This window comes from Microcebus murinus, chromosome X (assembly GCF_040939455.1).
Source record: "Microcebus murinus isolate Inina chromosome X, M.murinus_Inina_mat1.0, whole genome shotgun sequence".
NCBI lineage: Eukaryota > Metazoa > Chordata > Mammalia > Primates > Cheirogaleidae > Microcebus > Microcebus murinus.
The window spans coordinates 104,755,533-104,827,621 of record NC_134136.1 but is presented as its reverse complement, the minus strand read 5'-3'; the positions used below and the strand labels follow the sequence as shown (position 1 = coordinate 104,827,621).

The 72,089-nt window shown below is 40.5% G+C and overlaps 2 protein-coding genes and 1 pseudogene across 2 annotated transcripts; all 3 read right to left on the bottom strand.

Moving 5' to 3' along the window:
* Positions 1–37,302: 37,302 nt before the first annotated feature.
* Positions 37,303–38,340, bottom strand: LOC105867104 (melanoma-associated antigen B4-like). The gene has a single exon (XM_012756875.3). The coding sequence runs from the start codon at positions 38,338–38,340 to the stop codon at positions 37,303–37,305; it is 1,038 nt and encodes a 345-aa protein (XP_012612329.1).
* Positions 38,341–42,963: 4,623 nt separating this feature from the next.
* Positions 42,964–47,937, bottom strand: LOC105867083 (melanoma-associated antigen B4-like; annotated as a pseudogene).
* Positions 47,938–53,383: 5,446 nt separating this feature from the next.
* On the bottom strand, positions 53,384–56,875 carry LOC105867115 (melanoma-associated antigen B3). Its single transcript, XM_075999480.1, has 3 exons — positions 56,740–56,875; positions 55,195–55,272; positions 53,384–54,669 (listed from the first exon to the last, which is right to left on the bottom strand). Exon 3 carries the CDS (start codon positions 54,606–54,608, stop codon positions 53,568–53,570), a length of 1,041 nt encoding a protein of 346 aa, XP_075855595.1. The 5' UTR covers positions 54,609–54,669; positions 55,195–55,272; positions 56,740–56,875; the 3' UTR covers positions 53,384–53,567.
* Between the last annotated feature and the right edge of the window lie 15,214 nt (positions 56,876–72,089).

The following is a 72,089-nucleotide window of genomic DNA, read 5'->3' as shown; positions in this document are numbered from 1 at the left end:
CACTATCATTTCTTTTCCTTTTGACTCATTTTCATCTTACAGTTAGACGATATAGGTTGAAATACAGCCACTAAAGTGAAAGTAAGTGAGATACTGCTCTGAAGAGAACACATAAGTAAAAATAAATACAGCTGTTTAACAATTCCTTTGAATTGTATATTTAGGCATTGTCAGGCCAGTTAGTAAGTTATGTGTGTGAACTAAAGAAGCTACCATTTAGTATTTTAAAGTAATAATATCTGAGCATTGGGAAGATACTGGTTTATGTAGTTTTGTAGACGAAATCAATAGTGCCAAATTAGACTTTTCCCCCCTATTCTAGTCATGGGCTTCTGTATGAGTGAATGGTGGCATCTAACTCTGAACCTGATGTTTTAAGTCAAAAGTCTTCTCATAAAACCATATGCTGAGTTTTAGAGCAGAAGACCAAAAGTTCTAGCAAATATTTTAAGAACATTCTAAGTCATTAGAGAAAGATACAGGGTGGTCTATAGAAAGCAAAATGAGAAAAAATAATTAGAACAAAAGTAGGAAGGTAGCAAATAGCAGAGTGTGGAAGATAAAACAAACAGGAAAAAAGAAACAAACAAATTTGTTGTGATAAAAATATCTGATATACCTAAATTAGGCTATAGCATTACATTGTTTTTTTCTCCTAATACATAGATCAAAAAAAAAAAATAGAGTATTTTAAGCAAAAAACAAACAAACAAAAAACCTAATATTTATTGTGACAAGCACTGTTTTGAGTGGTTTTCATGGAATATATATATATATATATATATATATATATATATATATATATATTCTATTTCTAGTAGAGACAGGGTGTCACTCTTTCTCAGGCTGGTCTTGAACTCCTGACCTCAAGTGATCCTCCCGCCTCTGCCTCCCATAATGCTAGGATTACAGGCATGAGCCACCATGCCCGGCCTCATGGAGTTTATCTCTTAATCTTCATAATAGTTCTATATGTTAAATATTTCTATCCCAGATGAGAAAATGGAGGCTCAGCAATTAGATATTTTCCCCAACATCCCATCAGTAGCATAAGGCATGGCTAGAATTTGAACGATGTCTTGTATGAGAGCTGCTGAGTTCCTACCATACCACACTGTGTTCCATCTGAGCTGGAAAAGGTAAATAGGAGTAGGTATATTTGTGGGACTTTATAAAATATATCTAATGCACTTCATTTTTAATCCAGATACCTGCAATTACTTTTGGTTTTTGACTATGGGCAAATATGATGTTGCCATTGTATAGTTACAATGAACATATTTTCCAAACCAGAAATTAGGGCACAAAGTCTTACAAAGAGAGTTTTCGTTCTGTGCATGTTTGTGTCTGTATGAAAAATCTTATGAGGATATAAAATGTAAAATACATTTAATTATGTGTTTAACAAATCACCTTCATTGAAAAGAAAAATAAAGTCACATAAAATAAGGTCCAGTATGAAAATAACAAACATATGGTTCTATAAAACATATTCCTATCCTTTGTAGCCAAATCTTTTTGTTGCTCTCAGGTCTACTCTTCACACTTACTAATTTAGTCACAAGCCCTGTTTAGCTAAGGACTTTGAAGCCATTTCATGCTTCAGTGCAGAGAGGTAATTAATGTTAGGATTTTGACATTTGAAAACACACGTAGAGGATTTAATAACATTGATGTAATTACAATACTTTAAGTGGCTATTTCTTTTCTTACCTCCACAAAGTAATTGTAATAGAGTCTGAAGCTACTATTGTCATTGCTGTTTAAATCATAAACAAGAGAATTGCCAATGTGGAAAATATATCCTCATTCAAATTAGGCATAACATGTAGAATATTAAAATACAAGGAACTTTGTTTCCTTGGCTTCCTTTCATTCCAATACAAAATAAAAATGATTACTTTCAATTAGCCCAAAACCCACCCACACATATATCTGGTAAAATACTATGAATTATTTATTTGGAAGTCTTGCAGGAGATACATTTAAATGGTTAGTGAATAATAAATCCTTTTCAATCTATTGGATAACTGTCATTAGCCATATCACACACACACACACACACACACACACACACACACACACACACACACAACGAAACAAAATCCTCTGGTTTGTAGACAGTTTCATTATCTACTTATATAGTTATTAACACAGTATTATGGGGTTTCCATGTACCAGTTGCAAACTCGCTACCCATACAGCCTGCAGATATACATCTATGAATTGGATAGCTTTTAGGAGGCAAGGAATGTTCTCTCCACTTGACAATGGTTTATACCACTCTTTATTTTCTTATATCTATTCTAGTTCACTCATCTGGGTTCTGGGCTTCTAGGATCACGGGAGTTTATTAGAGGATGATAGAAAACACATAAATATGTTTTATTGTTCATTGTATTAAAAAAAAAAACCTTGGACACCTAAGACAGGTTAATTACATATGTGAGTGTGCCAATTATTTATTTCTTGACTCTCAGCCCCAAATTCTTTATTCTTTCCCTTTCTTTGTGATATTAGAGGCATACCCTATAAACATTTATTTCTCTTTTACCAGTTGGCACAATGTTGGCTTCAATTAAAGAAAGAGCCTGAGGGACACTGCAAGGCAATAGCAGTAGGAGGGCACTTTCCTTCCAGGTTCTGGTCTTCCTTTCTTATTGAGCAGTACAGGAACCTACTGGCTCTCATGGATCAGCTCCAGCTAGCCACACCCTTAAGCCATACTCTCCCTACGCACTGGTCCACCAGCTATGATCTATGTCCCCTGGCAAGTGTCTTTGTACTTTGAGGATACTTGTTCCTACTCTCTTTAAAGACATCTGAACTTCAGTCTTGGGGGAGACCATCTGCTAAGTTATTGTTCTTACATTGTCAACTCTCCTTGGCCTAGACTTGATGGCTATTTGTTTTAGAATTTGCTATCCTTAGATCCCTTAGAGTTTTTGTTTACTTCTTTTGGTATTTATTAGTTATCAATTCATTTTTTTAATCTTCTCTATTCAGATTACTCGTGTTATTTCTGTTTCCTCACTAGATGCTGACTTATACAGTGAGCAACTAAGGTGTAAAGAATTTTATTCTAAATAAAATGCATCAAAATTTCTTATGAACAAGGTTAATGAAGTGTTCAATGAAAGAGAAATTAAAGCAGGATCTATTGTATGCTAGGTTGCACTTCTATATAAATAAATAATGTCTACTTTAAAAAATATTATTTAATGTCAGTAAACTTTGATAACTAGTAAAAGCAATGACTGAATTTCTCACAAGGAAGAAGCTGAAAACCAGGGCCATCAATTTTCAGCCTAATATATCTGGAGCTATGTTGAGTAATGATTTGAATTAAAATAAGTCTCCAGGGATACACACACAGGTGCACAGAAAACCATGTAGGTGGGGCCTTTCCCTTCCTCATCACTTAATCCACACACCAACAAAAGGCCAGGAAGTTACAATTGGGTGGATTGGGTGTTCTTTGTCCTCAAAATATTTTTTTCTTTTAGTATATAGGCAATGATTTGTAGATCAATAATCATTTGGATTTCAGCATGCAATTACATTCTCTTTGCTTGAGTTCCTCCGGGTTACCTACAAGGCTTCCTTCTGTGAAGCCACTGTGTATTTGTTTTTCTGCTCTGGTTTCATAGCATACTGATGGCAAATTAAATTATGAAAAACTTTAGTCTTTAATTCCATCAAGATGTTGATGTCAGAGAAAGGTAAAGTTACAAATTAGATGGTACTGGGAACCTTGAGCCTGGCTCTACAGGAAGAACTCCTAAAATCGTTTTTTCTTTCTTTCTTTTTTGGTTTCGGTTGAAGTTAAGGATATAAGTAAGGCAGCCCTGTAAACACATCTGCTGACAGTTCATATAAAGGTTTTTAACTAGAAAACATTGATTAAGGAGACCAAAAATATAAACAAGTTTTAAGAAATAAAGCTGCTTTCCATACTGATAGTCATTTATACCAGATATTTTCCCCCTCAGAATTGTAGGGGTTGTATAAGCTCAAGCAAGGCCTTGTAGGTCAGCAAGTAATTACAGCAAGTAACTTTAGAGTTCAAGGGACTCCAAATGATATATATTGAGTTCCTATAATGTGTAAAATACTGTGCCATCAAGAAGGTTAAGATCTGACGAGTGGACAGATAGTTCGCCCAGAAGTGTTCCACATATTGATGCTTCACACCTAAATAATAATCCTCAGCTATTGCATTTTGGCTTTGATTTGGCTAGAAATGAATTGTTTCCCCTTCTATCTTCCTTATTCCTTACTTTTCCCCAACAGCGAACCTCTGATTTTTACCAACTTTTTACTATAGCCAGGGAAAAAATAAAGCAGGAGGTTAAAAGATTCTGAAATATATTGTTAAAATATTTGGATAATTATCCCATACCAGTTTTCTTTCACTAGTAGATGCACCTTGTTAATAGTAAACTGGGAAATTGTGAAAGACACAAGCCTTAGAGGTAGACCATTTAGACCGAATACTTTTGACCATGGTGTGTTGATGGTTTACTATCATCAGTTTCTTCTTAATAGAGGACATTTATCTATTTAACAAACACTCTTTTTTTTTTTTTTTTTTTTTTTTGAGACAGAGTCTCACTCTATTGCCTGGGCTAGAGTGCCATGGTGTCAGCCTAGCTCAAAAGCAACCTCAAACTACTGGGCTCAAGCAGTAGTTTGCCTCACCCTTCTGAGTAGCTGGAACTACAGGCAGGCGCCACTATGCCTGGCTAATTTTTTCTATATATTTTTAGTTGGCCAATTAATTTGTTTCTATTTTTAAGAGAGACGAAGTCTCGCTCTTGCACAGGCTGATTTCGAACTCCTGACCTCGAGTGATCTACCCACCTCGGCCTCCCAGAGTGCTAGGATTACAGGCGTGAGCCACTGTGCCTGGCCAATAAACACTTCTTTAGCATGTTTATGTCAGACATATCAATATACCCAAGGCCAGACTATTTGCCCCAATCTGAGGAGTCAAAATCCTACGAGAGGCCTTTCATTGGTTAATATCTCTCTCCCTCAAAATACAGATGTGCAAAAGCTTAAGTGAAAGTTGTCTCTCTCCTGCAGACACCCTGCGCTCCCCTCTCACATTATTGCAGAGGTATTCATTTAACGATTTTAAATTAGAGGCCCGTAAGTAGTTTTTTTAGGGACTTTAGGAACATCCAGGCATTAATGTCTTTTCTCTTTCCCTGGAAATATACAAGTCACCAATTCAAATCATCAGAAAAAAAAATCTGCCTGCTCTTTGAGACCTATAAACCCATTTATAAGAAAACAAGTCAAAACACAAATCATAAACATTTGCAGGCACATGACATTTGTTGCAGTTGACTTCATTTTAATATCTTAAAAAGGTCTACAACTTTTCTAAAGAACTCTCCTGCCGTTTGGGCCTTTTCTCATGATGCCTCTCTATTCTCAAAGTTCCATCCAATAGCTAAAATTTTGTCTACTTTTCAAGGCCATTTCAAATAATCCTTTCTCCAGGAAACTTCTTAGTTATCAAACCAAGATAATTTCTTCTTCTCTTCTGCAATACTTTCTAACTTTTGTTTTTTAAAGTTTTATAATGTCAAGGAGTATCATGAGTGGAAAAAAAAACACACCTTCCTCTAAATTATTTTAGAGGAATTGTTTTTTCATTAATGTATCAGGAAGATATCATATCGCATTATTGTCATTAATAAAAGAGATTGGGAGGTTAACTCAGATTATACTTCCTCAAAGATAAATACAATTTATCTTTTAAATTACCCTGAGTATAAGGTCAAAGCTAACTTTTTAGTTGGAAAGTCATGAAAGGAAAGTGAAAAACATCAGAGATTTACACACAAAATTACACCCTGCCTCCACACTATGTTTGAAGCACCTGTCTCAGAAATCTTTCCCTCCTTAGAATGTGGAGTAATTTGATGGGGCTACAAAGTAGGGAATCATTACCCACTTCCTCTCCCACAAGATCCCCTCCTCTCCTGAATCATACCAGCTGCTGGGCAGACCAGTGGAAATCACTTTCCAAGTGTTCACAGAACGCGACGGACAGGCAGCAGCTGAGAGCAGTAAGGGGTGGTAAACCTTTGCTTCCTTTCCCTTCCCTCGCTGGCTCCAGCCTGCAATTCTCTGGTGCTAGAGTTTCCCCAGATGTCCTCCTTCAAGTCCAAGAAGACCCCTTGGCAACATGGGGCAGTTTCATCTCTGCTCCAGGAGCCCCCTTGGTAACTCTCCTCTGCTCACAGTTGAAGCCCAGGTGCCTAAGAGAGGCTCCCCATAACCCAAGTTTACTTTTTCTCTTAAATGTTGTGTGTTAATATTCAAGATAAAGGAAATTAGATCTAAAAGAAAGAAAATGTAGAATAGAAAACTCTGGGTGTGGGGTTGTACTATGGAGAGAAAATACCTTTTCAGCCCAAGAGTGCAGGATGCCCCGACCTGAGCACTACACGGAGACCTGCCTCTCCTTCCTGTCTCTCTTCCTTGCCCCAGGGTCACAGGGATTGTAAGCCACTGGCTTTTTACCTCCCAGCAAGTCCCTAGACCCCTTACAGTGCCTCCCTCCTAAGTGTTCCCAGACTTGGGTCACACTTGTCCTCTTCAGAACTGTCTTCTGGGTTATGGTTTCAGAGGCTATGGAATTGAGGAGATATTAGCACTCCTATGTTCATTGCAGTGCTACTCACACCAGGCAAGATGTAGAAACAACCTAAATGTCTATTGACAGATGAATGGAGAGAGAAAACGTGGTGTATACACATACAATAAAATACTATCACAGTCTTAAAAAAGAAGGAAATTTTGGAATATCCAATAGCACGGATGAACCTTGGGGACATTACACTAAGTGAAATAAACCAGTCTCAGAAAGACAAATACATGAGAATGCTAACCAGTCACTTATGTGGTCAATTCCAATACTTTCTCTTCTAGTTCAGCTGGGATCAGCAAAGAACTGATCTATGTACAGCCCTTCATGCAGTTACCAGAGGAAGTTGCCAGCACCCTGACCGAGCTGGAGCAGAATATTTACTAAAGGGTCTTGCCTGTTGACTACCCTTGCTTCTTAACCCAGGACTTGGGCACTTCAGAATGCCAGAGGTCCCTATCCTGACTCAAAGTGTCCATATCAGCATCAATTTTTGCTTACAGAACAAAGAGCACAATGCCCTTGACGACCTTGTAATGAGCTTTAATGAAGGGCTTTTAAAACCAGATATCTCAATTCTGAGTTTTGACAACATGATCCCTAGCCATATCTGTCTTGTCTAGCCCATCTTCTCTTCCACTATCAGGCCTCTGCAGCAGAAACTCAGAAACGGATCCACCTGCATCAGGAGACCAGGGAGGAGCCGTGGGCTTAAGGGGCAACGAATCACCCCACTCCAGCTCTCCACATCCCATCAAGATCCTCAGTCATAGAAAGTCAATCCCAGGTCTACTTTTATTTCATTTTCTTTTCTCCAAGGATAAGGGTTTATTTATATCAAGAAAGAGTTGAACTAACTAATGGAGAGCAGAGGAAACTCTTAGCCTGTTATATTGAGGAGGGGGGTTGGAGGGATTAAATAAATGACAATTTAGTAAAATGTCTTCCATGAAAACAATTTATGTTTGGAGCAAAAATGTGTTGGATTTGGGCAGCCAGCATCAATTTCCTCTCCCTAAAAGCACTCGTCAATTTTTGAAGGAGTTACTTCTTCCTCATTGAATGCAATCTGGTAGGCTGTAAAAACAAAGGCTCTTCTTCCCCCCACCCAAGCAGTGGGCACATAACCCAATGCAAATCAGTGTAAACCTTGGGCAGAGGAATAAAGACTAACAGTGGTGGAAATGTTATTCCCTCTTGGAGTGGAAGATGGAAGGGAGAGATGTTCTGTCTGTCCTAATTGCTGATTCCTGTTTTCCAGCGTGGAAGATAGCCTTGGTTCTGGCCCATTTCAAAACCCAATTCCTATTAGCTCCTGATAATTTTCTATACAAACTCTGTTTAACTTCAGCAAAATGAGATTATTTCTATTGCTTAAAACCAAAGAACCTTCATTATATGATGATTTAACTCAGAAAAAGAAACCATAGAATGAATATTGATATCTCAAGTATATTAGATGTTTATTATCCACTCCATGGTTTGCCTGATAATGTAACAAGATTAAATACAAAGTATATCAACATTAAGTATATAAGGGAATGGGAATCTGCATACTTTTGTTCACTTCACAGAAAACAAAACACACCAATTGAAAATGTTTTGGACACTTCAAAGAGAGCTGAGAAGCAGTGCCTTGGAATGGTTCTAAATCTCAGGCGTCAGCAAACTAAATAATGAAAACACAAACTCCCCCTTTTGCCTTTTGGATAAGATTGCTTGCAATAATAAACACTAGTAGTGTAGTCAGAGATACAGTCAACCATACACTCTCTGAGTGGAAATCTGGAACATTTTGTTCCCTTATAAAATTTATACTATTGGAGAATTTGCGGTACTGTGAAAAGATAATTTCTTTTAAAATATTTGGATGTGAGAAAAAATATAAACAGAATTTGTAATGTAGTTACTTGTTGATGTAGTTACACATACAATGTAGTTACACATACAATGTATGTACACATACAATGAAATACTATCACAGTCTTAAAAAAGAAGGAAATTTTGGAATATCCAATAGCACGGATGAACCTTGTTGATGTACTTTATCATGCAGAAGTTGGATGCCAGTGTGCTTTCCTATACATGGCCCACTGCTTTAGGACTGAAGTTTCTACCAGAAAGAGAAAGGCCTAAATAAGCCAAAAATAATAAATAAACCATGTTGAAAATATGGTGGCATCACAACATCAGCCTATAAAATGAAAATCAACTACAGTAAATGTTACCCTTAGAAATCTTGTGGGAAGACACCCTATTGAGACCATCAAGGTGTTTCCTGTCACGAAAGTGATGCCAACACTAGTTTTTATGCTAATATTGGAATATTACTCTTTCTTAGATGTGCACAACATTAAACAACTTGCTTATGTTTGGCAAAAAAAAAAAAGAAAAGCTTTACTAAACCACATCCACTGAGGCAAGATGCTCTCAACTGTCAGAGCTACTCGGAATAGAGACCGTTAGAAAGAAGCTTCACCTGTACCATTTCATGCTAACTCCCAGGCTTAAGGTAGCTGGAATTTTCTACACATTGAAATTGTTTATTCACTCTCTGTTTTTTGGGAAGCTGATTTCTGAAAGGTTGAATATGTGGTTGATATGACTCCATCATAGACTAGTGAATGATACCTTGGGCAGATCTCAACTCAACCAAAGCCTGTTGCTTTCCTTTGGCTTGTATCTCCATCTTGTAGTTGACCTTAGGGGCTGTAGAAAGTCAAGGGTTCACTACCACCCAAAGTTAGTTGATTAAACAGTAATATCTACCAGTGTTGGCATTATGCAAGGCTCTTAAGTTTTATGAAATTTAATCTGAAAGTAATCCTGAAAGGTTTGTATTATTATTTCTATTTTACAGATGTTTTTTAAAAAGGGAAGGTTCAGAGGAGTTATGTAATCTGTCTCAGGTCACCCAGCCAAGAAGAGACAGTTCTGACACTCCAAAAGTTGTGTTCTTTATGCTTTACCACATTACCTATGTAAAAATAACCATCAGTAATTTTATTTTAGAACTAGGAGTCTCCTTAGATTCAACAAATTACAATGGATAATAGGATAGGCTTTAGACACAGACAGCTTGAGTTTCATTCCTACTTTCGCCTCTTACTCAAGAGTGACCTTGGGAAAGTAAGGTAATCTCACCTCTCTGTGACTCAGTTTCCTCATCTGCAAATGGGGATGACAATGGAACTTACCTCTTGGAGGTGCTATAAGGATTAAATGTTTAAAACATAGAAAGCTTTTGGAACAGTGTTTGTCACACAAGTGTTACATTGCTCCATAAATGTTAGCTATTAATATTTCATCCTGTGACTCCTGGTGAAATGATTCCTCTTGGCAATTTTGATTAAGTCAAGGATGCTGAGGGCACTAGTTTTCAAACTGCATGGTGTTGCTTTCTTGAGATCTCTCATTGATAAATTAGCATTAGTTATATGGCTTCTGCAGGTGCTCAATATCAAATTGGGCAGATGCAGGATAAAAAGTAATGTAAGATATTTCACTATCCATAAGGGATTTCTACCTGGTGTCAAGTTTTAAACGAAAAAGGCACAGCTAAATGGTGGAAGCTAAATGGCTGATTGGTTGTCCAGAAGAAGGCCTCACATCATGAAAATGATTTGGCAGTTTCTACATTGCCCAGCCTCTGGCTCTCTTCCTCGCAGGCCCAGAAATCCAAGGTCCTTGGTGACTTTTCTAGTTATCTACTCCTGTGTAACAACTCACCCCAAAACTTAGTGGCTTCAATTTACAATAGGCATGTGTTATCTCTCATAGTTTCTGTGCTCCTGGAATTGGGAAAGCTCAGTTGGGTGGTTCTGTCTCAGGGTCTCTCATATAGTTTCAGCGAGTTGGCTGAAGCAGGAACAAGGGGTGGGATCTAAAGTAGTAGGAGGTATTTCTCCCTCTTCATGTAGTCTTAGGCTCTCTTCATGTGATCTCTCCATATGGCTTCTCCAACCTGGTGGCCTTAGGGTAGCCAGACTTCTTACTTTGTGTTCAGGGCTCCAAAAATAAGTATCCGAGGAAAAATAGGCAAAAGCCTTTTTCCAGCCACCAGAATCACTTCCACTGCATTCTCTTTGTTAACGCAGTGATAAAAGTCTGCCCAGTTTCAGCTGAAGGGGGCATAGGCTCCATCTATTGATGAGAAGAAAGTCAAAGAATTTGCACTGATGTTTTAAATCACCACCATTCTGAAGAGCTGGTTGTATACAGGATGTATGTAAAGCTCACAAAGCTATCACACAAAATTGGAAAGCTAATTTATAATGAGAAATAAAACTGCCAAGCAGATCACATACTGAAGCCACCTATTTTCACCCAATAGACATGCTATACTATATACCAAAATATCAGAATGCCAATTGCTGAGTATGGAACTAGGTAATAAGAATAAAAATGTTTGAAATGTTTAACGTCATCAGAAATCCATCTCTTCACTAGTTGGAAGATTGTGTTGATATGACTGGGCTTTTGTTTTCCTAGACAATGCTACATTGGTGGTGCTTACATTCACTTGTTTTCTTCCTTCACCTAAAATTTCTCTTGTCAATCATATTTCCTCCTAATTGAACATTTTAAAATTTGTTAATATGATACCCACATGTTTTTCTGCCTCTTTAACATGGCTTTCTAAGTCTTTCTGCTTAAGGGACAATCTCACCAATGTAACAGATACAAATCTGAACCTAAAAGTTAGTTGCTCAAGAAATATTTCCTAAGTGAAATATCACAAGAATGGAAAAACAAACACCACATGTACTCACGACGAAATTGATACTAATTGATCAAAACTTATGTGTACAAATTTTTGGAAGTAACATTCATCCAGTGTCAGGCAGGTGGGAGGGAGGAGAAGGGGATGGGTATATTCACACCTAACAAGTGTGATGAGTGCTTTCTGAGAGATGGGCACACTTGTAGCTCTGACTCAGGCAGTGCAAAGGCAATTTATGTAACCAAAGCATTTGCATCCCAGTAATATTCTGAAATAAATAAGAAATATTCAGTTATTTTTTTTAAATCAAATCAAAACTAACCCCCAAGTGCTAAACCCACAGTGAAAGTGAAATAGTCAATCCTAATCCTTCTTCAGACTTTTCCTCTCCCAGTGTTGGCCCCAAATCCTGGGTCTAATGGTGACCTTTGAGCTGCTCAGGGTCCTCATGCCACTGTCTGTTGCTTCTTTGCCATGCCTGAGACATAACATTCTTTGGCAAGGCAGGAAATTATGTAGCTTAAGTCCAGCCTCCTCTGAGTTCTTGTCAAATCTCTGGAAAATTGCTGTCAAATGGTGTGCTGATCTCATTATCTCCAGGATCCACCATGCTCTGTTTCCTTCATAGTCTCAGCCTTGTAAAATCTGTTTTTCCATTCTGCTGTGGAGCATCCAGCCCTATATCTTCAATACACTGAAGCATTTCAAAATACAGACAAATAAAATAAGGAGAGCCAATGGCTTCAGGTAGGTTCAGGAAAATCTCAGACCGTAAATTAAAGAAGAAATTCTCTTAATTAAGTTCTACCTATCAACTATATCAACTACTTTGTGGATTAAGTGAAGCCTGACTCCCAGCATAAAGTGAACAATGCCTGTGGAGAAGGTGTGTCTAGAATGCCCTGCCTTTCTCAGTTCAGACCAGTTGAGTTATACTAGGTCTGTCTGTAAAGTATCCAGCCATGCAGTATGAAAATAGAGACATTTATTGAAGAAGATACAAGATATAAGAAGCATTGTACATAGGATGATGACACCCAAGTCCCCTTCAAAGTAAGCACCTTGGGACCTCACACTGTTCTCCCAGCGTCCCTTAACCTAACCTGTACATGTTCAACATCCTCAAGTGTTCTGCTTGTTGCAGGCCTTCCAGAACATGGATCACTTTCAACAGATTCCCGACATCTTTGAAGCATTTGTGCCACACTTTTATTTGTGTTGCACTCATTGCATCGTCCCCGAGAGCCTCCTAAGTCATCTGAATAGTTTCTACAGAGGAATGTTCAACACAAAATTTGATGCAGATTTATTGCTCCACTCGCTCAGTCATTTAGGATATGATGGCCACACAGTGCACACGCTCACTCAATGGCATCTAGCACCCCACTGACTAGTACAGTGAAGTCATCATTGTTCACACATGCGCATTCCAGTCCACTCACCTTGGCTTTCAGGCCACATCAATGTTGCACAAACTGTTCTCATTATATTAACAATGACTGGATACTTTCCGGACAGACCTCATACACTTACCAAGAATCTACTATGTTAAATAGCAAATCTTCTTAAAACTTTTTATTATCGTAATTTTATGCTTTAAATATTATACGTATGAAATAAGTATGAATATAAAGTGTTCTTTCTATTAAAATTAAATATTTCTAAATGCCCAAGATGAGTTGCTCACATATAAATTGCTATTACATTAGATGTGAGCAAAAGAACTGTGAAAGTTTGAAAAAGTCATAAAAATTTAAAGGGATTCTTACTCCAATTGCTTTCCAAATATCTGCAATAACTTTTTTTTTAAATAGAGACAAGCATGATGGATGTATGCTTTTGCAAGAGAATTTATAGGGAAATGCAATCAGTAGACCTGGACAAGAGAACTTTTTCTAGAGACTCAGGATCTAATTAAGAAATGTTTTGTACCCCAGCACGATTTCATAATTGCTACTAGATCAATGACTGCCGGGTGTTTTTCATTCTTTTCTGTTCTGAATGAAAGTTTTTATGACATTTATCATTGCATAATCAATGTATATCTGTATCTTATGGAGAAAAATGCAGACCACCCAGAGATCCTAGATATTCAGCAGGATGAAGCGACTAGAATAAACTTTTAATTGCCTTGCTTGAGGGGCTGGGGGATGAATGTGTTCCATATGTGGAAAGAAAGGCAAAATGAATATTTGGTGACCAGAAGCACACACTCTGAAAGAGGCTGGCTATCTGTACACAAATTGGGGTATTCTTTTTCTTGGACACACAATAGAATATGTTACTGGGTATAACTTCCTACCTTGTAGTTGGGTGTGGGCATACAATGGAGTTCTAGACAATGAGATGTGAACAGAAATGATGTGTGTCATTTTCAAGCTGAAACATACAGACTGTGTATTTGATATCTTCCATGTTTTTCCTCCTTCTGCTGGCTGGATGCAGATGAGCACAGTTATCTTCGAAGCCACCTGTGGAAGACTGGAATTATAATCAGTCTTGGCTGTAGACCCACACAACATGAGGATGCTTAGCAGTTTCAGATTAGCCTCCATATGTAGTACATAGGAATCTTATTCAGATATGCAAGAAATATTTATTTTTAATCTTATTTAAATAAAATTAAACCTGAACCTAAATGTAAGCTCAATGGGTAGCAAATGCAATTTCTACTTTTATTAAGGTTTGTATACAGTCTCTTCAGGTCAGGAAGCTTTGCTGCTTTCCAATCATGTTTGTGACTCACTTGGTGAGTCTGGAAGCCCCTGGGCATGATATGCAGACTCCCTGAGCTCATCACAAGCCATCCTTCTGAGGGTTATTATCTTCCTGGAGGGCTGCCTCTGAATTATGTATAGATCCTTGCTCCCATCAGGACCCCCAACTTCTGATTCCCTTCCAACTTCAGCCCCAAATTTCAATCTCTTTCTTTTCCTTTCCCTCTCCTCTTCAAAAGCCCTCTTTCTCTCTCCCCCTGCCCTCCCACCATGTGAACTATAGGGCAGGCAAAACTATCACTTAATTGATTAAGGTTTCACAAAGGGCAAAGTCAATGATTTTAGCCATTCTATCTCTATGTGCTCTGTAAGCCCTGCCTTGACCATTATGCAATCTATGCATGTAACATAATTGCACTTGTACCCCATAGATTTGTGTTAATTTATAAAAAGCCAGGAGGCAAAATGACAAAGCCTGACTATTTGAAATGATGGATGAAAACAATATTGCAGAAAACATTACTATTTCAAATAAATCATCATGGTACAGCTATATGAAAAACTCTGGAGTCTTTACTCAAGGTATAGCTGGGACTAATTTTCATGGGCACACTTAAGCTAATGCTCACTAAGTGATCATGTAAAATGTTGACCATTAATTTATAAATATTTCCATTAACCCAGGACTGATATGTGGTGACAATTCATATGAATTGAATTGAATGCAATTCTGGATATTAACTTAAACAACTTATACACACTATTGAATGTTTATTTACTCAAAAGTTGACAAGTTTTCAGAAATATAATAATGACTAAACTTTATGTAAAGAAAAAAATTTGAATGACATATGAAAAGAGAAATCCAATAAGCTGTGAGCTCAAAATAAACTCAGTGGAAGTCCGGGGGGTAGGGGCAAAGAACATTAAAGATTTTAAAAAATTAGGAGGAATTCAACAAAATAAGAGGAAAGCGTTCAGCAAATGCCAATAATCAAGGAGCTATTATCAATACAGATGAGCATATGGTAAGTGTGTGAGTAATAACTGTGAGCGCTGAGATGTAGAATTGTGAAGACATGAGTTAAACATGAAGAGTAAATACACAGAATGCTGTAATGACAGAAAAGGGTTAACTTCATTCAATCTCTGAACACCTCTTCTGTAATGAGAGCTGCTGCCTGGGAAACACAAGAAGCAAAACTCCACAAAGAAGATAAATAATTGTACAATTTAGCAAGGGCACTTGTCTCAATGATTCCCTAGATCAAATCTCTTCCAGGAAATGGCTCCTAATGCACTGAATAGTTATTCATAATAAAATGTGTTCCCATTTTATGAATAATTCTTAAAACATGCTGAAATGATGCATGTCATGGAAGAATATCCAGGCTTTCATATGCAGGCATACCTTGGAGATAGTGCAGGTTTTGTTCTAGACCATGGTGATGAAACAAATATTCCAATAAAATGTGTTGCACAATTTTGTTCTCCCAGTGCATATAAAAGGGTTTTTGACACTATAATGCAGCATAAATGTGTAATAGCATGTCTAAAAAACAATGTGCATAACTTAATTAAAATGCTTTATTGCTAAAAAATGCTAACAATCATCTGAGCCTTCAGCGAATCATCATCTTTTTGCTGGTGGAGGCTCTAGTCTTCATGTTGATGGCTGCTGACTGATCAGGGTGGTAGTTACTGAAGGTTGAGCTAGCTGTGGCAATTTATTACAATAAGAAAACAATGAAGTTTGCCACATTGATTGACTGTTCCTTTCACAAAAAGATTTCTCTGTAGCATATGATGCTGTTTGATAGTATTTTGCCTACAGTAGAATTTTCAGAATTGTAGTCAGTCCTCTCAAATCCTGCTGCTGCTTCATCAACTAAGCTTATGTAATCTTCTAAATCCTTTGTTGTCATTTCAACAATGTTCACAGCATTTTCATCAAGAGTAGATTCCATCTCAAGAAACCACTTTCTTTGCTCATCCATAAGAAGCAACTCCTTATCTGTTCATGAATTATCATGAAATTTCAGCAATTCAGTCATATCTTCAGGCCAGACTTATAATTCTAGTTCTCCTGCTATCTCTATACATTTGCAGTTACTTCCTCTAGTTAAGTCTTGAACCCCTCAAAGTCATCCATGAGGGTTGGAGGCAACTTCTTCCAAACTCTTGTTAATGTTGATATTTTGACCTCCCATGAGTCACGAATGTTCTCAATGATATCTAGTATGGTGAAGACTTTGCAGAAGATTTTCAACTTACTCTGCCCACACCCAACAGAGGAATCACTCCTCATGGCAGCTATAGACTTATGAAATGTATTTCTCAAATAAAAAGGCTTGAAAGTCAAAATTATTCCTTGATCCATGGGTTGCAGAATGGATGTTGTTTTAGCAGGCATGAAAACAACATCAATCACCTTGTACATCTCATCAGAGCTCTTGGGTGACCAAGTGTACTGTGGATGGGCAATAATATTTACAAAGGAATCTTTCTTTTCTGAGCAGTGGATCTTAACAGTGGGTTTAAAATATTTGAAAACCATGCTACAAACAGCTGTATTGTCATCCAGGTTTTGTTGTTCCATTTACAGAGCACAAACAGATGATAGATTTAGCATAATTCTTAAGAGCCATCAGATTTTCAGAATGGTCAATGAGCATTGGCTTCAACTTAAAGTCAGAAACTACATTAGGCCCTAACAAGAGAATCATCCTGTCCTTTGAAGCTTTGAAACCAGGCATTTACTTCTTCTCTCTAGCTATGAAAGTCCTAGATGGCATCTTGTTCTAACAGAAGTCTATTTCATCTCCATTGAAAATCTGTTGTTTAGTGTAGCTACCTTTATCAATTAGCATAGCTTGTTCTTCTATTAATAGATAAGTTGCTGAAGCTTCTCCATCTGCACTTGCTGTTTCACCTTGCACTTTTATTTTATGGAGGTGGCTTCTTTCCTTAAAAATTATGAACCAAACACTGCTAGCTTTTAAATCTTCTTCTATAGCTTCCTCACCTCTCTCAGCCTTTACAAAATTGAAGAGAGCTAGGGTTTTGTTCTGAATTAGGCTTTGGTTTAAAAGAATGTTGTGGCTGCTTCGATCCATCTAGACCACTCAAACTTTCTCCATATCAGCAATAAGGCGGTTTCACATTCTTATTATTTGTGTGTTCACTGGAGTAGCATTTTTAATTTCTTTTGAAAACTTTTCCTTTGTATTTACAACTTGGTTAACTGTTTGACACAAGAGGCCTTTCTAGCTAAGCTTAGTCATTTCTAGCTTTTGATTTAATAGTGAGAGACCTGAAACTCTTACTTCCACTTGAACACTTAAAGCTCATTGTAGGGGTATTAACTGGCCTAATTCCAATATTATCATGTCTTGGAGAATAAGGAGCCCTGAAGAGAGGGAGAGAGATACGGGGAGGGGGAATAGCCAGAATACACACAACATTGATTAATTAAGTTTGCTGTCTTGTACAGGTGCAATTCATGGTGACCCAAAACAATTACAATAGTAACATCAAAGATCACTGATCACCATAACAGATAAAATAAAAAGTTTGCAATATTGTGAGAATTATCAAATGTGACACAGAGACCTGAAGTGAGCACGTGCTGTTGGAAAAATGGTTCAGACAGACTTGTTCCACACAAGGTTGCCATGAACCTTCAATTTGTAAAAAAGACAATATCTGTGAAGTACATAAAGCAAAGAGCAATAAAATAAGGTTTGCCTGTATCTAAATTCTCAGGAAATATATATATATATATTTTTTTTTTTTTTTTTTTGAGACAGAGTCTTCCTTTGTTGCCCAGGCTAGAGTGAGTGCCGTGGCGTGAGCCTAGCTCACAGCAACTTCAAACTCCCGGGTCCTGGGCTCGAGCAATCCTTCTGCCTCAGCCTCCCGAGTAGCTAGGACTACAGGCATGCACCATCATGCCCGGCTAATTTTTTTTCTATATATATAGTTGGCCAATTAATTTGTTTCTATTTATAGTAGAGACAGGGTCTCGCTCTCGCTCAGGCTGGTTTCGAACTCCTGACCTTGAGCAATCCGCCCGCCTCCGCCTCCCAGAGAGCTGGGATTACAGGCGTGACCCACCACGCCCGGCCTCAGGAAATATATTACTCTCACCTACCCCTCACTGTCTTCATGCACTGATGATATATATAATGTAGCTAGAGAATAAGACAATACATATAGTTTAGCTAGAGTCCAAGATGCTATTAATAATTTTTGTTTAATTATGATTAAATAATTATTTAATAGTTGCTAACTGTGAAAACTATCAAAACAGTAGATATTTGAAGGAAGATCTTCATCTTACAACTGGACCTATCAGGAATGGTTGTGATATGTTCATGTGAGAAACCTGAAGTCATTTCATAATTTCAATCCACTGAATACAATTTATTCAAGGAGTTGCCTGCATGTGTTTTTTTGGTCATAAATATCTGTCTATAATAAATAGGGTTATTTTCTCAACTTGTTCTCAAGGTTCTTATTGGAAATAATAATAATAATTCAAAACATACCAGTTTTTGTAAGGCTATACTTTGATTACATTTAGTACATTATTTTTAGTTAATAATTTTTTCATGATAACATAGTCAACCACATCACACATTAAATGACAAAGTACGAAAGAAACAAAATCCTGTGATACTCATCCATGGCTTTGCTATTTACTAGCTATGTAAGCTTGGACAATTGATTAAATATCCTTAATCCTCAATTTTTTTCCATCTGTAAAATGGGATAATTATACTATTTCAAAAGGTCTTGTGAAATTAACCAAAATTATATCATGAAAACTCTTGGAAATAGTAAGAAATTCATGCATATTTATTATTGTTGTTATTATTATGATGAGTTATCATTTCATTTAGCACCTGTCTTCATGCTTTTTAATTCCTTTTTCCCTTTTAATGCCACATAGTTATGAAGAACTTTACTGTTTCTAAAGCCTATCCACGTGTGAAATTAGCAACCTCTTGAAGCAAGCTATTGACTAGTTTTATGAATGAAAAAGATAGGATCCCAAGAAGGCAAGTAACTTTTCTAAGTTCACTCAGTATGAACAGTATCATTAGGGCACAAGCCTAAATCTGATTCATAGTCTGGTGCTTTTTTTAATTTTACTGCCTCCCCCATTTTTTTCTCCATTTGTGTATTGGATTTATGTCTCTATCCCTGCTGGGGCAAGGACTTTTGATGGCAGGGCCATCTACTAAACATCAGAGTGGTCAATTCATCTTTGACTTTGACAGTGTGGTCAGGGGTCACAACCATAAATTGCCAGAGTAATCTCTGCCCCACCAACCTTTCAAGAAAATTATGGGAACATATGGAAAACATATACATGCATATGTTTTTGTAATTTCTTAAATGCTACACAAATATAAGGCATCTCACCCATGACTGGCATCCAATCAATTCTTGCAGATTGTATTATGTGGTTTATAGTTAGGATATTGGAAAAATAAGAGTGTCTTTGTTCTGGTTTTAATAAAAAAATAACACCTTGAACCTCTTATCTATCCTCTTCTAAAATATTGCATTCTACCCCCCAGAAAGATTCCTGTGTGCTCCCGAATCACAAAATAAATATTAAGGGGGAAAAAAAGCAAAAAGTATTTTCTTGTATTATTGGGCTCAAGAGCACCTCACTCTGAGATCAGTCATTTCACACTGGTAGTGAACTGTCTTTGACAGTTACATGTGGTTTTATTAGGTTATTAAGTATGAAATGTCCAATTTCCTTACAAAGTGTTTGACAGTTACTATCTCTGACATTTCACTTTGACACTTCTTGTTTTATTTTTATTGTGAAGGTACATCATCAGTCTTTTAAATGTATGTTTTAGCTTGTGATTATCTTTCAAATTTTTCAGAGCAATTTTTTGTGAAACCATGGATAAGTCAAAAATTCGTGTTATTTTCAAATATGAGTTCTGCCGTGGAACCAATACAGCACAGACAGCTCGAAATATCAACCAAGTGTTTGGGAAGGATGTGGCTAATGCACAGTATGATGAAGGTTTGAGAAATTCCATTCTGTTGATTTTAATCTTGAAAATGAGCCACAAGGGAGACCTGAGACCAAGGTGGATAACAATGAGTTGAAAGCTGTAGTCGAAGCGAATCCATCTCAACCTAGGCATGAATTAGCAGCAAGGTTTGGTGCTACTATTTCAACAATATTGGACCATTTGAAACAAATCGGCAAGGTAAAGAAACTGGATAGATGGGATAGATGGGTTCTGTATGAATTAAACCAGCGTCAGAAAAGAAATGGTCTCAAAGCTTCCCTTTCTTTGCTGTCATGACATAAAGGTGAAAAATTTCTACACTACTTTGTTACATGTGATGAAAAATGGATTCTCTTTGACCATTGCTATCGGTTGGCACAATGGTTGGATAAAGATGAAATGCTGAAAAACAGTCCAAAACTGAATACTCATCAAAAACATCTAATGGTGTCTGTTTGGTGGTCCAGCGCTGGTATCATCCACTACAGCTTCATGAAACCTGGTCAATTGATTACAGTGGATGTCAACTGCAACCAATTGGATGAAATGATGAGGATGCTTGTGATTAAGCAGCTGAGATTGGTCAATAGAGGCAGGCCAATCCTCTTATAAGACAACGCTCAACCATATGTCACTTAAACTACAGAAGCTGGACTTAGAAACTTTTTGTCATCCACCTTATTCACCAGACCTTGCACCAACTGTCTACCACTTCTCCTAGGCTTTGGACCACTTCTTGAAAGGAAAAATATTCATTTCTCAACAAGCTATGGGAAACGCCTTTCACTGTTTCATTGCCACTTGCTCTCCAGGCTTCTTCAATGCTGGCATAAACAAGCTACCATTAAGATGGCAGAACTGTGTCTGTAGTTTAGATGCGTACTTTGATTAATTGTACTACTTCTTGTTTGAGACATAATAAACTATGCTTTTGAGTTGAAATCGGACCTTTCATATTTAATGACCTAATATATCTAATCTATATTATACACACACACACACACAAACACACACACACACACACACACACACATTATCTCTCAAAGTAAGCTGCAAACTCCTAGAGGGCAGGACAATGTTTTCTTTATTTCTTTTCTTCATAGCACCTAGCATATTGCTTTAAATTCCTAAGGAATTAATTTTATTGTGATTGTTGCTGTTGATTTTTCCTACTTGCTGATTTCTCACAGGGAAGTTGAATTAGACTCTACTCATGTTTCAAGTCTCAAAACCTAGAAAATCTGCTTTTTATTTCTTTGTTCTCTCTTTTTGCCAAGTATTACACTCCATCCATTTGGTCTAGCACCTCAATGCTGAGCTATAAGAATGGTACAATCTACCTCTGGTCCTGTGTACACTCTCAGACATGGGAGAATGGCAATAAGAGGGACAGAGGTTTATTTGGATTTGTATCAAGGCAGAGCAAAAAGCCATATGGATGCCTCCTGAATCTTGCCACATAGGTAGACACTTATTTCCTGCATGCCTAAGGCTAACTCTTCCTATTAGAGTGAAACTTCTCATTTTTTAATAAGCAGTGGATGCTGTTTGCACTTATCTCTGAGAACTTCACCTGGACAAAAATATGCTCATGTCATCCGTGAAGCTGATGATTTTCCCAATAATGTGTGCATGGAGTTTTGCACTCTGCCTGAGCAAAATTAGAGAGAGGAATTTTCAGCTGCGGCAGGAATATGGGTACCTGGCAACTCTCGTAAGCAACACTAATGAAAAAAAAACTTGTCTTTACATGCTGTATCTGCATTCAAATCTAACATTTCACATCTTGGAGCTTCAAGTTCATCACCTATGAAAAAGTGAGGGTGACAACTGTTCTTGCCACTTAAGACAGAGTTTATGTTTTATGATGATCAGATAAGATGATGTGTGACAAGGCCCTAGAATAATAAGATACTTCCTGCACCTTTGATGATGGCTACCAGACTGGACCTGAAAAGAGTTTCCTAAAATATTCCCCTCTCTAATGCTGCCCTTCAATCCTTGGTCAATGGGGGAATGAAGTGGAATCAGATGGGGAAGATACAGTATTTCCAGTTTTAAAGATCCCTTGCCCACGAAATACAGCATCTGTCTAAATAATGGATTTCTGTACAATCCCGGGAGCAATCTTGCACATTATAGTTGGTTCCACTTCATTACCCAGTTATTTTGTACCTTCCCAGGCTGTTAGTCAAATCACCCTGCTGCCTAGCAAGTTTCTGATTAATCTGGATTTCACTAATTACCCTGCAGTCACATGGATTGGACTAAACTGCCTTTTGTATTCTTTTGCTATAGGTTTCAAATTAGTTTCCATGGAATCTTTTGCAAACACACTACCATTGCTTTTCTGTTAGTGAGTCTTTTCATAAGAAGGACAGCCAGGAACTATATTTAAATTTTTCTTCATTATAGTCTTTCTTTTAGGCAAATATTATTTCCCTAGGGAAACAGAGGTATATTTAAAGAGGGGGGAAAGAATAAAGATACTTGAAAAAAGTAGAGAATCAGACTTGTGTTGCTGCTCCATTGACATGCTGAAAAGAAATAGGTGTGGGTAGATTGGATTCAGTAGAATAATAAAATAAACGCTAGGGATCAAGCCCCAAACCCAGTTTCAAACCTACAAACCTCTGACGACTATCTTTTAAGAAGCAACACTGCCATCTGGCTGTGTAAGACTGAGAAATGATGCCTTCCCTTTCTAACCAAATCCTCCCAACATTCAGCCTACTCCCTGATTTCAACATTCTCTAAGTAGAATCCTGGAAATCTGAAAGATTCCTATGATATCCCCAAGAATACAAAGTGCTCAGGCACAAATTCAGAGTAAAATAATAGGAAAAGATCTCGAGGACCATCCAAACCACTGTTGGGGGTTCATGAAGATGAAGCTCAAAATTGAATCACAAAGGTAGCATTGTAATGCCAGTCTCTGATATGCTAATCCATTATGTTGCCACTATTCTATGAATTGCCACCAGAATCCAAATCCACAGTCATGACTACTCTTCATATGGTACATACACTTTGGGAAAAGCAAATAAGGGAATATGAGTATATTGATAATTTTTAAGGTTTTATTTTGTTTTAATCAACACATAATAACTGTACATATTTATGGGGCACAATGTGATGTTTGGATTCTTGTATACATTGTGTAATGATCAAATCAGGGTAATTAGCAAATCTATCACCGCCAACATTTATCATAATGAGAACGTTAAGAATTTTCTATCTATTTTGAAATATACAATACATTATTGTTAACTATAGTCACCCTACTGTGCAATAGAACACCAGAAGTTATTCCTCCTATTTAACTGTAACTTTGTACCTCTGGAGTGATCTCTTTCCATCTCCTAGCTCCCTCCCCTCGCTAGCCTCTGGTAACCACTATTCAACTCTCTACTTCTATGAGCTCCAACTTTTTAGATTCCACATATAAATGTGATCATGCAGTATGTGTCTTTCTGTGTCTGGCTTATTTCACTTAAAATAATGTACACCAGGATCATCCATGTTGTCGCAAATGATAGAATTTTTTTCATTTTTATGGATGAATAGTATTCCAATCATAACTACAATGAGATATCACCTCACTCCAGTTAGAATAACTATTATCAAAAAGACAAAAAATAACAAGTGTTGGACAGGATGTGGAGGAAAGGAAACCCTCACTATTTACGGAAATGTAAATTTGTATAGTTCTTATGGAAAACAGTATGGAACTTCCATAACAAATTAAAAATAGAACTAATCATCAGGGAAATGCAAATCAGAACCACAATTAGTTATCACTTAACTCCAGTGAGAATGGTTTTTATCAAAAAGTCCCAAAATAACAAATGTTGGCAGGGGTGCGGAGAGATAGGAACACTCACACACTGCTGGTGGGACTGTAAACTAGTACAGCCTCTATGGAAAGTAGTATGGAGATACCTGAAAGAGCTAAAAGTAGAACTACCATTTGATCTAGCAATCCCATTACTGGGCATCTACCCAAAAGAACAAAAGACATTCTATAAAAAAGATACCTGCACTCGAATGTTTATAGCAGCACAATTCACAGTTGTAAAGATGTGGAAACAACCCAAGAGCCCATCAGTACATGAGTGGATGAATAAAATGTGGTATATGTATAGCATGGAGTTCTACTCAGCCACAAAAAACAATGGTGATCTTGTATTACCCTGGATGGAGCTGGAGGCTATTCTCTGAAGTGAAGTTTCACAAGAATGGAAAAACAAGCACCACATGTACTCATCATAAAATTGGTACTAACTGATCAACCCTTGCATGCACATATGATAGTACCATTCACTGGATGTTGGGCAGGTAGGAGCTGGAATGAGGGGATGGGTACATTCACACTTAATGGGTGCGGTGTGCATCATCTGGGAGATGGACACACTTGTAGCTTTGACTTGGGTGGAGCAAAAGCAATATATGTAATCTAAACATTTGTATCTTTGTAATATTCTAAAATAAATAAATAAATAAAAATAGAACTAGCATATAATCCAGCAATCCCACTATTTTTCATTTTTAATACATTTTATTTTGTTTTTAGTTGACACATAATAATTGTATATATTTATGAGTTACAATATGATGTTTTGATATATATAAATTGTGTTGATGAATATGGTAATTACCCTGATTTACATAATGATTTTAAATACTAGTTTTAGATGTAGGCATACATTTTTATTTTTTTGTTTTATTTTGTTTTTTGTTATATTATTATGGGCACATAATAGTTGCATATCTTTATATGATACGTGTGATGTTTTGATACAGGCATACAATGTGAATTAATCAAGTCAGGGTAATAGGGGTACCTCAGGCATTTATCATCTCTTTGTTTTAGAAACATTCCAATTCCACTCTTTTAGTTATTTTAAATTATACCCTAACTTATTGTTGACTATAGTCACTTTGTTGTGCTACCAAATATTGTTCATTCTATCTAACTATATTTTTGTACCCATTAACCATCCCCACTTTATCCCTCCTTCCCCAGTACCCTTCCCAGCTTCTGGTAACCGTCATTCTACTCTTTGTCTCCATGCGATCATTTTTAAAAAATATTTAGCTCCCTCATATGAGTAAGAACATGTGAGATTTGTCTTTCTGTGCTTGGCTTATTTCACTTAACATAATGTTTTCCGGTTGTATCCATACTATTGCAAATGGCAGGATTTCTTTCTTTTTGTGGCTATATAGTAGTCCATTGTGTAGATGTACCACAATTTCTATATGCATTCATCCAGTGATGGACACTTAAGTTGATTCCAAATCTCAGCTGTTGTGAATAGTGCTGCAGTAAGCATGGGAATGAAGATACTTTTCAATATACTGATTTCCCATTCTTTGGATATATACCCAGCGATGGGATTGCTGAGTCATATGGTAGTTCTATTTTCAGCTTTTTAAAGGAAGGTCTACACTATTTTACACAGTGGTTGCACTAGTTTGCATTCCCACCAACAGTGTACAAGAGTTTCTCTTTCTCTACAGTCTCGCCAGCATTCGTTATTGCCTGTCTTTTCAATAAAAGCCATTTAAACTGGAATGAGATGATATGTCATTGCAGTTTTGATTTGCATTTCTCTGATGACTAGTGATGTTGAGCATTTTTTTTTCATATACCAGTTGGCCATTTATATCTCGTCTTTTGAGAAATATTTATTCAGACCCTTTGCCTATTTTTAAATCAGATTGATTTTTTTCCTAGTGAATTGTTGGAGCTCCTTGTATATTTTAGTTATTAGTCCCTCATTAGTTGGGAGTTTGCAAATATTTTCTCCCATTCTGTGGGTTGGTTGTCTCTTCAGTTTATTGATTGTTTCCTTTGCTGTGTAAGGTTCTTTAAAGCCAGTTTTCAGCTATTGGTAGAAGTGAGTTGTTCTTCTGCAGGCAATTGAAAGCTATAGCATTGTCTTCTGATCCAAGGCTAAGGTGGCTACTAGAAGAGATTGAGAAGGATGGACAGAAGTCTAGCTCATGTTTAGTGAATGGCAAAGATGTATTTTAGCAGGAATCAATTGGGAGATTATGAGAAAAAAGAACTAGTATTTATTAAGCTTTTACTATAGGGCCAGTGATCTGTAGGGAACATTGAATATGTTAGATCATTTAATTCCCAGCCTTAGAAGTTAGGCAACTCTTCCCCATTTAACATTATTTACTTGGTTAACTATTACATCATTCATCACACATTTTAACATCATTTCCTCAAAAAAGTCTTTTACCTGCCACACAATAATCATTCCTCTGTCTTTAATTTCAATGGCACCCTGTGCCCACCTTGTGTCCACCCTGCCTTTTGTTACAAGCATCTACTTGTCTTACTTACTTTATGCCCATTGTATCTGTCAGGTTAGTCTAGGTTGTGCTGCCATAACGAGCATCCCTCAAATATTAGAGGTGTAAAATAAAAAATTTTTCCCTCATACTACATGTTCAAAGAAGATCAGCAAGAGGGCATTTCCTGCTCATGGTAGTTACTCAGGGATCCATGGTGATAAAAGTTCCAACAGCTTACGGCATTGTTATCTCAACATGTATTACCATGATTGCCAGTGTGAAGAAAGTGAGGGCTGAAGAGTTGAGCACTGGAAACTAAATGCCTCCTCATGGAAGTTACACATACACATATTTCATCTGGACAAAGCAAGTAAGTAACATGGCAGAAATCTATCTTTAAAGGGGGAAGGAAAGTGCAATATTCCTATTTGCTGAAAAGTCAAGAAAACAAATATTGGCAGATAATAATTTCTACCATACTTTCTTACTGAAATGTAAGAGTATGTGTGTTTTGTCCACCTTAGTATCCACTAGTATATTGATTAACATATAGCAGATACTTGCCGACTATTAAATAAATCAAAGTGGAAAAGTTGGTATATAGATTTTAGACTAATTGTGTCCAAAACGAATGTTCTTTCCACTCTACCACATATGTTAAGCCACATATGTACATTGTACTGGTTTCTTTTCATTCTTATAAACTCCCTAATGTATAGTTGGATCTCAATAATGGTTTTTTTGAGGGTTGTTAAACATTTTCTTCCCAAAGATAGAGATATTCACCATGATGTCATAAGAGAAACGTCCATTTCTTTTTCTTTAAATTTATTCTAATTTAACAGGTCATCTGAGATGACATTTTTCAGGATAGTAACCTAAGTATAGATTGTGCAAGACTTAGAAACAAAATAAAAATACATGAGAAAAGCTATGATGTATAGCAAAGTCCACATAAGAAAAATGACATTTTTCCAGGGTTTCAGAATAAGCTCAAAAGCTAAGGTGTTCAAATAATTTCTTACATAAATTAATTAATTAGGTTAGCAAAATCTAGTAATCTGGGAAATGGTATTTCCAGGATTAATGTCTTTTACAGTTATTTTACCAACTGTTTATTTTTAGCATCAACTACATGTTAGACATTTTTAGGCACTAATGGTATGATCTTCCAAGTGGAGAGTTCTTTCTCAAATTTGTTCAGAAAATGGGAAGGATTTTATTATGACCAGATGAAGTGTGGGTTCAGAGTTGTGGAAAGGAAACTGTAGCCAGGACAAGGGTGGTATTATATGATATGCAGAGAAGTAGATATTTTGTTATGATTCAGAGTTGAAGATTTTAAGCATGAGAGTAATAATCTAACACAATTTGTGTTGTATAAACATTATTCTAAAGTATGTGAAGAATGCATTGGATTGGAACAAGTATGAAATCACAGAGAATAGTTGAGGTTATTCACTAATTTGGAGAGAAATTAAGAGGAACAAACCAAGGCATTGGCAGTGGAATGGAGAAGATGGAATGAAATCGAGTGATACAATCAGGCGAATAATTGGTCTCAATCTGTCACTTCCCTGAAATCACATTACATATATACACCTATTCTATGGCTTCATGATGGGCAGCATGTACTTCCCTGTCACTTTGAGATTAGACTTGGCCATGTGGTTTACTTTGGCCAATAGAGTGGGGTTTTTTTCCTTTCTTTCAAAAAATTTATTATGAAATAATTTGAACATATAAAAAGTTACAGAGACTAAAATAATGAACAGCCATGTATCTACTACCTAGATTAAGAAATAAAACATTACTAAATCAGATGAAACATTTTAACTGTCCTCCTGATTTGGTGTTTGTCATTCGTATCTTATACCGCCCAATAGAGTGTTAGTGGTTATGAGGTGAGCAGAGCCTTGGCATGTACTTGCACTATTTGGCTCAGCCTTCTTGGGCTCCTGTGATCTTCTCAGGCAGTTGCTATTCCTTCAGTTTTGGCCTCTGAACAAACACATGTGCAATAGAGCTATGTCAAACCTTCAGTCTCACAGCTTGAAGCAGAGTTGTCCAAAAACCTCATAGAGTTGTGACTATGAGAATAAATGTTTTTTGTTGGATGCCTTTGAGTTTTGGGGTAGTTTATTATGTAGCATTATTGTAGAACATTAATGGACAAACAAGTTTAGCAGAAACCTGGGGTGAGATAGTACTTTTTACATTTTTTATACTTTTACCTCAATGGCTTGACCCACAGTTCAGCATGGTAGAAAAGGAACAGAAAAATAGCAAAATCAAAAGAGGAAAAAACTTAGTTGTTTCCTTCTACCTCTAAAACTTGACAAACATTTTACAGATTGAGAAATGGGTGGATGTAAGAGGCCATTTGGATATGAAATAAGTAAACACAATAGGCCACTGAGCTCTTCCCTGGCAAGTTCCTTTCATATCCTTACCCTGGGAGCCTTAAGTAGCTAAGTCAATGTCTGTTTCATAGCCAGTCTCCAATTTAGTGATGTTAGCCTTCCTTCTGTTTGCCATCTGGTGTGATAAATTAGAGAGAGACACACTGGAAATATGAAAACCAGGAGGAAAAATATTGTAGCAGTTCAGGCAACAAGGGCCTGAACTGCCGAGATGGCAATAGAATAAAAAAAGAAAGGAAAAAAAAGGAAATAAAATAAAATAAAAAATAAAAAAGAAGGGACATATTTAAAACAATAATTATTAAATAGCATTGATAAATCTTTAGAATATCGTTCTAAATTTCCCACCTTCCCCATGCCCAACACAGACACTCCATTTGTAATGTTTAACAATGTACTTTATCTCATTAAAGGCATGAGATGTCCTGAAGAAAAGAAGTTCATCTGGAAGGGCTTCTGCTTGCAACCAAGACAGAATAACAGGGACCAGTTTTACCTTCCTGCTGGAAACAACAACAACAAAACAGGCAAAATATATGAAACACGGTGCTCAAGACATTGGACATCCAGCAGGAACCACAGTGATCTCTGGGAGATAGGAGCAAAAGCAGTTAGCCCTATGTTTAACACAAATTGGGTGAGAACTACAAACCCACAGATCCAAGATGCTAAAAGAACCCCCCAAAACACAAGAGACATGAAGAAAACAACATGAAGGCACATTGTAATCAAATTGTCTAGAAGGAGTGATAAAGAGAAACTCTTGAAAGTAAACAGAGATAAAAGACACTTTACTTCCAAAGGAACAAAGATAAAGATGACAGCAGATTTTTCTTCAAAAGCAATCTAAACCAGAAGATAGTAGTGTTAGTACTTCTAAAGTACTGAAAGAAAAAAAGTAACTGTTAACTTAGAATTCTATACCCTGTGAATATATCTTTCAGAAACAAAGGTGAAATAAAGAGTTTTTCAAAAATACAAAACCTGAGAGAATTGATAACCAACATGTCCACTACAAAAAAATGTTAAAAAAAAAAAAAAAGTATTCCAAGAAGAAGGAAATTGGTACCAGACAAAAATCTGGATCTACACAAAGGAACAAAGAGCACCAGAAATGGTAACTTGATGGTTACACACACACACACACATGCATCTTTATTATTTAAATGTATTTAAAAATACTTGATGTTTTAAAGTGAAAATAATAGTAATCTATTCTGGTGCTAACATATGTTGAAGAATAATGTATGATAATAGCCCAGTGGGTGAGAGGGGAGAAATGGAAGTATACTCTTGTATTTGTCTAACTCTTCTGAGTCCCAGTGGATAGGGCTAGCTTTTTTCTCTTAGTACTTGAAACCCTGGTGATAAGATGAGCCCATACATACCAGGCATTTAGGAAAAATGTACTCATCATTTAAAGTGTGAATGCAATGTGACTAGAAGTGGTACTGTGAATTCCAGACACAAATTATCCTTCTCTGTTTCTTGAAGCAGGAATTCATGTAAAAAACCCGTTCAACTTCTGATATTAAAGAGAGTTAAGCTGCACATCTGTAGTAGATTTGGTTGAGATTGAACAATGTGAGCATCAGTTAAGGGGATTGTGTGCCATGTTGAGGAGCAGAGACAACAGATGAAAATGAAGCCAGCCAAGCCCTCTGCACTTGTTGAGAAATCATGCACATAAATGTGAAATGAGATTTTTCAAAAGAAGGAAACATGGATAACAAGGCAAACAAAACCCACCATGTTCTTACATATTAAAAAGCTACCAGGTAAAAGGAATAGCAGAGGTCTCTTTCCCATAGGAGAGTTTGAAATGGGGCTAGAAAAGGAGAGGAGACAGCGATTGAGTCAGCAGGAAGGCAAAACCTGTGCAAATTACTAACAAGGATGATGACTTGAAGAGAGGGTAGCCAGCCCTGGGCTGAAAATAGAGAATAGATGAGCAGGTAGGAGGACAGTATGTGCCTACATGTGTCCAGGTAGGAATGGGGTGGGCAATGAGGGGCTTGGAAACAAGAGATGGGATGGCAAAGTCTGCTGTAGATGCAGGAGTTGGGGCCCACGTTTCCATAGTGCTGGAAAGCCAAGGAGTAACATTGAAATATAGTGTATTGGGAAGAATGGAATCCACATGAGACAGATGTCTGTGCAGTAGTGTACTTGCAGAAGAGATGCCATCCTATAGAATATAGGCCATTCTATGCACAACACTTGATTTTACTTCAACCTATGGCCTTACATGATCTCTCATGACACAGCCAAACCTAATTTCCAGCCCAGGTCCCTTTCCTGATAGCCAAATTCATACTTTCTATATCACCTAGACAGCCAGCAACTCAAATCACCACCAAACTTTCTTCCTCCTTTATCCTAAATCTCAGCTAAGAGGAATAGCTTCTACCTAGTTATACAACCTTCAGGATTCGATCATTACAGACTTGCCCCTACCCTTTCATATAGTTCCTAACTTCCCCAAATTCAAATCTGTCTCCTCCTTACCACAGCCTGAATCAACTGCCTTGTGATTTCCTTTTCTTTTGTTTATTTAGAGTTTCCCTCAGAATATGTTTAATAAATGCTTAATGAATGAGTGAACCAATCAAAGTACCCAAACAGGGAGCCTGCCCCCTGGTAGAGTCTTATGCCTCCGTAGAAGAATCCCAAAGTGCCACAACTGCTCAAATGCTCGCCTAACTTGAGAATTCTCATGAGAAACTATCACTGAGAGTGTGATTGTGCACATCTTCTTCCTAGGCCCTAACACCCTCATCTTGGAGTTTGAGATGTTGGCAACAGAATGGAAATTGATGCTTCCTGCATTGGACAACACACATCTCCACCAGCCGCCATCAGTTTAACAAGGTAGTGCACCATCTCCATCAGCTCACCATTCACTCTGCAAATGTCTGAACCTTGGGCCAATGCCCTACCCCAGGCAGTATCTGGTGGCAACATAGGATGGCTAATACAGCCAGCGGGCAGCCACTCTCAGGTATGCCAAGAATTCAGGGACTATGGGAGGCAGTCAGAGCTGAAGATATCATCTGGATTGTTTTAGAAGACATGTTCACCCCTAGCCTCTGTAGAGTCACTGAAGTAAACAGCATCAGCTTATCTCCTCTTTAGGTCCCCCTTACTTGCAGCTGCACTCCCCCTTGCACTGGTCATTGATACTCCTGGCCCATCACAACTTTGTCACATTACTAGTGAATGTCTGTCATCACTCACTAACCCCACACATTCACATAGACTCAACCTCAGTGGGAAGAGTCCCCTGTCCATAGGAGAAGACATACCAGTCTCAAGCAGGCACCAAGACAGCTGTCAGCTCTGGTACCATGGAAAGGAGGTATTGGACAGTCAAGACTTACACATTTCCTAGGAGCCATCGGTAGCATTACTGGGTGACAGAGGGGAGTTAGCTCTACTCTTCCTGACAGTAGGTTGAGGAGAATTCTAAGGCAGTGTGGGATGTCTGGTATATCTCTGATCATTTCATTCAATAGTTCTGCTCATTCAAATCACCCTACAACTTCAGGCTGGTAACAATTATTCCGAGATCTCCCAAAGCAATTCATGTAAGTTGTCCAGGCCCTCCACGAGATTGTCTACCTTCTCTCCTTCTGTTACTTCTCTACCTTATGCTGAACTCTAGATCCAGGACCTTTACTGCCAGCTGCCCTGGGCTCTGTGAACTAGATTTAGCATGTGGTCTCTCTTACAGACTTTGGAAATTGCTTTCCCTCTTCCTCAAATCCTCCTGATGCTCCTCAGTAACTGAAAGTGTCCTGTCTGGAACCATTTCCTGCCACCTGGTCATTCTGACTAAATCCTTGCCTCTGAAAGTAAAGGGATATGTTTTACCAACATTTCGGAATTTCAAGGAATGCCCAAAGTAATTATGGTATTGAAGACATTGCTACAGAAATCTTGCTTTATAAAGGCAAGAGATCAAGTTAGTTTTCTGCTCAGCCTAATTAGAAAACAAGGAAACACAAATTACAATAACAGTGAGATAATATTTTCACCTGAAAGTTTAATCAAAATTTAAAATTGGTAAAATAATATGGCTATGAGGGTTCAGGGTATCTACATACTTTAATTTGTGGTAATAGGAATTGGTAGAACATTTTGTGATGAATTTTAGCAATATTTATAAAAAATTACAATCATACTTTTGCTATTTTAACCCAATTTCTGCTTTGCTATGTCTTTCCTATAAGAAACCATGCACATTTACCCAAAAACTCATGTTTAAAGGTGTTAACTTCAGTTCTGTTGATTATAATAACAAGTGCAAAACAACTTATAAATCTATCAGGAGGAGAATGGTTAAGAATTGTGGGAAGTGGTTTAAAAATGAGGTGGATCTATATGTGCTGTTATGGAAAGATCCTGCATTCACTTCACTAATGACAAGAGCAAGTGGCAAAACAATATGTACATTGTTACTCATGTGTATTAGAAACTCAGTATATTCTTATGGAATATCTATGTATAAAAAAGCCTTGAATCAGCTTTAATATGACACATGCCAGGTTGTTAATTGTGGTTACTTTTGAAAAAAGGGCTGGATTTTGGAGAAATGTTGGGAGGGGGTAATTGTGATTTACCAGTATTAAAGTTTTTTACAACAAGAATATATATACTACTATTAAAATTTTGTCATTAAAATATCTCAATAGGCCTAACAATAGTAATAATAGTTGTGTATTACCCAGATAAAGTAACTTCTAACTGAAGTAACAGAAAAAAATCTGAAGTCTTAATGGCTTAGCACAACAAAAGTTTATTTTTTGTGCACATAAAATCTGATGTGGGTTGGGAGAAGTTCTCTGCTGTCGAGTGACCCAGGGATCCAATCTGCTTCCATCAAGTGGCTCCTGACCTCAACATGGGCTCCCAGTGTTTGCTGCTAAATGGAGGAGGCAGTCTGGCTCTCATGTGCCTTGGCTTGGAAGTGACAAACATGATTGTATTAATATTAATATTTCAGTGGCAATAGTTAGCTACATGATCCTTCCTAACTACAAGTAAATTAGCAGATTGGGAATGTAGTCTCCCCATGAGCCCAGGAAGGAGAGCAAGGCATCATGTGGATGAGCACTTGCCCCTCTCTAGAAAAACTGTTATATAGTAGGTGTAGGTAAAGGGCAACTATTACAATTTGTTAGGACAACAAACCTCTTCATTTCTTGGATGAGTTTCTAAGAAGGCCAAATTTGCCTTGAAATTTGCCAAATTTTTCTAGTGCTTAATATGCGACAGATGTTTTGAAACACAGGGTCATAGCTAATTTTTAAAATGACCCTATAAATCTCTACAAGGACGGTTCAACCTTTGTTACTCAATAACACCTATTTGCATGACCCCTTACAATAAACTTGCATAATTTCAGTAGGCTGAGAATTTTCTCCTATTTTTTGGTGCATGGTCAAAATCATAGCCACACACCATCTGAACACCTGGACGGGTGCAATTAAGCACACTGAAAAAAAAAAAAAAAACAGCATTTTCCTCTGGGCCAGGTACAGACAAGAGTAATGGAAGGATAGTAAATTATTTTTTTCCTTTTTATTCAAAGCTAGCATGTCTGCTAAGGAATCATTTTCAATGTCTGAGAGGGACTCCAAGAAGGATTTTTAGGGATTCAGCCTCAGTAAATGTTAGCTTACGCAATGATTTCCTCTGTCCTTCTTCATCTACCTCTTAGGAGGGAGGCTTTGGTTGTTGACCACCTAGGTATGCTCACTCCTTGGTCTATGTGTTCAGTGGCCAGTCTCAAATAAAAAACTTCATTAAAATCCAACTGTCAATATCAGTATGGTTTTAAAAAACCTTCACTCCAGCCTCAGGATTATAAACTAAGAATCACTAGATTCTCTGCCAAGTCAAACTCTACTCACCAGCAGATTTGAAAACACTTTGACAGTATGGTGTAGGCAACCAATAGGTGTCTAAAGTTCACTATCTGAAGTGAACAATTACACAGAAGGGGCTGTTGCTGACAGAGGGAGCCCACAGTGAGGGACAGGAACTCCAGGCAGCTGGAACCCTCTATGTCAGGGAGAAGGCAGGTGAGCCTGGGCTGTCTGTTACTCCAGGAGCAGCTGCAGGCTCTAGAGAAGGACACAGTGATGAGTGGGCCAGCAGGTCAGTTCCAGTTTGCACAGGAAGATGCACTGGGGAAGACTCAGAAGGGCCCTGTGATGTGGGAAGGTGCTGGGACAGGACCCATGTGCAGGGACCAGGGCAGTAGTGTCAGGTCTGGAGGAATCTGGTGCTAGAGACAGGAGGACCCCAGGCCAAGGAACCCCACAGACAGTCCCAAATTGAGTTTGATTCTCATTTTTACCTTCCTTCTTTAGACCTGCTTTTAGTGTTTTGGCCACAAGGTACTTCTTATCACTTGAGAGAAATTGTGGAGTAGTGAGAACAATTAGGAGACAGAGGTTGGCCTCAGGTTAAGAGGGTAGAACAGTGTGGGTGCTAGAGGAATTCAGATCAGGAGGCTAGTCCCAGCCCTGTCACTTACCACCCATGTGAGCTTGAGAATACTGCAAGTTTTTCATCTACCAAGTGAGTTTGATAAGCTCCATCTTGTAGGACTCTTGAAACATATGTAATATATGTAAAGCACCTGGTCAAGTGACTGGTAAATACTGGTTCTTTAATGAATGGCAGTTATTACTATGATTACATTCACACCAGAAGACACAACTCTCATCTCTGGGAATTTTTTGGTTTTTTCCAAGAGATGTAAGAGAACATGCAATGCTCTAGGACAAAGAAAACCAAATAAGCTAAAATGCTGCTAAGTAAATTTTCCCCACTAGAGAATATGTTATTTAATCTGTGGGCAGGGACTTCACCAGAATTTAACCCAAAGCTTGTAGAATTCACATCAAGAACTAACAATTCCCCTCCATCTCAGAAGCCTTCCCAAGAAAAGCATCGTTATTTTCACTTATTTCACTACCAACAAAATCCAGCCTTATTGTGGAGTTTTGCCAACATAAACAAAGTAGCCTAATTAGTGGAACAGGCTCATGGCTCTACCAGGTGAGGGCAAAGAGTGCCACCCCAGTGGCTTCTTGGCATCTCACCTCAAGGGAGTATCATCCTTATGTCTCAGAAACTCTCTGGAGACAATATGCATAAAAAATTTAGTGTGCGTACTGTGCTCAACTGCACTGGGACAAGAGTGCTGTATTCTTCCATTGCTTCTCCAGGTAGAAATCCCCTCTGCTTTACTCATGATCCCAAAGTTAAGGACGGTTTTCCATTCCAGACTTAGTCTCTCAACTATAAGACTTGCCATCTGAAGGTTTGATACCTGCTCAGGATGATCACAACCTCACCTACCCCACCATGGCGCTAACTTAAAATGACCTTGCAATAAGGGATTTACGTGTCCTACATCACAAAGTGGCTTGGCTCAGGGAATTTACACTTGACTTTTCTCACCTGGACCTCCTCCCAGCAGCCTAACTCCTTTCTTATTACTTGTTCTGTACATGTTAGAGCAGGGGTCCTCAAACTTTTTAAACAGGGGGCCAGTTCACTGTCCCTCAGATCGTTGGAGAGTGTGCACTGTGGGCCCAGGACGAATCGGCTGCTAAGCAGGACAGGTAGCAATGGCAAAAACACCTGGCGGGCTGGATAAATGTCCTTAGTGGGCAGCATGTGGCCTGTGGGCCGTAGTTTGAGGATGCCTGTGTTAGAGTGTATCACACCATCTTGCTTTATAATAACTACCCTTAGACTCTAAAAATCTATGGACAGGGAAAGGGGGTCTTCTTTATCTTAGCACCATCACTACTAGCACAGAGCCTTCCAAAGAACAGATACTCAGTTAATGATAGGAATAAATGAGCCACTGAGCAAGGAATATAATTTATTGCTATTTAATGTTATTGCATTCTTAAATAGGTTAAGGAAAACCACATATATATCATTGAATTTTACAAAAAGAAAGACAAAAGTAAATGAGGCAAACCAAAAGTTGACTATGTTTTGCTTTCTTTTCCTCTATTTTAACACCTCAATTATGTTTTGCAAGGGTCTTACACACATTTCCAAGAAAATCCCCATGCCAGAGCCATGTTTTCTTGTTCTTGAACCCTAAAAGATTCAAAGATTTTTAAAATGTATCACAGAATACTGACACTCTTACTCTTAAATCTGATAACAGCAATAAATGTATGATCCATGTCATTCATAAACATAGATTCTGAATCTAAATAAGCATTCTATTAAAAAGAGAACATTTGAAAGATACTCATGTACAACAAAAACACAAAGAAGATATATAGTATGTGCTTTCCAGCCCCATCTCAAACTTTCACTATATAAAAGTTTGGCAGCTAGCCTCAAAAACAAAGCAGAGAAGCTGTCTTAGACATGACTAGGGGTGGGAGGAGCTGCTGGCTGTAGCCCTAGGATGTGCACTAGCCCCTGCAGAAGTGCCAGGCCTGGCTGCAGCTCTGCCTCGGGCTCTCTCTTCCTCATCTCTCAAAGCCTCCTCATAATGGAATGGGAAGGCACTGGGGATGGTATCATTGACCTTGGCCAAAAACTCTAGGACTTTCATCTTGCTGGTTTCAGCATGGGCTCTGGGACCCCACAGGAATTCATAGCATGGAGGATCACTGTTAGCCACCTGCTGATACACCAGATATTTATCCTGCACCAGCTCTTGGGTGATGAGCTTTCGGGGCTCCCCAAAGATTAAGTGCGTCTTCCCATCATAGACCCCCAAAACATTAAGGAATTCCCAGATCTCTTCCTCAGTGGCAGAGTTGCCATTTAAGAAGATCACAGCCAGAAGAGGCATCAAAAGCCCATTCTTGGGAAATTCCCAGTCATCGCACAGACTTCCATCATCGTTGAGGTCTAGCTTGCTGACAAGGGTGTAGCACTGACCGTTGGGGTTGACTTCCTTTAGGTCAAGGCCAAAGACCAGCTCCAGGCGCTCAGAGGCTCTCTTGAGGATCTCAGGAAAGTGCTTCTTGTACCTCTTGTTGACAGCCTTCAGCATTTCTGCCTTCTTAATGGGCTCTTTCTTTTTATACTTCTCCAGTAGGAAGTGCATTAACATTCCCACCTTTCTGGTTAAAGCATCATCATGTGAGCCCTCAGTGGAGGATGAAGCCTCAGAGGAACCTGCATTTTCCTGACCTTGGCTCTTGGCACCTCTATCAGATGTTGTGCATGAAGCACCTGCAGCAGCAGCAGCAGAGGTGGGTGGAGCTCTCTGAGGTTTCTGGGAACTGCCAGCAGCAGAGGAGCTGGAGGCAGTATTCCCCAAAACAGGAGAGGAAGTGGAGGGTGACTCTCCTTTCTCTGCTGCAGTGGCCTGAGCATCATCGAGACCCTGGGTCTCACCTCGGGCCTTGCGGCGTTTCTCACGGGCACGCAGCTTACTCTTCTGACCACGAGGCATGATGGCTTTGGCTGGGGACAGCAGGTGGAAGTGTGGGCAGGAGAGTAGGTGGTTGGTGTACCTGGAGGAGGGAGAATGGGATCCTGTGAGCACCTTCAGCAGGGAGAGCCCACCTTGGCATTTAGAAAGCCACCTCTGTGGGTTTCTTTGAGAGCACCACTCTAAGAACCCACTGGGCTGTTTTTTAATGAGTCCCCATCTTCTGGGAAGCCAGTGGAGGAAGTTATAGCATACCTGAGGCTAAAGCTTTTCCACACTGCCTGGGACTGACTGGGTGACAGCAGGGCTGGCAGTGTGGACTCCCTCTGGGTTCAAGGGTCTTCTCCTTTCACACAGAGCTTTTAGCCTTGACTCCTAGTAGGATTTAGGACTCGTCCCTCTACCGACCTGAGGTCCACAAGCCTCAGACCAAAGGCTTCATCTCCCTGAGGCACAAAAGAGGCAATCGGGATACTCCGCATCTGGTTACCTTGCCTGGGGGCTCCCAGATCTGAAAGTAGGGACACTGCTCTGTGTGGCACTCTATCTGAGGAAACATTCACTCATCAGCACTGAGGGCACTAAATTTACTCCTTTTAAGACCAAGACTCCTCCCCCTGTGAATGGGACTGTCCTCTTTAGACAAAAGCCCTCCTCCCCCTTAGGCCCGCCAGATGAAAATGCTGTTCCTCAGTATTATAGCTTTGGCACGGTGCTTCTCAGAGCCAGGTGCAGGGCAGGACTTAGTGGAGCCCCTTAGTTAGGGGTGAGGGATGGTCCCCTCAGTTCACACTTGGGGGCCTCACCTTCACTACAGATCAGTCCTGGGAATTCACCCTCAGCTCACCGGACGCCGCTTCTCCTCACGAAGCGGTTCTAGTCTTCACAGCGGAAGTGAGGTTGGCCACATCCGGCCGCGGCCACCGGGGGTCTTAGAGCGTGGATAGCGCGGGCCAGACGCTGTGGGGGACGGGACGCTGTGGGGGATGGGACGCTGTGGGGACCCCACTGTTTTGGAGTCGGTGGTCCCTAAGTCCTCACTCAGGGTCCTTACCTTGATATCCAGCAGAGCTTGGACTCCTCACCCTACTGACCCGAGTCCACCAGCCTCCAAACAAAACCCTCAGCTCTGTCAGTCCTACGCAGGGAATCTCCGCCCGCCACACATGGCTGCCCCGCCCGAGCCCCTCAGCCTTGACCGCAGGGGTGGGGCTCTGTTAGGTCCTCTCATCAGCACTCAGGATCCTCACCAGGACTCTGGTTTTGTCAAGACTCCTCTCCCTGCAGACCTGAAGCCATACCCATTAGGCCTTTGTGCTTCACTTCCTAAGACCTTCCAGGTAGAAATGAGAGGCATCTTAGCCTTGTAGCTCTGGTGCTTACAGGGGATGGGTTCTGTGCGGTCCTCCTTTGATGATGGAGTCCCATCATATGAATAACACTTAGAGTCTTCACATTGATTCTTAGTGTCTCCGTCTCTTCCCTCCGCAAAACTGAGGCTGCTCCCATTACACCAAGGCCCTCATCTCCCCTACACTTTCCAGGCAGAAATCAACCTTACATCTCTGCCTGAGGCTTCAAAACTAGAGCCAACAGAAGAGGGGACTTTGTGGGGCCTCCTTTATGGTGTAGGTACTACACTTAGTCCACTTTTAGGTCGTCACCTTGACAAGTGAGCAGTCCTGTAACTCCACCTTCTGTTTATCTGAACCTGCTCTTCTCACATGAAGGTCCTGACTTCCTGAAAATTCCAAGTTGGAATTCAGGGTGGTCCTTATAGGATCACAGTCCTTTCAGCACCTGCAAGAACAGATAGCAAACACATGACTCCATAAGACCCCACAGTTCTGGCTGGGTGCTTCCATATGTCTTTATTTATTGTCCTTGTCTTTGCATCGATCAGAGGCAAACCTGGGAAGCCTCCATTTACTGAACTGAGGTTTAAGGTTCTAGATGACCCCTATATATTGGAGTGTTTGTCTCCTCAGTCCTCATTCATGGGGGTCCTCAACTTGGCTTCTGTCTCTTGATCAAAGGCTTCCAGAGAAACTCCACATCCCTGAAAAACGTGACCAGTTTCCTTTCTGCAAACTTTGCATAGAAGGGGTCCCTGTCCTAGGGGTGATGTGATGTTGGGAAACTGCAACATGAGGTGAAGTACTTAGGACAGATATTGCGCTGTCAGAGAAAAAAACACACTGATCTATTCCTTCATATTACCAACCAGGCAAAGGGTAATTCTAAAAGGTTTACTTTCTACAGAAGAGGGTAGAGACACATGATTCTGTGGGCTCTTCATCTTGTGAGGCTATCTGATTTTGCTTATGTAGATGATCATATTGTCACAGAGTACTGGTTCTTTCTTTAATTCATACCGGTCAATTATTTTGGTACTCTTTTTTTTTTTTTTGAGACAGAGTCTCACTTTGTTGCCCAGGCTACAGTGAGTGCCGTGGCATCAGCCTAGCTCACAGCAACCTCAAACTCCTGGGCTCAAGCGATCCTACTGCCTCAGCTTCCCTAGTAGCTGGGACTACAGGCATGCGCCACCATGCCTGGCTAATTTTTTCTATATATTTTTAGTTGGCCAATTAATTTCTTTCTATTTATAGTAGAGACGGGGTCTCACTCTTGCTCAGGCTGGTTTTGAACTCCTAACCTCGAGCAATCTGCCCGCCTCGGACTCCCAGAGTGCTAGGATTACAGGTGTGAGCCACCGCACCCGGCCTATTTTGGTATTCTTATTGCTCTGGTTATGTATTCCAATCTGGTGTTTGGGGTCCAGGATCCTTCTTTTTATCAGTTAAAATACACTTTGGGATAGTAGAAGAAAGTGATTTAAGCAACTCATGGTCAGTCTCAGTTTATGAGGAGCAGAACAATGTGGGCTCTAGAGTTAGTTATTCAGATCCGGGATCTAGTCCCAACTCCATCACTTACTAGCTTTGTGAACTTGGGCACATTACCAAACTGTATGAGCCTCAGGCCATGCATCTGTGAAGTGGGTTTGATAAGCCTTTCTTGTAGGTCTGGTGGAATGTAGTTAATATGTAAAGCACCTGGCACAGTACCTGGAGTGTATGGAGACTTTAAACACTGCTTGTTATTATTATGATTATTTTGACCACAGAAGGTACCATGTACTCTGCTGATGTTTTTTAATCCAGGGGATAAAGTGAATATACAGCAATCTAAGACATGAAACAACAAATCAGCCCAAAATGCTGCTTACAAAGAAACTCAAAGTAAATCTTCTCTATTAAATCATGTTTTGAGTGTAGAGGTGTCTTTCCCAGCTGAATGCAACTCAAATCTCCTAGGATTTGGTTTAAAAACCAATTCTGGCCTTTTATCCAAACCACTCCTATTTTCATTAATTTCACCACCACCCCAAATCCAGAGCTCCCTTAGAGTTTGCCAAAACACATAAAAAAAAAAAATTCGAATGCCCTTCTAATGGAATGGGTTCTGGCTCCCCAGCCAGAGTACCAGCCCAGTGGCTTCTGAGTTTCCAATCTCAAAAGGGTATTGCTCTTATTTTTCAGAAAACTCCTGGAGACATGTGCATAAAATACCTGGTTTGTGTCCTGGGTTCACCTGCACTGGGGCAAGAGCACAGGACACTTTCTATCCCTGCCGCAGGTGGAGATTCTATTTGGTTTTTCTGCAATTCCAAAGTAACTATTAAGGGTAATTTTCCATTTCAGGCTTGTTCTCCCAACTCTGAGACCCACCATCTGAGTGTCCAACCCGTGCTCAGCACTCCCACAGCCTGATCTAACCTCCACACAGCTAACTTAACATTACTTCCCTGGACAGGATATTCAGTTTCCCAAATTCTCAAATTATCTTGCCTAAGGATACTTATACTAGATACCTCATCTGGAACCACCACCCCCTCTTATCCCCTCTTTTTACTTGTCTTTAGATCTTAGGGAGTATCTCATGACCTTCTTTATATGATAGCTACTCTTAGATTCTAAAATTCTATGGGCAAGGGTTGGGTTTATTTTTCTTAGCTTCTACAGTACTTGCCAGGAGCTTTCTAAAGAACAGCTGCTTAATTAATATTTGGGCAATTAAAGTGCTGATATGCAAGAAGTCAAATTTATTGCTATTTAATTTCTCCTACATTCCTTAAAAATCTAAGCCAATCTAGGTACCCTATGCCTCAATTTTACAAAGAAAGTCTAAAAGGAATAAAACAAACCAAGAATTGATCACCTTTTACTTTCTCTTCTCTACCTCATGATCCCATCAACTTTATTGTGGGGTCATTTTCTTTTTCACATAATTTATATTCCAATGCCATATTATTTTGTTCTGGATCATAAGAAAAAATTCAAGAATTTTCAAATTGTTTTACATAATATCCAAATTCTCACTTTTCAATCTGATATACTTCAATAAATGTGTGACCTGTGCCATCCAAAAGCTTAGATTCTGAAGCTAAATAAACTTTTAATTAAAAGAAAGAACATTTTAAATTAGGAAAAAGAACAGATATATCTCCAACTTACACACACTGTGCAGGAACACAAGAACATTATACACAGTGATCCCACTAGACCCACTTTGGCCCTCTACTAATTACAAGGTTAACTTTTTTTATTTTAATCAAAGGTGAAAAACATGCCTCAGATTTTAATAGGAATAGGAGAGGCTGCTGGACATGACACTGGAATCTGCCCTAGCTGTGGCAGAAGTGCCAGGCCTGGCTGCAACTCTGACTCGGGTTCTGTGTTCCTCATCTCTCAAAGCCTCTTCATACTGGGCTGGGAAGGCACTGGGGATGGTATCATTGATCTTGGCCAAAAACTCCAGGACTTTCATCTTTCTGGTTTCTACATGGGCTCTGGGACCCCACAGGAACAGATAGCATGGAGGATTAAGGATAATTTTGGGCACCTGCTGGTACTCCATACACTTTTCCTGCACCAGATCTTGGGTGATGACCTTTCGGGGCTCCCCAAAGATGAAGTGCCTCTTCTTATCATAGATCCCCAAAATATTCAGGAACTCCCAGATCTCTTCCTCAGTGGCACAGTTGCCATTTAAGAAGATCACACCCAGGAGAGGCATCAAAAGCTCATTCTTGGGAAGGCCCCAGCACTGCTCAGACTTCCATCATCATTGAGGTCTAGCTTGCTGACAAGGGTGTAGGAGTGACCGTCAGAGTTGACTTCTTTCAGGTCAAGGCCAAAGACTAGCTCCAGGTGCTCAGAGGCTCTCTTGAAGATCTCTGGGAAGCACTCCCTATACTTTTTTTTTATTTCAACATATTATGGGGGTACAAATTTTAAGGTTACGTATATTGCCCATGCCCCCCTCCCTCCTCGAGTCAGAGCTTCAAGCATGACCATCCTCCAGACCCTGAACATCTCACTCTTTGTGTTTGTATATACCCATCTCCTCCTCCCCCATCCCACCCGCCCGACACCCGATAAATGTTATTCCTATATGTCTACTTAGGTGCTGATCTGTTAATACCAATTTGCTGGTGAGTATGTGTGGTGCTTGTTTTCCCATTCTCGAGATATTTCACTTAGTAGAATGGGTTCCAGCTCTATCCAGGAATATACAAGAGGTGCTATATCACCATTGTTTCTTAGGGCTGAATAGTACTCTATGGTATACATATACCACATTTTATTAATCCACTCATGTATTGATGGGCAACTGGGTTGTTTCCACAGCTTTGCAATTGTAAACTTTGCTGCTATAAACATTCAAGTGCAGGTGTCCCTTTTGTAGTGTCATTTGATCTTTTGTGTAGATGCCCAGTAGTGGGATTGCTGGATCAAATGGTAGATCTACTTGTATCGCTTTAAGTTATTTCCATATTGCTTTCCACAGAGGTTGGACTAGTTTGCAGTCCCACCAGCAGTGTAGGAGTGATGCACTCTCTCTGCATCCACGCCAACATTTGTTGTTTGGGGACTTTTTGATAAAGGCCATTCTTACTGGAGATAAGTGATATCTCATTGCAATTTTGATTTGCATTTCCCTGATGATTAGAGATGTTGAGCACTTTTTCATATGTTCGTTGGCCATTATTCTGTCTTCTTTTGAAAAATTTCTGGTCATGTCCTTTGCCCACTTTTTTTCTGATAGTGTTGTTTGATTTTTCCTTGCTGATTTTCCTGAGTTCTAAATAAATTCTAGTTATCAGCCCTTTATCGGATGTGTAGCTTGCGAAAATTTTCTCCCATTCTGTGGGTTGTCTGTTTGCTCTCTTGACAGTTTCTTTGGCTGTGCAGAAGCTTTTTAATTTGATCAGGTCCCATTTATTTATTTTAGTTGCTGCTGTGATTGCCTCTGGGGTTTTCTTCATAAATTGTTTGCCTAGGCCAATGTCTAGAAGAGTATTTCCAACGTTTTCCTCTAGAATTCTAATAGTTTCACCCCTAATGTTCAAGTCTGTTACCCAGTGTGAGTTGATTTTTGTGAGAGGTGAAAGGTGTGGGTCCTGTTTCAGTCTTCTACATGTGGCTATCCAATTTTCCTCTGTACTTTTTTATTGACCACCTTCAGCAATTCTGCATTCTTTTTAAATTATTTTTTAAAAAATAGCTTTATTGAGATTTAATTCACATATCATACAATTCACCCATTTGAAGTGTACAATATTGTGGCCTTTTTTTTTTTGATAGAGTCCAACTCTGTTGCCCGGGCTAGAATGCGGTGGTATCAGCCTAGCTCACAGCAACCTCAAAGTCCTGGGCTCAAGCAATTCTCCTGTTTCAGCCTCCCAAGTAGCTGGAACTACAAGCATGTGCCATCTTGCCCGGCTAATTATATATATATATATATATATATATATATATATATATATTTTTTTTTTTTTTTTTTGTTATCCAGCTAATTTCTTTCTATTTTTTTTAGTAGAGACAGGGTCTCGCTCTTGCTTAGGCTGGTCTTGGACTTCTGAGCTCAAATGATCTGCTTGCCTTGGCCTCCCAGAGTGCCAGGATTACAGGTGTGAGCTACCACACCTGGCCTCTTTTTTTTTTATTTCAAAATTTTTACAGGGGTACAAACGTTTAGATTACATATATTGCATTTGCACCACTCAAGTCAGAGCTACAATCATGCCCATCCCACAGACAGTGTGCACCGCACCCATTAGGTGTGAATGCACCCATCCCCTCCTCCCCATTCCCGCCTGCCCGATCCCCAATGAATGTTACCTCTATATGTGTGCATAAGTGTTGATCAGTTAATACCAATTTGCTGGTGAGTACTTGTGGTGCTTGTTTTTCCATTCTTGTGATACTTTACTTCAGAGAATGGGCTCCAGCTTCATCCAGGATAATACAAGAGGTGCTAGAGGTGCTAGTTCACCATTGCTCTTTGTGGGTGAGTAGAACTCCATGGTATACATATATCACATTTTATTAATCCAGTTATGTATTGATGGGCACTTGGGTTGTTTCCACATCTTTGCAATTGTGAATTGTGCTTCTATAAACATTTGAATGCAAATATCTTTATTATAGAATATCTTTTCTTTTCCTTTGGATAGATCTCCACTAGTGAGATTGCCGGATCAAATGATAGTTCTACTTTTAGTTCTTTGAGGTATCTCCGTACCACTTTCCAGAGAGGTTGTACTAGTTTGCAGTCCCACCAGCAGTGTATAAGTGTTCCTATCTCTCTGCATCCTCGCCAACATTTGTTGTTTTGGAACTTTTTGATCAAAGCCATTCTCACTGGAGTTAAGTCATCTAATTGTGGTTTCGATTAGCATTTCCCTGATGATTAGAGATGTTGATCCAAGTCAGACATCAGGCACCCTACTGCTTCTACAATGGCAGGGCACCTTGGTCCTCTTCTGGGGGCCTCAACTTCTCCGGCTTTGTCCTATGCATTCCCACGCAGACATATCTCAACTCCAACCTAGACCATAGAAGCCACAGGAGTCCAGTGGGTCCCAGGGTGTTCTGTGTGACTTTAGAGCTTGGTCATTCTGGATGGACTATATCCCAGAGAGAGGATTGAAGATGACCAGAGGGTGGACTATCCTCTACCCACTCTTTTTTTCCCCTTCCCCTCCCATGGCTACAAAGAGAGATAATAGAGGCTCCCACAGGGAATGGGGCTCAGAACTTCCCTTTTGGGGTCCTTCTGTGGACTGTGGGGTGATTGTACTGTATGCTCTCTGCTTGCCAGCTCCTCCCTGCTGCTGCTTGCCTAGCAGACCCATTAGAACAAGACAAGCCCTGACGCAGAGGGACATTGAACCATGAGGGGCACTGCTCTGGGATTATGAGACCAGCATTCTTCTCCCTGGCATAGTCAGGGATTGATCTCCAGGGTTCTGGAGACCGGCCCCAGGCCAGATCCTGTATACCCAAGTTTTGGCCATTTCTACCTTCTTCATGGACTCTCTTTTTATACTTCCCCAGCAGGAAGTGCATTAACATTCCCACCTTTCTGGTTAGAGCATCATTGTGTGAGCCTTCAGTGGAGGATGAGGCCTCAGAGGAACCTGCAATTTCCTGACCTTGGCTGAAGCAGGAGAATCGCTTGAGCCCAGGACTTTGAGGTTGCTGTGAGCTAGGCTGATACCACGGTACTCTAGCCCGGGCAACAGAGTTAGACTCTATCAAAAAAAAAAAAAAAAGGCCACTATATTGTACACTTCAAATGGGTGAATTGTATGATATGTGAATTAAATCTCAATAAAGCTATTTTTTAAAAAATAATTTAAAAAGAATGCAGAATTGCTGAAGGTTGTCAATAAAAAAGTACAGGGGTGGCCGGGCGCGGTGGCTCATGCCTGTAATCCTAGCACTCTGGGAGGCCGAGGCAGGCGGATTGCTCGAGGTCAGGAGTTCAAAACCTGCCTGAGCAAGAGTGAGACCCCGTCTCTACTATAAATAGAAAGAAATTAATTGGACAACTGATATATATATATTAGCCAGGCATGGTGGCACATGCCTGTAGTCCCAGTTACTCGGGAGGCTGAGGCAGGAGGATCGCTTGAGCCCAGGAGTTTGAGGTTGCTGTGAGCTAGGCTAATGCCACGGCACTCACTCTAGCCTAGACAACAAAGAGAGACTCTGTCTCAAAAAAAAAAAAAAAGTACAGAGGAAAACTGGATAGCCACATGTAGAAGACTGAAACAGGACCCACATCTTTCACAAAGCACCTTAAGCAGGGAGAGCCCACCTTGGCATTTAGGAAGTCACCTCTGTGGGTTTCTTTGAGAGCAGCACTCTAAGAACCCACTAGGCTGTGTGCTTAGTGAGCTTGTTTCCTGGGAAGCCAGTGGAAGAAGTTATAGTGTGCCTCAGGCTACAGCTTTCCAATGCTGCCTGGGACTGACTGGGTGACAGCAGGATTAGTTATGGGGTCCTCTGTGTTCTGGAGTGGAAAGGATCCTCAGGCTTATTATGTCAACTCTTAAACAGGGCCTTGGCCTTCTCCTTTTGCTGCTGTGAAGTTGACACTTTAAAACTTCCTTGGACCCAGGTGAAGGAAGTGTACAGCCATCTCAAGCCACCACCCCTGCTTAGGGACATCTAATCCTGAAAGCTCAGTGGGGCCTTCTCTGGGCTCCTCAGGTCCCATGTCCACACTTACGGTCCTCATCTCAACACCATGCAAGATCATGGACTCTCCTTTCTGAAGACCGATAGGGGTACCTTTAGACCAATAATTTCACCTCCTCTGGTCTTGATGTAAAATGTGGTGGGCATCTATGAAATAAATAATTGATAAACTAGACTTCACTAAATGAAAAATTGTGCTTTGCTGAAGATACCATCAAGAGAATGAGAAGACAACTCACAGACGGGGAAAAAATAACTTCAAAAGACATATCTGATATGCAATGGTCCCCAACCTTTTCGTACCAGGGACTGGTTTCATGGAAAACAATTTTTCCATGGACTGGGGATGGGGAGGTGGGGTGTCATGGGTGGAGAGTGTGTGTGGTGTGGAGCTTAGGCAGTGATGCATGGTCCATTTCCTAATAGGCCATGGAGTGGTAATGGGCTATGGCCTGGGGGTTGAAGACAGCAGTTATATAGGACTATTATCCAAAATATACAAAAATGTCTTGAAACTCAATAAGAAATAAACAACTCTATTAAAATAGGCAAAAGATCTGAACAGGCACCTCAACAAATAAGATTTACATATGGGGGCAAATAAGTACATGACAGTATGCTTAACATTGCATGACATTAGAAAAGAAAATCAAAACAACAACATGATACCCCTGCATATCTATAAGAACAAATGCTGGCGAGGATGTGGAGAGACAGGAACACTCTTACACTGCTGGTGGGACTGCAAATTAGTGCAACCTTTATGGAAAAGAATTTGGAGATACCTCAAATAGCTAAAAATAGAAATACCAATCAACCCAGCAATAGCATTGTTAGGCATCTATGCAAAAGAGCATAAGACATTCTATTATGAAGACATCTGCACCCAAATGTTTAAGGCAGCACAATTCACTATTGCAAGGACATGGAAACTACCCAAGTGCCCATTAATTCATGAGTAGATAATTAAAATTTGGTATATGTTTACAATGGAATATTACTCAATTCTAAGAAACAACAGTGAGCTAGCACCACTTACACTATCCTGGATTAAGCCTAAGCCCATTATCCAAAGTGAGGCGACATGAGATCAGGAAAATGGGCACCACATATACTTGCCATCAAATTGGTACTGACTGATGAAAACTATGATACTCAAAGGGTGGTGGTGTTCACCAGGGATTCGGGGGTTGGGGGGTAGACCCACATCTGAGGGATGTGGTGAGCATTGTGGAGGGGAAGGGCATACCTCTAACCCTTCCTAGGGCGAGGCAAAGATATAAAATGTAACCAAAATGTCAAAAAAAAAAAACATTTATTGGATGTCAGCTGGTGGGAGGCGGGAGGAAGGGATGGGTGTATACTTACATAATGAGTGTGATGTGCACTGCCTGGGGGATGAACGCTCTGGAAGCTCTGACTCAGCAGGGGGGTGGCAAGGGCAATATATGTAACTTTAACAATATTTGTACCCCCATAATATGATGAAATAAAAAAATTATATATGAAAAAAATAATAATGACTGAAATCCAAAACACTGACACCATCAAATGCTGGTGAGGATGTGGAGCAACAGGAACTGTCATTTATTGCAGGTGGGGACGCACAATGGTACAGTAACCTTGGAAGACAGTTTGTAAGTTTCTTACAAAACTACACATACCACATGATCCAGCAACTGTGCTCTTGGTATTAACCTAGATGAGTTGAAAACTTATTTCCACACAAAAGCTTACACATAAATGTTTATAACAGCTTTATTTGTAATTGCCAAAAGTGAAAAGCAATCAAGACATACTTCAGAAAGTGAGTGGGTAAACAAACTGTGGTCCATCCAGATAATAAAACATTATTCAATGCTAAAAGGAAATGAGCTATCAAGCCATGAAAAGACATAGAAGAGCCATTTTGAAAAGCCTACCTATTGCAGGAGTCCATCTATATGACATTCCGGAAAAGGCAAAACTATGGAAACAGTAAAAAGATCAGTGGTTGCCAGGGGTTGGGGGGAGTGAGAGATAAACCGATGGGGCACAGAGGATTTTTAAGGCAGTGAAGCACTTCTGTATGATTCTATAGTGGTGGATATGTGTCATTCATTATACATTTGTCAGAACCCACAGAATGTGCAATACCAAAACTGAATCCTAACATTAACTATGGACTTTGGGTGATAATGACGTGTCTGTGTATGTTCAATTGTAACAAATGTACCGCTGTGGTGTTGGTGTGGGACCCCTGATAGGACAGAGGCTGTGTGTGAGAGGATGGCATATATATGTGAACTCTCTGTATTTTCTGCTCAATTTCCCTGTAAACTTAAAACTGCTCTAAAAAAATAAAATCCATTAAAAAAAAGTGACGAGGAAGCCCCAGCCTCACATCTTGCCCTGGCAATTTAAAGGTTGAGTGCAAGGGACTGGACTCTTTATTGTCCTCTCTACTGAGGAGTGGGTGGTCCCCTCAGTTCTCACTCAGTTTTATTTGGCTCTTAGCAGAACCTGGGGATCCCTTCTTTCTTGAATTGAGGACCTCTCCTCATAAAAGACCTGCACCTCCCTGAGACCCAATAGAGGAAAGTGAGGGTGGCCTGATCTGGCAACAACTGACCATGGTCTCCCAAGAGAGATAGCTATGGCAGACAGGTTGAGACCCTACCGGTGAATCCTCCTACTCAGGGTCCTAAGTCAGGATCCCAAATCTGAAGGCCTAAGAGTCCTCCCTCTGCTGAGCTGAGACTGCCCCCCTCACACTAAGACCCCCACTTCTCTGTTACTCCTGAGGATATGAGGGTGCCTCTGCCTGACATTTATGTCTGAATCTCTCAGGACTGGTAATAGGGAGGACACTGATCAGTCCCCGCTGATAGGGGTTTGGTGGTTCCTGCACTGTTCAGTGTACTCACTTTACTCCTGGAACACTTGGAAATCTTCCCTCTATGGATCTGATTCAGCCAACCTCAGAAACCTTCTGAAAACCTCCATAGTAGAAATCAGGTTCAGTCACATCCTGTCAAGACTATTTGCAGACTCTGTGGGCTGCCAGCAGGGTCAGAAGTCTATGTATCACATTGCTTTGGGTAGGTGCTTCCCTCATTCCTTGTTCAGGGTCCTCAACTTCGTATGTGTCAGAGACTCGAACTTCCCCTTCTGCTGACCTGAGGTCACCCTCTCTACGGCAGGACTCACAAGTCCCTGAGAGCCTTGACAAGTTAAGTGAGGAGATGCTCAGCTGTCAACTTTGCCTGGCATGGTGCTCCCCCCAGTCCTCCTATATAGGGGTTTTATCTTGACTCCTGTCCCTTAATTATAGACTTCCTGGGACATGCCACATCCCTAAACACTCTTAACCAGTTACCCGAAGAAATCTTGGAGAAAAGACATCCCTGTCCCAGTAGTGGTATAAGATAGGGAAGCTAAGACACAAGGCAGAGGCCCCAGGACAGATGCTGTATGGTCAGAGAAAAAAACACATTGATCTATTCCTTCTTTTTTGCCAGCCAGATTTAGGCTCTTATATATTTCTGTTCAAAAACTTTTAACTTTCTAAAAGGAAAAGGCTGTCCAGAATGACTGAATGTGAGCCCACGATCTTTTAAGTTATCTGATGTTGCATATGTGATCGTACTTTCACCAAATATTATCTTTCTCTCCTTAATTCACATCTCTCAATCATTTTGGTATTTTTATTAGTCTTGTTATGTATCCCAATCTAGTAAATTGGGCACGGAATCCTTCTTTTTATCACCTGAGATATATTTAGGAGTGGTGAGAAGAAAACTGAAGTAAGAGGCACAGTGAGCCTCAGGCTGGGAGGTGCATACAGAGGGGGATTTACACTAATTTAGACAAGGGGTCTTGTCCCAGTTCCCTCAATTACCAGCCATGTGAAATTGGGCAGGTTACCAATCTCCATGAGCTTTAGGCTTTTCATCTGCATACTGGATTTGATAAGCTCTGTCTCGTAGAACAGGTAGAATGTATATAATGTATGTAAAGTTCCTGAAATGTACTGAGACTTTTAAAAATGCCAGTTCTTATTATGATTAATTTGTCCCCTGAGCTTGAAGCTCTGACTTGCGGGGTGAGGGGGGACCAGGGCATTATAAGTAACCTTAAAATTTGTACTCCCATAATATGCTGAAATAAAAAAAAAATTGTCCCCTGACATTACAGTCCACTACCCTGGGATTTATTTTCCAATTCAGGAGATGTCAAAGATTATGCCACATTCTAAGCAAAAGGAAACCCTATCAGACAAATAGAGTTTGTTTTTCCTTAGCAAGGAAAAGTAAGTAATATTTTCCCATTACAGTATAATTCATCCAATGTCAGTGTGAAGTAGACTTCTTCAGTGAACGCAACACAAAGCTTCTAAAATATTTCAAGAACCAAAAACTTCCCTCTCTCTCAGCTGCCCTTCCTCCGAAACCACTTCTATTTCTATTCATTTAACCACTATCCAAAAAATCTAGATCTTGCCTAGAGTTTGCCACATTACACATAAGATAACCTAATTGACTACCCTTTTAATAAAATGGGCCCTGGATCCCCAGGCTGGGGCAAAGAATGTTAGCACAGTGGCTTCTGGGCATCTCACCTCAAGGGAGTATCACCCTTATTTCTCAGAAACTCTCTGGAGATGATATGCATAGAACATCTAGTTCGTGCACTATGTTCAGCTGCACTGGGGCAAGAGCAGAGGACACCTTCCAGCCCTGCCCCTGGTGGAGATTCTCTCTGGTTTATCCGTGATACCAAAGTAATGGTTAAGAACTGTTTCCCAGTCCAGACTTTGTCTCTCAACTCTGAGAGGCACTATCTAAGAGTCTGGCCCCTGCTCACCACTCCTACAGCTTCATCCAGCCCACCATGCAGACCCACTTAAAATTACCTCCCACTGAGGGACTTGGAGTTTCTCAAGGCCTGACACTGCCTTGATCAGGTAATATACACTTGACTGCTCTCATCTGGAACCACCTCCCTCCCTTCTTATCTATGTTCATTCATCCTTTTGGTCTTAGGGTGTCTATCATCATTTTTCTTACATGGTGGCTACTTCTCAACCTTCCAATTTTATGGTCAGTTGCTAGGTCTTCTTTTTCTTAGCCTTCCTACTACTAGCATGGAGCTCAATTAATATTGGGAGACTAAGTGAGCCTGTGAGTCTGGGGTCTAATTTGTTATGATTTAATTTTACATTCTTGAATAAGCCAGGCACGGATAGTTATTTATCTTCTAATCTTATAAAACACAGATTCAAAGGGTTTAGGAAACCAAATATTGACTATTTTACTCTTTTGTTCTATTTTTTGATTCCACACATTTTACTGCTGAGTTGTTTTTTTTTCACATTTTCAAGGAAATTATGCCAATTCCAAGTGACCTTGCACCTGATTACCAAGATGGAAGTTTTCTCAATTTGTTCTACAAAACAGCAAAACTTTTACTTTTAAACCAAACAAACAGTAAGTGCAATTAATATCATTTATAAACTTAGATTATAATGCTAAATAGAAGGAATATTTGAAAAATACCCCTCCAATACAGATAAATCTTAAAATTACCCATATAGAACAAGAACACAAAGGTATTATACACTATGTTCCCTTCAGTCACACCCAGCCTTCCACTACTTGGAACACTGACCGCCCTCTTCAACCACAAAGTGGAAAATCTGCCTCAGCTTCACTAGGTGTGGGAAGAGCTGCTGGACATGGCCTTGGAACATTTAATGGCTGTGGCATTGCTGCTATCACTGAGTGTAACTGTGGCTTGTGCTCTCTCTTCTTCATCTCTCACCGCCTCTTCATACCAGGGCTGGAAGGCACTGGGGTCTGTGTGATTGACCTTGGCCAAAAACTCCAGGACTCTCATCTTGGTTGTTTCAGCACGGGCTCTTGGACCCCACAGGAATTCGTAGCGTGCAGGATCACTGTTGGCCACTTGCCGATATTCTAGGTATTTAAGCTTCACCAAATCTTGGGTGATGAGCTTCCTGGGCTCCCCAAATATAAAGTGTCTCTGCCCAGCATACACCCTCATCTTATTCAGGAATCCCCAGATCTCCTCCTCAGTGGCGCAGTTGCCCCTCATGAAGATCACACCCAGGAGATTCATCAGGAGACCGGTCTTGGGAAACCCCCGACCACGACTCACCATCCCATTGTTGGGGAGGTCCATTTTGCTCACAATGGCGTAAGAGTGCTTGGCAGAATCAACTTCCTTTAAATCAACACCAAATACCACCTCCATGCTGAAAGAAGCTCTTCTTAGGATCTCAAGGAAGCGATTCCTGTACTTTTTATTGACAATCTTCAGCATATCTGCCTTCATAATAGGCCTTTTCATTTTGTACATTTGCATCAGGAACTGCACCAACATACTGGTTGTCTTGGTTAGAGAGTCTCTTCGAGACTGCATAGTGGAGGATGGGGCCTGGGAGGATCTTTGCTTTTTCTCAACTTTGCCATTGGCTCTTTTGCATGATCTTGGGTGAGAAACACCTACAGACACAGTGGTGGATAGGGCTCCCCGAGGCCTCTTGAGAGTGCTACGTGACCTAGCAGCAGACTTTCTCTGGGTAATAACCCCCAAACGAGAAGAGGATGAGGAGGGGGATTTTTTCTCCTTAGTTGCAGTGGCCTGAGCATCCCGGAGACCCTGGGTCTCACCTTGGGCCTTGCGGCGTTTCTCACGGGCACGGAGTTTACTCTTCTGACCCCGAGGCATGATGACTGTTCTCAGGAACAGCAGGCAGGAATATGGGCAGTAGAGCAGGTGAGGCAGGAACCTGGAGGAAAGAGGATGACAGGGCATGAGCACCTTCAGCAGGGAGATACCACTTTGGCTTTAAAAAGGCCACCTCTGCAGGTTTCTGTGAGAGCACTTCTCTAGAAATCCAGAGGCCTTGTGTTCTTTCTGATCAGTTTGTCCTCTGATAACCCTGCAGAAATAATTAAACTGTGCCTCGGGCTGCAGCCTACCAGCCCTGCCTGGTGCATACTCAGACTTACAGCAGCAGCAACAGGTCTAGTCCTTGTGGATCCCCTTGTACTCTTGGTTGGGGGTGGGGCTCTCACTTCACATTCAGGACAATCATATCGACTGTCAGCAGGGCCTGGGTCCCCTTCCATGTGCTATACTAAATTTGACACCTCCAATCAATATCCTCACCTCCTTGGGATCCACTAACAGGAAGTGAAGGGATGCCTCAGCCCACCGCTGCTGCCAGGGGGCACTTGGTGCTAAGAGCTCAGTGGAGGCCCACTCTGTTCTAGGATTACTGGGGTCCTGAGACCTCATTCAGGCTCCTCACCTTGTCTCCAGGTAGGATCTGGGCCACCTGCTTCTGCTGATCTGATGCCTCTCCCTTCACACAAAGGCCCTCAGCAACCTATTGTCATCAAAAAGAAAGGAGAGTTCATGTATGCCCGACCTCCTTGCCTGGGCTCCTCAAGGCTGCAAGTAGGAAGGAGAGACTCTCTATTGTCTCTTCGTGCTTGGGTCGGTGAGTGGCACAACCAGTCCTCATTCAGGGTCTTCACCTTGACTCCTGTAAGGCTCTGGGTCTCCTACTTCAGTAAACTTGGGGCACACAATTAATACAACCTTTCTGGCACTCTCCAGGTGCTAAGGAAGCACCTGATCCTGACAGTTATCCTGGGGCTTTCCAGAGCTGAGAGAAGGGGCAGAATTTATGGGATCCCACTTTTTAGAGTTGATGTTTCCCTTAGTCCTCACTCAGGTCTCTGATCTTGACTCCTGGCAGGACTTGGGACACTTCCCTCCACTAACTTAAGTCTTCCAGCCTCAGGGCAGCCCCCCATGACTACCTTTGCCAGGAGCCTTGCAGAAACGAGTGCAGAGACACTGTTTTGCCACCTTTATTAGGGAGAAACCACCTCAATAGCACTCAGGGCCCTCACCTGGACTTCATCTAGGGCCTAGGTCTCCTCTATCTGCAGAATCAGGGCCACTCCGTTAGACTAAGGTCCTATCCCCCACCCCCACCCCAACCCCCACGATTTGCCAGGCAGAACTCTGACAGGCAGCTTTTTGGGGGTATCCTGGGTCCCACTGCAGGGGCAAAATTTAGCGGGAACCCCTTTGTTATGGGTGACGGGTGGTCCCTTCAGTCCCAGTCCACACTCCGGGTCCTCACCTTCACTCCAGATCAGTCCTGGGAATTCACCCTCAGCCTACCCAACACTGCACTCGTTAACACCGAAGTCCCCACCTTCACAGCGGAAGTGAGGATGAGCCACATCCGGCTACTGCCGCCTGCGGTCTCTGAGGGGGTACAGCAGGGGCGGGGCACCATGAGACCCCACTGTTCTGGAGTCGGTGGTCCCTAGGTCCTCACTTAGGGTCCTCACGTTGATATCCAGCAGAGTCTGGGACTCCTCCCCCTACTGACCCGAGTCCACCAGCCTCCAAACAAAACCCTCACCTTCCTGAATGCCTAGGCGGGAAAGGGCCTCTCGCCCGCAGCCTTCTAGAAATGAGGGCAGGGATGCTGCTGCTTTGTGTGCTATCCCTACTGGGGAGAAATCTCATTTATATCCAGGGCCTTCACACCGGCTCCAATTAGGGCCTAGATCGCTTCCATCTCCAAAATCGAGGCTACTCCCTAAGTCCAAGGCCCTCCCCTCCTTGAGACTTTCCAGACAAAATTCTGCCAGACAGCTCCGCCAGGACCTCCCAGGGTCGACCACAAGGGCGGAACTTTGTGCCCCTCGTTTTTATGGATAGAGAGTGGTCCCTTGATTCCCCACTCGGGGTCCTCACCTTGACTCTGGACCAGTCTTGGGAATTCAGCCTCAGCCACTGATCCAACACTGCCTTCCAAGCAGGTCCTTACTTTCAAAGCGGAAGTGAAAATGAGCCATGTATGGTCCGGGATCTCCGAGGGCAGACCACAGAGACGGGACACTGTGGGACCCCACTTCTCTGGAGTCGATGGTTCCTAGGTCCTTACTCAGGGTCCTCACCGTGTTGTTGACAGAGTTTGGGATTACTCCCTCTGCTGGCTTGAATCTGCCAGCCTACAAATAAAGCTCTCACTTCCGTTAGTCCCTGGCGGAGTAATCTAGGCACAAATGATGATAGCGTCCTGGGGCTTCATAGGCTTGAAAACAGGATCGGGGCTTTTGGTGGCCCCCTATTTTGGGAAGAGGCACCCCTGATTAACACTGGTGATCCTCACCTTAACTCCAGTTAGGGCTGAGACTCCTCACTCTGAAACAGTGAATGTCTAATAGGCTACTCTATTAGACAAGCCGCTCCTCTCTTGAAATCCTTCAGGCTGAAATGAGGGGCACTTCAGCCTTGTAGCTCTGCCGGGGGGCCTCTCAGGGTTAAGAAGAGGAGAGTGGCACTCTGAAATCCCCTCATTTGTGGGTTTAGTGACACCTCCCCCCCTTTTTTTGAGACAGAGTCTCACTCTGTTGCCCAGGCTAGAGTGCTGTGGCGTCAGCCTAGCTCACAGCAACCTCGAACTCCTGGGCTCAAGCAATCCTCCTGCCTCAGCCTCCAAAGTAGCTGGTATTAATACTACAGGCGCGCGCCACCACGTCTGGCTAATTTTTTTTCTATTTTTGGTAGAGATGGGGTCTCGCTCTTGCTCAGGCTGGTCTTGAACTCCTGACCTCCAGCGATCCTCCCGCCTCGGCCTCCCAGAGTGTTAGGATTACAGGCGTGAGCCACCACGCTCGGCCGAAATGACCCCTTTTTTACTCATTCGAGAGAAACCTCACCTTGCTCCTGGCCAGTCCTGGAAGTCCACCCTCCCTGACATGAACTCTGCTAAAATCAAGGTCCTCTCCTTCCTGAAACTTTCCAGGTGGAAGTTAGGGTGAGCCGCATTAGGCCAGGGATGTTTAGATCCTGTGAGGGCTGACAGCAGAGTTGGGTTTCTATGGGACACCACTGTTCTGGTTCCCCATATTCCTCATTCAGTGCCCTCATCTTGTATGTATCAGACCCTGGGATCATCCCTCTACTTAACTGAAGTCACCCTCCTTAGGTCAAAGCTCTTACTTCACTGAGAACTATGAAGAGTAAGAGAGGACGCCCAGCCTGACTGCCCTGCCTGAGGCATTCTAGGTCTGAAAACAGGTTTGAGCAGATTGCTGTATAACTCCCTCTATTTTGCAGTGGTTGTCTCTCCAGTGTTTATTCATGGGTGTCTTCATTTTTTCTCTTGTCTCTTGCATTAAAGGCTTCCTGGGAAACGCTATACCCCTGCAAACTCCTGAGCAGTGTCCCCAGTGCAAACCTTGCTAGTCCATGTCCCACATCTGATGTGAGATGAGGACACTGTAATACAAGGCAGGGGACCCACCACAGGTGATGGGTTGTCAGAGAAAAATGATGCTGATTTATCGTTGTTTTCAATAGACAGTGTTAGCCTTTTATCTGACCTCTGTTTTAATTGATTTACTTCTGAACAAGAAGGAGCTGTCCAGAATGATTGTGTAATCCCTGATTTTGAGGTTATCTGACTTTGCATATGTAGGTGATCATATTGTCACTGAATAATCTTATCTCCTCTTTATTAATAACTTTCATTTATTGTGGTAGCCTTAATTGCTTTGGTTATGTATTTCAGTACAATATTTTGGCCACAGAGTCCTTTTTTTTTTTTTTGAGACAGAGTCTCACTCTATTGCCTTGGCTAGAGTGCCATGGTATCAGCCTAGCTCACAGCAACCTCAAACCCCTGGACTCAAGCAATCCTTCTGCCTCAGCATCCCAAGTAGCTGGGACTATAGGCATGCACCACCATGCCTGGCTAATTTTTTCTATGTATTTTTAGTTGGCCAATTAATTTCCTTCTATTTTTAGTAGAGACAGTGTCTTGCTGTTGATCAGGTTGGTTTCGAACTCCTGACCTTGAGCGATCCTCCAGCCTGGGCCTCCCAGAATGCTAGGATTATAGCATTATAGCATGGTGTGAGCCACCATGCCCGGCCCAGAATCCTTCTTTTTAATCCCCTGAGATATATTTGGGAGTATTGAGAAGAAAAGTGAATTTAGGGGCACAAGGTCTATTTCAGGCAGAGAGGAATAGAGCAAACAGTGTGGGCTCTAGAATTCAGACCAGGAATCTAGTCCCAGTACTGTCTCTTACTAAGCCTATGCTTAGTAAGAGACAGTACTGGGACTAGCACATTACCAAACTCCAAGGCAAAGATTACAATAAAACAAAATGCTGCTTAGCAAGGAAAATGATTCAATATATAATGTGTTTCTGGGAGACTCTTCCCCAACTGGATACAACTTAAGACTCCTAGAATTTTCGTTAATGACTAATATCTTTCCGAACTTCCAGATGCCTGTCCTTGTAATCCACCCCTACTTTTATTAATTTAACCATCATCCAAAATCTAGACCCCACTTAGAGTTTTTCAAATTACACACAGAACAATCTAATTGAACATTCTTTTAATGGAGCAGGCCCTAGATTCCCCAACCCAGGACAAAAAGTGCAAGAACATTGGCTTCTGGACATCCTATCTCTCTTGAATGTATCAACTTGATTTCTCAGAAACTTGATGGAGATTATGTGCATAGAACATTTAGTTTGTGCACTGTGTTTGACTGCGCTGGAATAGGAACACAGAACATTTTCCATCTCTGCTGCAGGTGGAGATTCTCTGTTTTTTTCATAATCCCAAAGTAAATGTTAGGAACAGTTTCTCAGTTTATCATTCCAGGCTTAGTCTCTCATTTCTGAAATGCACCTCATCTGATGGCCTGGCCCCTGCTCACCATGTTCACAGCCTCATCCAGCCTACCAGGCAGCTTCCCACTGGGGAACTTGCAGTTTCCTAAGATTCCAAACTGCCTTGCCTCAGGGCATTTATACTTGATTGCTCTCATCTCAAACCTCCTCCTTTTATTTATCTCTCCTTTTTACTTGTTCTTTTTTTTATGCTTCACTTAGGGATTTTATCTTAACATGTTCAGTAATTTAACCATATTTTATATCTAAAAGACATGAAGTCATTTAATTAAGTTGAGGAGGTTGTTTAATGCAAGAGAACACCACAGATTTTATAAGGTTTTGTTACTTCAGCCAAGGTCAAGCTACGGGACCTAGATTATTTAGAAATCAAAATATCTAAAATAAAATATTTACATTTCGTGAATTTACTATTTGAGAGTTTGCTTTCAACATGTTTCTGTCTATTTAAAAATTTAGAACATGTATTAAAGTTATTAAACACTTTAAATTTTTGGAGTTCTATTTTTACTTGATAATTTAATTTAATATAGGCTTAAAGAAAGAAAATTCATTTAAAAATAACTGAGACAATTGAAGTCATTTAAAACAAGGCATCAAAACTAAACAATGCAAGTTTTACTATTTTTAACTAATTGCACTATAGTAGACAATTTGGTCTACCACATGGCAATCATTTGTTTCCAAGATTCTCTCAAATGTTCTCTTTCAAATGATTCATGTCATGTGATTAAGGCTTATTTCATTCCACTTACATAGTAACTTACTTCCTCCCAGAGCAGATTTTACATTTTCTTAGGTCTTAGAGATTGTATCACCATCTTTATATGTCATCTTCATATGACAGTTGCTCCCAGACTGTAAAATTAAATGGGCAAAGGCTCGTTTTGTTTGTTTTGTTTTGTTTTTTTTGGAAAGCATCCCCAGTACTAACATGAAGCCTTCCAAAGAGCTGATGCTCAAGTAATGATAAGGAAATAAACAAGACAGTGAGTATGAAGTCTAATAAATTAGGATTTAATTTCTCTTACATCCCTGAATAATCTAAGCAAATCCAGGTATATAACTTTTAATTTTACAAGAAGAAAGACTAGAAGGAATTAGATAAACCAAGAATCAACAATATTTTACTTTTTTTCTGTAGTGTTTGATCTCAGCAATTTTACTACAGCCTTTATGCACAGGTCCAAGAAAATCACTGTTCATATGACATTTCTCAAAAGAAGACATAAAAATGGACAGCATGTATATGAAAAGGTGCTCAACATCACTAACATCAGGGAAATGCAAATCAAAAACACAATCTGGACCCCCCATAATATGAAGTAATAAAAAAAAAACCACAATGAGTTAATACCTCACTTCAACGGTAGGATGTCAAAAAAAAAAAGAGTTAACACCTCACATCTGTTAGGAAGGCTAGTATTAAAACAAACAAAGAAACAAAGAAAAACCAAGAGAGAAATGTTGGAGAGGGTGTGGAGAAAACAAAACTTTTATACACTATTGGTGGGAATGCAAATTGATACAATCACTATGGAATACAATATGGAGGTTCCTTAAAAAATTAAAAATGGAACTATCATATGACCCAGCAATCCCTCTCCTGAACATATACCCAAAGTAAATGAAATCACCACCTTCCAAGAATATTTATACTTCCATGTTCACTGTAGCATTATTATCAATAACCAAGGTATGGAAACAACCAAAGTGTTTGTCTATGGATAAATAGATAAAGAAATTGTGAGATATATATATATATATATATATATATATATATATGAAATGTAGTATTATTCGGCTTTTAAAAAGGAGATTCTGCTATTGCAAGTATGCAGATAAACGCTAAGTGAAATAAACCAGACACAGAAAGAAAAATACTACGTAATTTCTCTTATATACAGAATCTAAAAAGAAAATAAAAAGTTGACACATAGAAACAGATAAAACAGTGGTTATCAGAGGAAGGGATGGAGAGAGGATGGGAAGATGTAGGTCAAATGGCACAAAGTTGTAGTTATATAGAATGAATAAATCTGGAGATTTAAAGTACAGCATGGGGATTATAGTTAATAATATTGTATACTGAAAAAAAATTTTTTTGAGACAGAGTCTCACTCTGTTGCCTGGACTAGAGTGCCGTGGCGTCAGCCTAGCTCACAACAACCTCAAACTCCTGGGCTCAGGCTATCCTACTTCCTCAGCCTCCCAAGTAGCTGGGACTACAGGCATGCGCCACCATGCCTGGATAATTTTTTCTGTATTTTTAGTTGGCCAATTAATTTCTTTCTATTTTTAGTAGAGACGGGATCTTGCTCTTGCTCAGGCTGGTTTCAAACTCCTGACCTTGAGCGATCCTCTCACCTCGGTCTCCCAGAGTGCTAGGATTACAGGTGTGGGCCACCATGCCCGGCCTGAAATTTTTTAAGAGAGTAGATTTTAGGTGCCCTTACCACAAAAAAAGTAACTATGTGAGATAATGGATATGTTAAATTGCTTACTCGTAGTAATCATTTCGCTATGTACAGTCACGAGTTACTTAACAACAAAGGTACATTCTGAGAAATGCATCATTAGGCAATTTCATCCTTGTGTGAACATGATAGAGTGTCTTACACAAACCTAGATGGTGTATCCTACTACGTACCTAGGCTATAGAGTATAGCCTGTGGCTCCTAGGCTAGAAACCCATACAGCATGTTATTGTACTTTAGGCAACTGTAGCACAATGCTGAGTATTTGTGTATCTTGAACATAGAAAAAGTACAGTAAAAATATTGTATAAAACGTTCAAAAATGGTACAATTCTATAGGACTGCAAGTTGCTCTCGGCGAGTCAATGAGTGAGTAGTGAGTGAATGTGAAAGCCTAGGACATTACCATACACCACTGTAGTCTTTATAAGACTGTACATTTTTTTTTTTTTAATTATTATTTTTTTTTTTATTTTGGCATATTATGGGGGTACAGATTTTAAGGTTTCAATAAATGCCCATTTCCCCCCCTCCCCCCAAAAGTCTGAGTCTCCATCATGACCATCCCCCAGATGGTGCACATCTCACTCACTATGTATGTATATACCCGCCCCCCTCCCCCCTCCCACCTGCCCAATACCCTATTACTGTAGCACCTATGTGTCCACGTAGGTGCTACTCAGTTAATACCAGTTTGCTGGAGAATATATCTGGTGCTTGTTTTTCCATTCTTGGGATACTTCACTTAGTAGTATGGGTTCCAGCTCTAACCAGGAAAATATAAGGTGTGCTATATCACCATTGTTTCTTAGAGCTGAATAGTACTCCATGGTGTACATATACCACATTTTATTAATCCATTCTTTGATTGATGGGCACTTGGGCTGTTTCCACAGCCTTGCAATTATGAATTGTGCTGCTATAAACATTCGAGTGCAGGTGTCTTTTTTGTAGAGTGTCACTGGATCATTTGGGTAGATGCCCAGCAATGGGATTGCTGGATCAAATGGTAGATTCACTTGTATCGCTTTAAGGTATCTCCATATTGCTTTCCACAGAGGTTGAACTAGTTTGCAGTCCCACCAGCAGTGTAGGAGTGTTCCTCTCTCTCCGCAACCACGCCAGCATTTATTGTTTGGAGATTTTTTGATAAAGGCCATTCTCACTGGGGTTAAGTGATATCTCATTGTGGTTTTGATTTGCATTTCCCTGATGATTAGAGATGATGAGCATTTCTTCATATGTTTGTTGGCCATTCTTCTGTCTTCTTTAGAAAAATTTCTGTTCAAGTCCTTTGCCCACTTTTTAATGGGGTTATTTGATTTTTTCTTCCTAATTTTCGTGAGTTCTAAGTATATTCTAGTTATCAGTCCCTTATCGGATGCATAGGATGCAAAAATTTTCTCCCATTCTGTAGGTTGTCTGTTTACTTTCATGACTATTTCTTTGGCTGTGCAGAAGCTTTGTAGTTTGATCATGTCCCATTTATTTATTTTTGTTGCTGCTGTGATTGCCTTTGGGGACTTCTTCATAAACTCTTTGCCCAGGCCGATGTCTAGGAGAGTGTTTCCAACTTTTTCCTCTAGAGTTCTAATAGTTTCATATCTTAGGTTTAAGTCTGTTATCCAGCGTGAGTTGGTTTTTGTGAGAGGTGAAAGGTGTGGGTCCTGTTTTAGCCTTCTACAGGTGGCTATCCAGTTTTCCCAGCACCATTTATTGAAGAGGGATTCTTTTCCCCAGCGTATGTTTTTGTCTGCTTTGTCAAAGATGAGACGGCTATATGAGGATGGTTTTATATCAGGATTCTCACATCTGTTCCACTGGTCAATATTCCTGTTTTTGTGCCAATACCATATTGTTTTAATTACTACAGCTTTGTAGTATAGTTTAATATCTGGCATATTAATGCCTCCCATTTTGTTTTTGTTGCCTAGAATTGCTCTTGATATTCGGGGTCTTCTTTGGTTCCATACGAAGCGTAAAATTATTTTTTCTATATCTGTGAAGAATGCTGATGGGATTTTAATAGGTATTGCATTGAATCTGTAGATCAGTTTGGGTAGTATAGACATTTTGACGATATTGAGTCTGCCGATCCACGAGCATGGTATAGATTTCCATCTGTTTACATCCTCTGCTATTTCCTTCCTCAGTGTTTCATAGTTCTCCCTGTAGAGGTCTTTTACCTCTTTGGTTAAATATATTCCTAGGTACTTTAATTTCTTTGTTGCTATTGTGAAGGGAATTGAGTCTTTGATTTGGTTCTCAATTAGATTGTTGTTGGCGTATATGAATGCCTCTGATTTCTGTGTATTAATTTTGTATCCTGAGACTTTACTAAATTCATTGATCAGTTCCAGGAGTTTCTTGGTTGAATCCTTGGGGTTTTCTAGATACAATATCATATCATCAGCAAACAGTGAAAGTTTGATCTCTTCTGCCCCTATTTGGATACCTTTGATTCCATTTTCCTGTCTGATTGCTGTAGCCAAGACTTCCAGCACTATGTTGAATAGAAGTGGAGATAGTGGGCAGCCTTGTCTGGTTCCAGTTCTAAGTGGGAATGATTTCAGTCTTTCCCCATTCAGTATGATGTTGGCTACGGGTCTGTCATATATGGCTTGTATCATTTTTAGGTATGTCCCTTCTATGCCTATTTTCTTAAGTGTTCGTATCATGAAAGGGTGTTGAATTTTGTCAAAAGCTTTTTCTGCATCTATTGAAAGAATCATGTGGTCTTTGTTTTTGCTTCTGTTGATGTGGTGAATTGCATTTATAGATTTACGTATGTTGAACCATCCCTGCATCCCTGGGATGAAGCCCACTTGGTCGTGGTGGATTATTTTTTTGATAAGTGTCTGGATTCGGTTAGCTAAGATTTTGTTGAAAATTTTTGCATCTATATTCATTAGGGATATTGGTCTGTAGTTTTCTTTTTTTGTTGCATCCTTTCCTGGTTTTGGTATCAGAGTAATATTCGCTTCATAAAAGGTGTCGGGGAGGTTTCCGTTCTTCTCGATGTTGTGGAATAGTTTCTGCAAGATAGGTACTAGTTCTTCTTTGTAAGTATGGTAAAATTCAGGTGTGAAGCCATCTGGACCGGGACTTTTCTTTTTAGGGAGATTTTTAATTGCTGTTTCTATTTCAGCTGTTGAGATTGGTCTGTTCAGGGAATCTATTTCTTCCTGGTTGAGCCTAGGGAGGCTGTGTGTTTCTAGAAATTTGTCCATTTCCTCCACATTTTCCAGTTTGTGTGCATAAAGATTTTTGTAGTATTCATAAATTGTATCTTGTATCTCTTTGGGATCAGTTGTGATATCTCCTTTTTCATTCCTGATGGAGCTTATTAGAGATTTCTCTTTTCTGCTTTTCGTTAGCTTAGCCAATGGCGTGTCAATTTTGTTTATTTTTTCAAAGAACCAACTTTTTGTTTTATTAATCTCCTGAATAGCTTTCCTGTTTTCAATTTCGTTTAGTTCTGATTTGATCTTGTTGATTTCACTTCTTCTGCTGGGTTTGGGGTTGGTCTGTTCTTCTTTTTCCAGCTCTTTGAGTCGTTTCATTAGATTGTCTATTTGTGATCTTCTTGCCTTTTGGTTATAGGCATTTATGGAGATAAACTTTCCTCTCAGAACTGCTTTAGCTGTGTCCCAGAGGAGTTGATAACTTGTCTCTCCATTGTCGTTTTCTTCATAGAAGTTTTTTATTTCCGTCTTGATTTCTTCATTTACGAAGTAATCATTTAGTAGGAGGTTGTTTAATTTCCACGTTTTTGTGTAGAAATGTGAGTTTCTGTTAGGGTTGATTTCTAGTTTTATTCCACTGTGATCTGAGAAAGTACATGGTATGATTTCTATTTTTTTAAATTTCTTGAGATTTTCTTTGTGTCCTAGGATATGGTCAATCTTAGAGAATGTCCCGTGAGCTGATGAGAAGAACGTATATTCAGTGGATTTTGGGTAGAATGTTCTGTAGATGTCTGTCAGACCCAATTGTTCTAGAGTTTTGTTTAAGTCCATTATTTCTTTATTAATTTTCTGTTTGGAGGATCTGTCTCGTGCCGTCAGTGGGGTGTTGAAATCCCCGGCGATTATGGAGTTGCTATTAATCCATTTGCTTAGCTCCAGTAAGGTTTGCTTTATGAATCTGGGTGCACCTAAGTTGGGTGCATATATATTTAAAATTGTTATCTCCTCTTGTTGGACTGTGCCCTTCACCATTATATAATGACCCTCTTTGTCTTTTACTACTTTTGTTGGTTTAAAAACTAAATCGTCTGAAATTAGAACTGCCACACCAGCCTTCTTTTGGTTTCTATTTGCTTGGAATATTGATCTCCACCCTTTTATTTTTAGTCTATGTGCATCCTTGCAGGTTAAATGTGTTTCCTGAAGACAGCATATACTTGGCCTGTATTTTCTTATCCATTCAGCCAGCCTATGTCTCTTGAGTGGAGAGTTTAAGCCATTCACATTTATTGAGAGAACTGATAGGTAAGGTAGATTACTGATCATTCTGTTGGGTTGGATGTTGTTGCTATGATTTCTGTCTTGAGCCATTGTAATATCTGGCCTTTAATATCTTTGGGTTTTGGTTGTTTTTATATCCGTGGATTATTATTATGATGTTCCGTGCGTAACGCTGTTTTAAGTACTTCTTGTAGGGCTGGTCTTGTCTTGGTGAATTCTCTGAGCCTTTGCTTGTCTGAGAATGTTTTTATTTCTCCTTCATATATGAAGCTTAGTTTTGCAGGGAATAATATTCTAGGCTGGGCATTGTTTTGTTTCAAAAGAGTGAGAATGGGGCCCCAGTCTCTCCTTGCTTGTAAAGTCTCATTAGAGAAGTCTGATGTTATTCGAATTGGCTTTCCCTTGTATGTCACTTGCTTCTTTTGTCTTACAGCTCTTAGAAGGGCCTCTTTAGTTGATACTTTGGTCAGTCTGATGACTGCATGACGTGACGTCTTCCTGTTTGCATTGAATCTCCCAGGGGTCCTCTGGGCTTCTTGAACTTGTATATCGAGATTTTGAGCAAGGCCTGGGAAATTTTCCTCTATTATATCTTCAAAAAGCTTGTCCAGCCCTTGAGTGTTGTCTTCCTCCCCTTCGGCTAAACCTATGACCCTCACGTTAGGTTTTTTCACATAATCCCACAGCTCTTGTAGGCTTTGGTCTTTTCTCTTGTTTCTCTGCTGTATTTCTGTGACTGATTTATTTAATTGGAAGGTGTTATCTTCAAGCTCTGAGATTCTTTCTTCTGCTTGATCTACCCTGTTCTTGAGACTTTCCACAGTATTTTGTAGTTCTCTGAGTTGATTCTTCATCTCCAGGACTTCGGTTAAAGTTTTCTTCACTGTGTCAATCTCTTTGTTGAACCTTTGTTCCATTTCTTGGAGGTTTTTTGTGTTTTCTTGGTGTTGGTTATTGAGTTGTTGTTGCAGCTGGGTGAGTGTTCTTATGATCCACATACGAAATTCCTTTTCTGTCATATTGGTTGCCTGATTTTGGTCGGTGTCCGTTTCTAGGGGGCTGGTGCTCCTCCTTGGGGGTGTGTTTTCCGTTTGGTTCTTCATATTTCCTGAGTTCTTTCGCTGACTTCTTCCCATGTCGATCAGTTGTTGTTTCTTTCCTTAGGTTATTGTTTGGGTATTCACACACCTTGTTTAGTTTCTGAGGCGTTAGGTGGTGCCTGTGGGTGAAATTGGACCACTCCCTGTATATTGAGTCAGTGGATGCCGTGGAAAGGCTGTGCAAGATGCCGCCCCTGTCAGTAGGTGGCGTTTGCTTGGAGGAACAGGCTATGGTGTTGATTTTGAGTCCTGTTATCAGCTCTCGTTCTGGGCGGAGCTGGGTTGGGTAAGCCTGCCCTCAGGCCGTTAGCAGGGGTCAAAGTTCTGTTCTCAGCTTACAGGGAAAGCTGTCAGGGCAGGGCTGGAATGGTCCCGCTCAGCCAGAAAGTCTGGAGGTGGGGGTGGGGCTGTCTGAGACCCGCAGTCTGCAGCAGACCTCGCTTCTTTCCACCCTCCCCAACTCTGCAGCTACTCCTGGGCCTCTGCCAGCAGGCCAGACCACAAGCCACCAGGCCTCCCCGGACTGTGGTGCCGGCGGGGAGGTTCCCTGCACAGGAACGCCACCTGGGTTGGGCGCACGGCCTCCTCCTGGGAGGAGGGTTGCCCTCTAGGACGCCGATCCGCCCCTGGAGGCACACAGCCCTCAGTAGGCTGTTCTCGTATAATCCTTCTGTGCCCGGGGCAATGCTAGCCCTCGGTGCAGGGGATCTGGTCTGCAGGTCCGACCTCTGGGTCCCAGAGTTCAAACTGTATTCCCACCAGGGAGAGGATTTCCGGTCCTAATTCACCCACAGGGAGCCCAAGCTGGATCTATGTCTCTCAGCCTCTGAGTCGGCACCGTTTTCCTGGGAACACGGTGCCAGCAGCACCTGGGAGGGCGGGCGGGGTCCCAAACGGGAAGGTCCCGTTCCCTGGAGGTGCCTCCGGCTGGTGGCTGTATTGTCTCTCTGGGCAGCCGCGGGTAGGGTCGGCGGAGGGGAGGAGGAGGCAATATGGCGCCTGCCGCGCGGCTCGGGTCCGTGCACACGGAGGTGCCCGGAGGAAGTTGGGAACCTGGTGCCACGTCTGCTACAGGCTCACCGTTGGCAAGCGGCGGCAGTCTCTGGGCTGATGTCCGCAGGTCTCTCCACCCACTGGGGAGCCCGCCAGCAGTCCCGAATGCAGGGGAGGGGAAACAGCAATTCCACCTACCCTTGCCGCTGGTCTCTGGGCTGCTCCGGTGGTCTCAGCCTCCAGTTCTCCTCCGCAGCCTCCTCCCGTGGAGTCTCCCGGGGTCTCAGGTACCCCTCCTTCCGGCCCTTGTCCGCTGTATGCTCGTCTTCTTGCTTCTTTCCTCTAGTTTCTGCTAGAATTGGTCTTTTCTGTAGAGACCCTCTGTCTGGCGGTGTTATTCGTCCGCCATCTTGCTCCGCCCCCCAAGACTGTACATTTAGGCCGCACTAAGTTTATAAAGACTATTTCTCTTTCTTCAATACTACATTAACCTTAGCTTATTGTAAGATATTTGCTTTATAAAATTTTAAAATTTTTTGGCTCTTTTGTAATAATACCTTAAAACACAAATACATCATACAGCTGTATAAAAATATTTTCTTTCTTTATATCCTTATTCTATAAGCTTTTTTCTATTTAAATTATTTTTACTTTTTAAAATTTTTTGTTGAAAACTAAGATACAAACATACACATCAGCCTAGGCCTACACAGGGACAAGATCATTAATATCACTGTCTTCCATTTCCACATCTTGTCCCACTGGAAGGTCTTCCAGGGCAATAACACACATGGAGCTGTCATCTCCTATGACAACAATGCCTTCTTCTGGAATACCTCCTTAAGGACCTGCCTGAGGCTGTTTTACATTAACTTCTTTTATAAGTAGAAGGAATACACTCTAAAATAATTATAAAAAGTATAGCACATTAAATACGTAAACCAGTAATAGAGTCATTTATTATCATTATTAAGTATTATGTACTGTACATAATTGTGTATGCTATACTTTTATATGACTGGCAGTGTAGTAGGTTTGCTTGCACCAGCATCACCACAAACATGTGAGTAATGCATTTCGGTATGATGTCATCATGTGTGCATGACTGTGTATATATATATGTATATTGAGACATCATGTTGTACACCTTAAATTTATAGAATAAGAAAAAATCCTCATTCACATTACTTGTTATCTTATTCTAGACCACAATAGGAGATCCAGGGATTTTCAATTTGTTGATCAAAATACCAAAAGTTTTACACTTCTATATGGAAAAAAATATATTTAATAAATGTGATCCATGTTATTCACGAACACAAATACTGAAGCTAAATAAATATTTTATTTAAAGGAATGAATTTTAAAAGTACCAAAACCAAAAAGATACATCTCCCAGTTATTCAAGTAGGGCAAGAACAAAAAGAAGACATACAATGTGTTTCCCCCCGATCCACTTTGACCCTCCACTACTTATAGTGTTGACTTCTCTTTTCAACCACAAAGTGAAGAATCTGCCTCAGATCTCACTAGATCTAGGAGGAGTTGCTGGACATGGCTCTGGTATATGCCCCAGCCATGGCAATAGTGCCAACCCTGGCTGCAGCTCTGGCTTGGGCTGTCTCTGCTTCATCTCTTGAAGGCTCTCCATAATTCATCAGGCCATGGAATTCAAGGACCTCCAAGGGCTAACAGTGGGGGCTGGACTCTTCAGGACCTCAGTGTTCTGGATAAGTGCTACCTTCATTAAAGGATTTATATCAAACAGATCCTGGGACTCCTCTTTCTACCAAACTGAGGCTGCCTTCCTTAGACCAAAGCTCTCAAGTTCCTGACAACTGTGAGGAATAAGTGAGAGGATGCTCAGCCCAACAGCTCTACCTGGGGCCCTCTGGGTCTGAGATCACACAAGGGCTAGTCTTGCTGATAATAACTGATCCTCTTCAGTGTTCATTTTCCCAGTCCTGATTTATGGATGTCTTCATATAGACTCTTGTCACTTGGATTAAAGGCTTCCTGAGAAATGCCACATCCTTACACAGTATTGAGCAGTTTCCTCTCTGTAAACCTTGCAGAGAATGGGTCCTTGTCCTAGGAGTGATGTGAGATGGGAAATCAACAGCACAAGGCAGGGGGGCCCAGGATAGGCGGTGGGTGAGAAAAACACATGTTGATCCACTCCTTCTCTTCCCCAGCCAGATTTAGGATCTCATATAAGTTCTGATATATTTACTTTATATAAGGAAGTTGCTGAATCATATGATTCTTTGAGCCTCTTTTACGCTTATATATGGAAAAGAAATATTTAATAAGTGTGTGATACATGTTATTTATAAACACAAATATTGAAGCTAAATAAATCTTTTATTTAAAGGAATGAATTTTAAAAGTGCCAAAAACAAAAAGATAAATCTCCCAGTTATTCAGGTAGAGCAAGAACAAAAAGACTTTTGAAGTTATCTGACATCACAAACATATGCATATGATTCTGTCATCAAAATATTGCTTCTTTTTTTGTTATTCAAACTTTCATGTATTTTGGTATTTTTACGTCTCTAGATACTTATTATAACCCAGTAGTTTGGCCGCAGAGCCTTTCTTTCTATTGCCTATGATGTATTTTGCAGTAATGAAAAGAAAAGTGAATTAAGGGATAAGGTCATCCTCAGGCTGGGAGAAGTGGAACAGTATGGGCTTTTGACTAATTCGGACCAGGAGTTTAATCCCAGCCCTGTCATTACTAGCTGTGTTAACATGGGCACATTATTAAACTTTATGAGCCTCAGGCTCTGAATCTATGAAAATGGGCTTGGTAAGGCCTGTCATGTAGAACCGGCAAGATGTGTGTAATCAATGGAAAACACTTGTCACAGTGACCAGCATGTGTGGGATCCCTTCCTTCTGGTGACTGGTAGCTTTGCTTTCAGACCGAAGATTTCCCTTCCCTTAGGCCTGATATAAAGAAGTGAGGGAGAGCCTCACCTGAAAGCCCTGCTCTGAGTCTTCTATGATTGATATCAAAGGGTAGATCATGACACTTTGTTGTCTCCTCTGTTCAAGGAAATGTGGTTCCTGCAGTCCCTACTCAGGTTCTCTGACTTCACTGCTGGCAGGGCCTGGGGTGCCCCTCATTTTTGACCTGAGGAGGTCTCCTCATAGAGAGGCCCACACTTCCTCTTGAGATCCAAGAGGAGGAAGTGAGGCTGGTCTTATCTGACTACGCACCTGCCAGTGGTCTCACAAGAATGAAAGCTGTGGCAAACAGGTTGAGGTCCTATGATGGCTATTTCCATGCACAGTCCCAACTCAGAGTCCTCAGTTTAACTCCTGGGCAGGCCTAAGATTCCTTCCTCTGTTTATGTGGATGGAACCACCACCTTAAGATCAAGACCTCACTTCCCTGTTACCCCTGAGTAAGAACTGAT

Excerpts from the sequence above, each read along its gene's own strand:
- LOC105867104 (XM_012756875.3), bottom strand. The coding sequence starts at position 38,340 with ATGCCTCGTGGTCAGAAGAGTAAGCTGCGTGCCCGTGAGAAACGCCGC.
- LOC105867115 (XM_075999480.1), bottom strand. The coding sequence starts at position 54,608 with ATGCCTCGGGGTCAGAAGAGTAAACTCCGTGCCCGTGAGAAACGCCGC.